General features: G+C 36.9%; 1 protein-coding gene and 1 pseudogene across 1 annotated transcript in view; both read left to right on the top strand.

Moving 5' to 3' along the window:
- Nucleotides 1–30,796: 30,796 nt before the first annotated feature.
- LOC149141642 (uncharacterized) lies at nt 30,797–47,639 on the top strand (annotated as a pseudogene).
- Nucleotides 47,640–70,497: 22,858 nt separating this feature from the next.
- Nucleotides 70,498–72,089, top strand: part of LOC149141641 (uncharacterized) — a 1,778-nt gene continuing 186 nt past the window's right edge. Inside the window, exons 1-3 of the mRNA XM_089451291.1 lie at nt 70,498–70,785; nt 70,931–71,323; nt 71,903–72,014. Coding sequence (XP_089307417.1) covers nt 70,498–70,785; nt 70,931–71,323; nt 71,903–72,014 — 793 coding nt within the window. The remainder of the gene's footprint in view (nt 70,786–70,930; nt 71,324–71,902; nt 72,015–72,089) is intronic.

The following is a 72,089-nucleotide window of genomic DNA, read 5'->3' as shown; positions in this document are numbered from 1 at the left end:
AATTAGCCTCTGTTAGTCCAATATCTTGTACCTATTTGGTCTCAGAGTAAAACAGAGAAATTGAAAACTTTGTTCCAACTCCAATATATTAACAGATAAAATGGATGCAATCCCCTCAATTAGAACACAATCTTCTGAAGTAGAGATGATCAAAGACTTATTTTTATTCATAAATAGGTCAGATGCCTCCTGAAATTGTTGATAAGCATATTAAGATGAGGCCACTGATCCATAGATACTGACCAAAAACAAAAACATCATCAGCAAAGATGAAGTGGGTAACAAATTTCTCCTCAAAAACCATAATGCTTTGAAAAAACCCACTATGATAGGCCTGAGTTAGTTTCCTACTCAATACAAGAAGGAAAAGTAAAGGGCAAAGAGAGCATCCTTGTCTTAAGCCACATGAAGCCTTAAAAAAGAGGGAAGCGACGCCATTAATCAACATGACATATTTGACCTAAAACACACAAGCCATGATCCATTCCACCACATCAATTGATTGTCCGACCTTATGAAGGATAAATTAGAGGAAAGACCAATCCACACAATCATATGCCTTGTTTAAACCCAAATTTAGAATCAAAGCCTTATTTAAACCCAACTTTAGAATCAAAGCCTCCTGCTTCCATGTCTTTATTAAATAAATACATCCCTGAGCTATGGCCACTGCGTCTTGAATCAATCAATTCTTGAGGAAATCAAATTATTGAAAAGAAATATGTGTGAATAACTTCTCTTTAAAACATGTAGCAATTATCTTAGAGTTCATCTTATATGTTACATTACAAAGTGAAATAGGCTTGAAATCCATGAAAGTAGAAGCATCAAAGGACTTTCTAAAGTTGCAACAACCTTCAAGTGTGGTAACATAGAAATGGGCTACCATCAGAATAAGCAGGGCGTGGTCGTGTAGGTTCCGAGATGGGGTCGAGGAGAGGATTGGTGTTACTTGGCTGTTTAGTTTATAACCACTGTTTTGTCTTACAAGGCTGAGCCACACCGACGTAAATTTACACCATGCATTCATCTGTTCGTTCATTCCAAATTTTAATATTTATACAATATATTCGTATTCGTGGTACCAGTGTTTACTTTTCCTTTCATAAAATCCGCAACATCCACTAAAATCTTATTCAGTTTTAAATTTATATATATGATTGTTTAATATTATTTGTAATATATTTACTTTCACTTTCACGTTCACGTTCCCTATATGCTAAGCCAGCTTCCACTAACCCCTTTTACCAATTTTTAAACCCATAGGTATCAAATTGGTTAACGAAGGTCATAGTAGAGATAATATTAGATTATCAAAAGCTCGTGCACTCGCATTTCCTTTGCGTAATTTCCTTTACACGTAATCGCTATTTTTTACACCTTACGAGCAGCAATCAAGGGATTCTTGTGACATCAAAGGCCTCCCCCACACAATTATGAATAAATTTTTCAATTAAATATTTTTTTAATTAAAAGTGTTTTCGGATATATTTTTTAATAATAATTTTATATTTTATAATAATAATAATAATTTAATTTTAAAATAATATTTTTTCCCAAATACAAAATTCATCTCCATATAATTATAAACATACTTTATTCTTATTAAAATCTATATTAACATTCCCCATCATTTTTTTTTAATTTGAATTTATAATTAACTCTTTTTTTTTATTTTAATCTATAATCTTTTTAAGGAAAAACACATCATTTAACCCTTAAATTTGTTTAAATATTATATTTTTACAACCTTATAATCACTTTTACTTTTATTTAATGATTTCTAAACTAAATAAAATAAAAAGTCTCTCCAAATCCAGGAAAAGAGTTAAACCACTAATTTACACCTGAGAAGGAACTTTTGGAAAAAAATAAAAAGTGGAAATGGGAACCCGAACGGAACTTGGGAAAAAAAAAAAAAAAAGTGGAAATGGGAATGGGTTTTTTACGGTATGCGTTTACCAAAGATAGAAGACAAATTATGTCAGTGAAATTTTATTGACTTCTTGAAATTGAGTTTAAAATTATTCAAAATTTTGTTTGTATTGTATTGAGAAAGATGCTCTATATTTATATTTAATATATAATTTTTGCATCTATATAATATTTTAATGTAATAGTGTGAGATGTATATTATTGGTCACTTATGTTTGATACAGGTAGGTATTGCTAAGTTAATGTTAAGTTTGAGTTAAATTATATGAGTGAAATTAGAGAAATTAAATAATTGGTAAATGTAAATAAAAATGGATTTATAATTAGGAAATAAGACATTTATTTTATAATACATTTCATATTATCAAAAATTAAAAAAATCATAAAAACTAATTAAAGTATAACCTCCTCATTATTATTATAAAATGAATTAATATATAAGTTAAATATATATACATTGGAAAAAACATATAACAATAAAAACATAATAAAACAATAACCAATAATAAGAGGGCAATGACATTTTAGGACATGACAATTTTTTTTATATTGAAAAAGAAAAAGAGAATAATTACTTCCTAGATAAATCTCAACCTTTTATCTTAACTACTAATAACATATTTTAAGAGTATTTGTGGAGGTTAAATTTTTACCACGGACCTAATAATTGTTGATAATTAAATTAAAGTTTTAGAAGTACTATTCCAAAACAAACAAGTTTATCATATTGTAATTAATAAAAATATTTACATTAAAAAATTACAAGTCAACTTTAAAGTAAAATAATATAAATCAACTTTAAAGTTTAAAATATGCATGTCCACTTTAAAATGAAAATATACATATTGGCTTTAATCTAAATTTAGATTTATATTTTTGAATTAATACCATCAATACAAAATATTATTAATTTTAATAATCATAATAATAATAATAATAGAGCACATGGTTTGAGAGAGCTGCGCAGACCTAGCCACCTGCCTGTTTTCGCAGGCCTCTCTCAGCAGCCCCCTGCTATTGAGTTTTCTCTAACCATGCACCCCTCAAAGGAGGGTGACTCCCTCTCATCCAGGCATCAAGGAAATGAAGAAAACAAAGAAGCATTCGCGTCTCTGATTGTTGTGAATGGAGCTCCAAGGAACAAGCCAAAAATCAACAAATTCTTAAAGAAGCTTTAGGATATACCAAAGATCTCTCTCCCACCTGCTCTTCCTCGAAGAGCAGAGCTTTCTTTGGTAGAACGCGGACTAGTTGGACAGTTTACGGGGTTATCGCAGTCTCCAAAATTAGTACAAAAATGGGTTGAAAGAAACTGGAATGCAACCATTCAGGGGGAAATAGCAATACAATTTTGTGGAAGGGGATACTACACCTTCCTCTTCGAATCAAAGGAAGACAGAGACCTGATCTTTAGAAACGGCCCATATTTCATGGATTCTAGAGGACTATATCTAAATCGTTGGATGCCATATTTTGTTCCAGAAATGGACGTGCCAAGTGCAATCACAGTCTGGGTCAGACTCCCTCATCTTCCTCTACATTGTGGGGAGACGAGTCTGTCAAAGCTATAGGAAAAATAGTGGGCAAGTATATAGACAAATGTAAACCAAAGGATAACATGCATGCATGTACTAGAATATGTGTGGAAGTAGATCTTGGAAAAGGACTTCCAGAGGTAATAAAGATCAAGGTAGACCAGTGGCCGCATTTACAACAGTTGGACTACGAGCATATACTATTCAAATGCAAGGTATATCATGAGTATGGTCATTTTACAAATAGATGTCTTAAAAAAAGAGAGAATGAAAATGTAGAAGAACAAAAAAACACTTGGAAACAAGTAAAAAGGAAAAAATCCATCAATAAGCAGCCTATATCAATTGCCTCCGAGCCTCAGGAACCAAATGAAACCACCTCCCGACCATCATTGAAGGTTATCCCCCTACTTACACATCTACGAATCTCTTTGGGCCCTTGGAAGACCCAAATGATCCACCTTCTCCCAGATCTCCAATATTTAACCTCAACTCCATGGCCCCCATACCCTCTTCCTCTATTCCTCTTTCCCCTCTACCCCCTCCCTTAGTGGACCGCATATTAACTAGAAATCAAGCTAAAGAAAATCCCCAAATTTTGAATCAGCAAAAAAAAGTGGGTAGAAAATCCAACAAGGAAATAAGAGACGAGGTAGTGGCTAAAGAAATGGTATTAGGAACTCAACAACCAAGGGAATCTTTCCTTGGAAAAAATATAGGAAACAATGAAAAAAGTCAGCAAGAGGAAAGGGAAGTGCCTGTTGAAAATAGCAACAAGAAATGCTAAAAATAGAAGTGCTAAAAATAGAAGTGCTAAAAATAGCATTGCTATAAATAGCAGTTTGGGTATCAATATTCGATTGAGCAATAGGGAATGAAAAATGGAAGTGCTAAAAATATAATTGCTATTTTTAGCAGTTCAGGATGGATTCCTATTTTAGTCAATTCCTAGACTAAAAATAGGAAGTAAAATTCGAATTTGAACTTAACAGCTATTTGAAAATTAATTAATTAATTCATCTTGAGTTAATTAGTTAAGGAAAATCAAACTTGAAGTCTATGCGAGGACATGCAACAGTTTCTCTATTAATTGAGAAATTTATCCACTAGTTAAAGAGATAAGGATGACTTCTAATTTGAGATGTAATTAGTTAGCTCAGTTAATAGAGTCAAGTCTAGTTAGATTGATTAAAACGGTTTGTTTAAATTAATGTGAGTTCAGTTAGTTAATGCATGGCTACATATAATTGCTGCACTTTAGATAACTGAAGATTCTCTCATGAATAGCTCATGCATGTCAGTTCAGACAGAGACCCAATTGAGATCAGAGAAGGGACAGTGTACTATCAGTTGGATGAATATTTTTCCTATAAAGAAAGGTCATCCATGATGAGGATTTATCTTCTTCAGGACTGTGCAGTTGGATTAGAGGTTAGTGAGTGTGTGAAGAGGCCAATTCACACAAGTGGTTGCACTGGACCCTAATCAAAATTGCACAAATAGGAGGCTTGGAGGGCAGACTAGAGGTTAGATAGAGGCTTTTGACTGTCTATGAGCAGCAGAGGTATTGCAGAGAGAGAAGGATAGCTTTTGAGCTGATTCTTTTTGTAATACTGGCTATATTTCCACTTGTATGATAATACAGAGTTGGGGTTTTAGGCTGGCGCTTTCCCTTGGTTATATCTTTTGTGTTATGTGTGATTGATTTCTCCATATCAGTTATATGTGTTCTTATTGATGTTGCTCAAATTGATTAAGCTTCCACTAAATTGATTGTAGAAGTAGATAAAATATTTTGCTTTAGTATATTGCATTATCAGGTGATCTACAGGTGAGAATTCTACATGGTATTAGAGCCAAGTTTATTGGAGCAAAGGTGATTAAAGTGGAGAACAATATACTAGAGGAGATATCGAATTTTTGAGTTTTGGGCTGCAACTTTTTAGAGCAAATATGAAAATTTCTGTACAAAATTTTCAGAAAAAAAAAAATAGCATATTTGGATTCCTTGCGGAAAAAGACCCAAATAAAAAAAAAAAAAAATGGTTGAATCGAAGTTTGGATGAGGGAGATATTACTGATTTAAAATCAGCAATTTTTCCATAAAATTTCGTGATGGCAGGAAATATGAAACAAACTACATGGTATTGGAAATATGAAAACTCCCAACTGACCTCTCTGTTGGGATAGAAACATACTCTAATGTTGAAGCTCTACTTGCTGCTGACAAGTGCTCCCTCTTTGACCTCTGAGCTGGTGCAACACTCCATGCATCTCGCACCATTGCACACCTCTCTGTGCCATCCTGCACTGGTGCAACACTCGTGTGCCTCTCGCATTGCTGCAGCTTGCTAGCTCTACACTGTCTTGGGATTCCTGCACTGTAGCTCTCTTTGCTTCTCCATCCGCATCTGTCTCTACCCAGTCAGCCAGTCCTGCTACTCCTCGTCGGGGCTCCTGTAGCAAAGTCGAATCAAAGAGGTTAGGTACCTCAAGGATCCTGCCCCTCCTCCTTGGGACGACCACTCCACATCACCCCACCTCCTACCTAGAGGTATGACTGCATGTGATCCCTCTGCCAACCTGGCTCAAAGTTTCCCCCTACTGGAGGTCTCTACATGAGTAGATGTCTCTACTCAATCTCCTCTCAACTTCTCTAGTTGTGGCTACTTCACAACCTCCTGAAGCTGCTTCACCAATTATGGCTCCTCCACAATCGTCTGAGGCTTCTTCTAGTGCTGCATGTTGAGAGGTAATATACCCTCCCTCTCAACCACCAAGTCTCCATCAGTTGCCTTGCTTCTCACACTCTTCGCATGCATGGTTTCATCCATGGTGAGAAGTGGTTGGTTTCTTGACAGTGGAGCTTCTTTCCACACGACCAGCAACAAGAGTTTGTTTAGTACTTTGGAGGAGAAAGATCTCCAGATACTCATAGTGATGGGTAATGATGAAAAGTACAGTGTCTCAGGTGTAGGCACAAATTATTTTTCAGAGGGAGCATGGATCTCGCCTTACCTTGACCGATGTCAAGTATGTAACAAAACTGAAGAGAAACTTGGTGTCGATCACGATGCTGGAAGACAGAGGCTATGATGCAGTCTTCAGTAAGGGAAAGGTTTTCCTTAGACACATCATCACTAGATAGGTGAAGCAGATTGGTTCATCGGTCAAGAACCTATATGCTCTTGAGGTTCAAGATGCATGCAAAGCCTTGAGCAGCAAGGAAACTGATGGAGACTTGGTGGTTGAGAGGGATGGTATATTACCTCTCAACATGCAACGCCAGAAGAAGTCTCAGACGATTGTGGAGGAGTCATAATTGGTGAAGCAACTTCAGGAGGTTGTGGAGCAGCCACAACTAGAGAGGCTAAGAGGAGATCGAGTAGAGACATCTACTCATGCAGAGACCTCCAGAAGGGGGAAACTTCAAGCCATGTGGGGAGAGGGATCACATGCAGCCATACCTCTAGGTAGCAGGTGGGGCGGTGTGGAGTGATTGTCCCAAGGAAGAGGGGTAGGATCTTGACGTACCCAACCTCTTTGATTCGACTTTGCTATAGGAGCCCTAACAAGGAGTAGCAGGATTGACTGAGTGGGTAGAGACAGAGGTGGATGGAGTGACAGAGAGAGTTACAATGCAGGAATCCCAAGACAGTGTAGAGCTAGCAGGCTGCAGCACACCAGTGCAGGATGACACAGAGAGGTTTGCAATGGTGTGAGCTGCATGGAGTGTTGCAACAGCTTAGAGGTCAGAGAGGGAGCACTTCTCAGTAGCAGGTAGAGCTTCAACATCAGAGTATGTTTCTAGCCCAACAGAGAGGTCAGTTGGGAGGTTTTTTTGTTCCGAGAGTTGCTGGAGCAACCAAACTTGGTAGAAGTGTTGCATGCAGAACATTCTAGAGGTACAGGATCGGGTTTGAGTTGAATGTCTTTCTTGTTGAGAGGGAGTGTTGAAAATAGCAACAAAAAATGCTAAAAATAGAAGTGATAAAAATAGCACTACTATAAATAGTAGTCTGGGTACCAGTGCTAAATTGAGCAACATGGAATGAAAAATGGAAGTGCTAAAAATAGAATTGCTATTTTTAGAAGTTCATGATGGATTCCTATTTTAGTCAGTCCCTGGATTAAAAATAGGAAGTAAAATTCGAATTTGAACTTAACAGCTGCTTGAAAATTAATTAATTAATTCATCTTGAGTTAATTAGTTAAGAAAAATCAAACTTGAAGTCTATTTGAGGACATGCAACAGTTTCTCTATTAATTGAGGAATTTATCCATCAGTTAAAGAGATAAGGATGAGTTCTAATTTGAGATGTAATTAGTTGGCTCAGTTAATAGAGTCAAGTCCAGTTAGATTGAATTAAACAATTTGTTTAAATTAATGTGAGTTCAGTTAGTTAATGCATGCTTGCATATAACTGTTGCACTTCAGATAACTGAAGATTCTCTCATGAATAACTCATGCATGTCAGTTCAGATAGAGACCCAGTTGAGATCAGAGAACGGACAGTGTACTATCAGTTGGATGAATATTTTTCCTATAAAGGAAGCTCATCCATGATGAGGATTTATCTCCTTCAGGACTGCGTAGTTGGATAAGAGGTTAGTGAGTGTGTGAAGAGGCCAATTCACACAAGTGGCTGCACTGGACCCCAATGAAAATTGCGCAAAGAAATACGAGGCTTGGAAGGCAGGCCAGAGGTTAGATATAGGCCTTTGACTGTCTGTGAGCAGCAGAGGTATTACAGAGAGAGCAGGATAGCTTTTGAGCTGATTCTTTTTGTAATACTGGCTATATTTCCACTTGCATGATAAAGCAGAGTTGGGGTTTTAGGCTGGTGCTTTCCCCTGGTTGTATCTTCTATGTTATGTGTGATTGATTTCTCCATATCAATTATATGTGTTCTTATTGATGTTGCTCAAATTGATTAAGCTTCCACTGAATTGATTGTAGAAGTAGATCAAGTATTTTTCTTTAGTATATTGCATTATCAGTTGATCTACAGGTGGGAATTTCTACAATGCCCACTAGCACAATAGTAAATAATTATAGTGGTCTTTTGTAATTGTCGCGGCTTTGGCACCCCTTTCAAAGCCAATGCAACTAGAGATATTCTAATTAAAGAAAAGCCAGACATCTACATAATCCAGGAGACCAAAACAAGCAGTCAAGAAAATAGAAAATTGATTCAAAAAGTAAGAAATTATGATGGAACAGTGCTACAGGCAACAAAAGCATCAGGAGGAATATGTACTTTATGGGAAAAAATAAAATGGGAACTAATAAATAAAAAAATCTGCAAACACTGGATTAGAACAGACTTGAGAGATCTCAATACAAAGGAACTGTATAGCTTCATGAATGTATACTCCCCAAATCTCTACAGAGAAAAATACCACTGCTAGAATTCAATAAAAGAAGAACTAGTAGAAAGACAAAATCAGAAATTAATTCTTGGAGGGGATCTAAATATGATAAGGAACACCGAAGAAAAATTTGGAGGGAACTATCATACAGATCCGTTAAGAGAAGCCCTTGAAGAAATAACGGAGCAACACAAACTAATCAACATCACTCCAAGCAATGGGAAATATACATGGAGTAACAAAAGAATAGGCAAGAGTAACATTAAGGAAAAGTTGGATAGAATCTTAGTACAAAAAAACATAGCAGTTGATTTCACCTCTGTGAAAAGCAAGATCATCCGTACATCAGCTTCAGATCACAAGCTGGTAGTATTGAGCATGGGTAAGTTGGAGAATCAAGGCCCGCTCCCTTTCAAATACAATTCGAGTTGGGATAGCAATGGAGAATTTAGAAACAAAATCAAAGAGGGTTGGACAAAAAGTATCACTGGGTCTCCTCAATATGTTTGGGAAACAAAGCTAAAGAATTTAAGGTTGCATATAAATATTTGGGCAAGAGAAAATGAAACTCAAGAAAAAGCGAGGAAAATAGAATTACAAAAAAAATGGACAACATTCACAAAGAAAAAGAAAAGAAAGAGGAAAGTAAACAGGATTATCTGCAAGAAAAGGAAATCTTCTGGGAAATTTACAAGCAAAATAGAAAGGAAGAAGAAGAAAGTAGAATGAATTCCATATGTCTCTGGCTGAATTCAAGAGATAAAAACACAACGTTTTTCATAATTCAGTGAAAATTAGACGAGAAAGAAATCAGATTGAACAAATGCAAGTATATAGGCAAGAGATAAAGGGAGATAAAGACTTAAAAATTGTAGCTCACAATTATTTTAAAGATCTACTTACAACAAACAAACAAGCAAATAATAAAGACTTTTTGCAGCACATAAATAAAAAAATAAGTGACCATCAAAATGAAGAAATAAATAAAGAGATCTCTGAGGATGAAGTGAGGGAAGCGGTTTGGAGTCTTCATCCCGACAAGGCTCCAGGGCTAGATGGGTTTACAATTGCTTTTTGTAGACAGCACTGGAATATTATTAAAAAATATTTTATGAGAATGATCAAAAATGCTTTTCAAAATCTTCCTATTTGGAACTCATACCCAAAGAGTCCAACCCAACGACTTTCAACAGATATAGACTAATATCTCTCTGCAACCCTTCTTATAAAATAATCACCAAAATTCTAGCAAATAGAATCAAGAAAATTCTTCCGGAAATCATATCGGAAAATTAGAGTAGTTTTGTACCCAAGCGACAAATCACAGATAATGTGATCATTGTTCAGGAAGCTATTCACAACAATATTCAAAGGAAAAAGAAATAAATGATAGTAAAGCTAGATATGGAAAATTCTTTTGACATATTTAACCATAATTATCTAGCAGTAGTACTTAAAAAATTTGGTTTCTCATCAGATATAATAGAGACTGTTCAGGCTCGTATTTCAACTCCTTGGATAGCAGCTCTAATAAATGGCAGGCCCAACAAATTCTTTCAGAGCACAAGAGGGTTAAGATAAGACTGTCCTTTATCTCGATTCCTCTATATCATCATGGCAGAAACTTTAAGTGTAACACTAAAAAATCAGAGAAGGGAAAAAAATAACAGGTATACAAATAGCAAGAGGGGTCAAAAATATAAATCATTCACTATTTGTTGATGATACTCTTATCATGGGGGGGGCATCAAGCATAATAGCTAGAAGATTTAAAAAAGTGTTGGATGACTTCATTCAAGCCTTTAGAGGAATGATAAACAATACTAAATGTAGAATATATAGCTGGAATACTTCTCCAAGAACTATGCAGTACATCTCACAAATATTGGAAATTCCAATACAAACAAGATGGACTCACTTTACATACCTTATGTTGCCTCTAGGTAAGGAAAATGTAAAAACGGAAATATGGAGCAAACAAGTGGAAAAAATGAAGGATAAAATTCATAATTGGGGAGTGATGTGTCTTACTTTGGCAGGAAGAGTGATCATGATTAAGGCACTCCTCTCAGCCCTACCTATTTATCAATATGCGATTATTCTGGCCCCAACAAGTGCCCATAAGCAAATGGAAATAATTATAATAAGTTTCCTATGACAAGGAGGAAAGCAAGAGAATAAAAAATTCAGCCTAGTAAGATGGGATCAAGTCACCCTTCCTTATGAAAAGGGAAGCGTAGAAATCCGCTTACCAAGCCAAATGAACACTGCTTTAGGGATAAAAATAGTATGGAGAATGATAAGTGGAAAGGAACACTAGTGGGAAAAAGTACTATCCATGAAATATCTGAATCATCCCAGAACAAAACTGATAACAAAATCTATTCCAGTTAGGCCATGCACACAAGTTTGGAAACTTGTAAAGAAAATAATTCCCCTTATTAGAAACCACATTTCTAAAAATCCAGGGAATGGAAAAATAGTTGCGATATGGGAGGATTGAATAGTGGGAAGAGAGCCTCTAAATATCCAGCGGGATTTAAGAGGACTACATAGTTGGATGGAAGAAATAAGGATAAATACTTTATATTCAATCTCTGAGTGGGATCACAATAACTTGCTTGAATGGAAAATACCAACAATTCCAAAAAAATTAGAAGGCCAATGGGAGAAACTAAAATCTCACCTTATAGGGGAAGCTCCCATAAATAGAGAGGAAGAGGATGACTATGTGTGGGATCCAAATGGAGGGGAATACACGGTGAATTCATGGTATAAAGTCCTCCAAGAACAACAAAACCAACAAGATTGGAGTCTATGGAAGGTAACCTGGAAAACATAATGTCTTCCTAAAATCAAAGCTTTCATTTGGACTCTTACCAAAGGGAAAATTCTAACCTTTGAAACAAAAAAAGGAATACAAGGTCCATCTACATGTGTCATGTGCCAAATGGAGGAAGAAACAATTCAACATCTCTTCATGGAATGTAGGGTGGCCAGAGAATGCTAGACTCATATAACAAGTCCGTTGGAAATAAATATAAATTTCTCAAATCAGTTGTCAGCACATCATAAAACATGGGAGAAGAGCTACCCATGTTCAAAGAGAAACAAGGCCACAATAAGCAGGATCTGGAAATACCTCCCCTCAATTCTGTGTTGGCAGATTTGGCTAGCCAAAAACAAAAGTATATTCAAAGAACAAAATCCAAGAATAGGCAAGATTCTTTAAAAACATGGAGCCTAGTCTCAGAAATAATAAACTCCAATGGAATGACAAATGTGGACCATAACAACCTATAGCAAGAAGAGAAAGATTGGTACAACAAAGCAATATTAGAAAAAAATACAGAAGTTTCAACCAAAAAAAAGCTCTCACAGTGAAGAATTGGAAGCTAAGGCTGGATGATAAAGAATTTGAAGAATGGAGGAAAAAACAAAAAAAGATTTAGTCTTTTTTTCAACGGGGCGTAAAAAAATAACCCAGGAAAAGCAGGTGTTGGGTAGCACAAGCCCCACGGAACGAGTATGGGGTGCGAGGCCTGGAATTTTGGGTAATATTAAGGTTAAAGACTCCATGGAAAGCACAGAGCACAAACTATAGTAGGTTGAGTCAAAGGGTAGTCCGCCCAAAAGTAATGTAAAGAAATAGTAATAGAGTCGGCCTGCGAAGGGATCGCGGGCCAAGGGAAAGTATAAATAGAGCAGGGCTCTATGAGGGAAAGTAGTTTTGGAAAAGATGGAATGTAATGGGTTCTAAAAGGAAATAACTTGAAAGTGTCTATAAATCTGAGTCGAGGGAGTAGGGTAGAAGGTAGAGGCTCTGTAGCTGTGTGCGCAGAGGCCTGGAAAGTCCGCAGCTATGTGCACGGACCCCTGCAGCTGAGTGCACAGGGTGGATCTGGATGTATTGTTGAAGATTGATAATAAAGATAAGTTTCTTCAGAATTCTGTGTTGATTGCGACTGTACTCTTTGATGATAAATGAACTGTGATGATTTCTGCGTTTGCTACAGTTGAATTCATGTGAACTAGATTAATCTTGATGCGCGAAGTAACCAAAAGTAATAAATGTTTGCTTTAAGACCATTTTAACTAGATCAAACCAGTAATAAGTGATTCCATCTGTAATAAGCGAGATAAGGGTATTCTGATATGCACAAATATGGCATAGCGCGAGGCTGCAGAACAACGCGCGAGCCCCAAACCACATCCAAGACATCCTTAGGGTGCAGAAAGGGATGCTAGTTGCGGGATTTGTTTGGCTAAATAATTCTTCCAAACCTCGGTCAAGCCCATATAAGCCAACAAATGGTTCCGTTGCTAGGACTGGGATTTGCCTAAGGGGTGTTAGTGTGAAAAGCGGGGACGCTAGAGTAAAGAGCGATGAAGGATCAGGACGGTAGTAATGGCGAGCGCCATCCAGTTACCAATATTCAAGGGAGCAAGAAGTGAAGATCCAGAAAAGTTTTGGTTTGTATTGAATTCAGTATGGAATGCGCAACAGATCATGAATGATGATATCAAGAAAGCCATCTTAGTCAGCACACTGCAGGACCGAGCACTAACATGGTATATGAAGTATTCGGGCATCAACCCAACAGCGGGGATAGTGGACATCTACACGGAGTTAAAAAAGGAGTTCAGCTGGCCAAAATCAGAGTTGCAGTCGATCGTAGGATTCAAAGAAATCACGATGATGCTTGGTGAGACCTCGTGGGATCTAGATCAGAGGTTAAAAGCGCTTGGTTTATCGCATCGTTAGCACCATATCTGAAATCAGCTTTGTCACAACAAAAGATCTCAACCCAAGGAGAAGCGTTGGAGGCAGCAATGTGGTTGCATGAAACCCTAGTATAGGAACCAGGGTTGGGAGTTCAGCAAATCCAAGCGCAGGTCCAAAATTTGTGTTTGGAAATACAAAAGTTAAAACAAGACTAGGTGCCAGAAGTTCGGGAAGAAGTGTGGTGCATCAAGTGTAGGGGCCAAGGACATGATAAAGATCATTGTCCAGTTGCGGTAAACCTTGTGGTCAAGGGGGGAGCAGCACCATTGCATTCAGAGGCACAGGTAGGGCCGAGCATGGTCACCCCGCTCTGGTGCACAATCTGTCAAGTAGGAGGAAAACACAACACGGATAATTGCCGCCTGTTGCCGAAATACAATCAAACCCCCAATAGCTCTTTTGCAACTTTTGTAGATCGGTGGGTCATGAGGACAAAGATTGCCGAATGTTGGTGGATCAGGCATCTTCCTATCGAATACAAACTACGGGACGAGGTCAAAATCTAGTTGCAACATTTGCGTGTAGTGGATTCCAAGGACGAGGTTGAGGATGGGGCGGAATGGGACCAGGAAGGAGTCGAGGACGGCTAATTTGTTACAATTTTGGAGGACCAGGACACTACGCGCGGGATTGCACAAATCCAGCTCGAGTATCATGTCCCTAGTGCAAATAATTCGACCATGAACTGCTAGATTGCCCTATGCTGCTAGCACAGATTCGTGACAAAAGGACAACACCTCCTACGATGACACATAATGTCCAGATGATAAGGGCCAAACCATGCAATGAAGAACCTAAAGTAAATATGGTACTAAGGAGTGGTGCAATCTTAGATGGAGATCAGTCTGAGCTGTATAAAGGTCCCTCGATGTTAACAACTTTCATAGAAACTTGCACGAAGTTACTTCGCGATAATAGGGCAGTGAAAAGATTGCAGGGGGTAATTAAAAAATACGCAGGATGGGGATAACCTCGCATAGTCCAATGAATGGGGAGCCATACGTCATGGAACAGACAAGAAATGGCGTTAACAGCATGGATTGGTGACAATGAGATGGATCAGGTTATTCTGGACCTCGGTTTGGATGCAAACGTCTTGCCCAAGCAGACGTGGGAGCATATCGGCAAGCCCCCACTCAATTTGTCTCCGATCCAATTACGGATGGCAAATCAACAAAATATCTTGCCCTTGGGTAGGCTGCAAGGAATCACCGTAGACCTGGATGGTGCAAGCACTAGAACGAACTTTGAAGTTATTGAGATAGTGGACGCGAAAAAGCTCGTACCCCGCTTTGCTGCGAATAAATTGGGCCATCGACATGAATGGGATTATTAATTTCAAGCACAGGGAGATGATATTTGAGAAAAAGTCACGCCGTGTCATTGTTCCGCTAGATCCAACCAAGGGACCCCGCTACATGAAACCTATGCGTGACGACGAGTAGGACGAAGCCTTGGATTGTATCTACCAAATTGCTGCACAAAGGCTAGTAAAGGGTAAGGTGATGGAGGAACGAAGAATTTCACAGGGTTACATGGAACCATACACCGATGATTCGAAGGAAGAAGACGAGCAATGGTGGAATAGAATGAACATGGCAACTGCTTCAAGTTGCAATATGCTGACAAAATCCGTATACTACATTAAAGCTCAAGATCACGAGCTGCTGGTATATGACAGGATCACAGTAGTAAATGTATTCCTCGAGAAGTTTGAGAGTGCAGTACTAGAGTACCAGTGATTTGAGGCGCTCAAAAGGGCCTTGCACGTGACACCAGTGAGATGGTGGGGTACCCAAAGATTGTAACCATTGGACTCCTAGTACAACATCAACACCACCCATTGGAATGGAAAACATTGGATTATTTAATACATATTCCCCCATGGTTAACTTGATATTATGGCACTTTCTAGAGTAATTTATAGTTCCTCCATTTGCAACCATTACTTGACACTTTGATGCTAGATATAGGAAGAAATTCAATTCCTTGGTTACCTTACAATGAATAGAATTATGGGTACTACCCGAATCAATAAGAACTATTACCTTTTTCTTCTTGATATATCCTTCTATATTGAGAGTTTGAGTGGTAATTCCTACCAATTCATTACAAGATATGGTCAGATTCATTTATTCTTTCTCCGGGGTTAGTTCCTGGTGTATATCCTCATCTTTTTATGTTTCGTGTTCCTTATCTCCCCCATCTTCACAATTTATGTAGAATAATTTCTTCTCAGCACACTTATGACCTTTAGTGCATTTTTTATCACAACTATAATAAATCCCGTTTTCCCTTTTTTCCTCCAATTATTGTGGTTTAAAACTTATAGGTTGTGGAAGACTAGGAGCAAAAACCCTTCCATATTTATAGTTTTGAGTGGTAGATTTTCTTGTTGCCATAATTTTTCTCTAAACTTTTCTTGCCACCCTAAATTCCTTCCCCAATGAATCAGGTTCCCAAAGGAGAACCTAATGTTGGATGTTATCCTTTAAAGTCCCTATGAAGACATTAATCCTATGCTCCTATGGAATATCAGTTCACCTAATATTCAATTTTGGAAGTCTTCTATGATCTCTGCCATTGAACCTTTTTGTTTGAGATTTATCAATTGGCTAAAGAAGGTGTTGCTCTTTTTATCTTCATAATGTTCTATCATTTCCCCGTAAAAATTGACCAGGTGACATGTGGTTTACAATAAAAAATTCATATATACCAGACAAACTGATTTGGTTCTGAATATAAAGATGGAATACGTACCTTTTGTGAGGGTTGCACATCATGGAGATCAAAATATTGCTCTATCTGTAGTATCCATGTCACCAAATCCTTGCCATCAATATTCCTCATATCCATCTTTGTAATGTGGTATGTCTTCAACCCAAAGTTAGAGTCTCTAAAATCATGATTAATAGTCCTTTTGTTCTCATCATGAGTTTCATTGAATACCTTGTCGCCATTAGGAAACATTTCTTGTAGCAACTTTGTCAAACCTTCCTTCAAACCTTCCATTTCTAGTTTTAAACCATCCTTCAAATATTCCATTTTTTATTCTAAAGCATCCATGCTCCCTTTTAAACGATCCATATTAACATTCATCATCGCTTCCAATTCATTTTTTGTTACTCTTTGTGAGAGTGAAATTTGTTGCACTTGGTCTCGTAATTTTGATATATCATGTCTCATTTCTTCCTCTTCTTCATGTGCCATAGAAGAGATTTCTGGTTTCTTACTAGGTGTGTGCAATTTTTTTCTTTGAGGCATTTCAGAATTAAAAAATGATCTCTATGCTCTCTATGCCTTTTGAATCACTTCAAACAAAAGTTGTGAAATTTTTAAAAAAATACACACCTTTTTCTTGTTTTTTAGGAGCTCGATATTGAAACTATTGTATCTCTAAAATTTCGAACATCCAAGGTCTGAAATTTTGTCCTGTGATAGCCCTTTGAGTCTTCTTTCCAACCCCAAAAGTCAAATTGAGATTTCATTCTTCAAGAAAGAGTTAAGCCCAATCTCCCACGATGGCTTGATTATTCACTCGTTCAGTAGATTGAACTTGTACAAAGTGCCACATGTCAATATTTTGACCTTCATCCCCAAAAATGATACAAGGAAAACTAGAGTCTATTATTTTTCTACCACTTTTTACGAAATTCAAATCTGATACTTGGAGAGAATTTTATGAACATTTTCCCTAGGTCACATGTTTGAGATGGAACTTTGGAGCCTACAAAAACCATGACTTCCTTGGATCATATCTCCGAAAATATTGTGAAAGGAAGATCTGAAATTCGTACACGAAGTTCAAAAATATTTTTTCTCCACGTGGTTGTAATTTCAACTTCTGAATCCTCGTAGAAACAAAATTATAGAGAAAATTCCAAGATGAACTGTTTGAAGAAGTGAAACCCTAGAACCTAAAGCTATGATACCAAATGTTATGGAACCAGCTCACAAAGCAAAATAAAAGATAGATTAGGAATTTAAAAATTATCCATGTCGAGGGGGAAACCTCCTTTATATTACATAAATGAACAATTCTTGGATGATACAAATGATAAGAATTATTTGGTATATATAGGAGTCTAAGGGGTCACAATATAATCAGAGCCTACATAACAATAATAATGTAAGGGTACAACAATAATAATAGTAGGATCCTATGGGGCACAACAATAACAACATGGGGGATACATGGGCACAAAAATAACAATAGGTGGGTTATACCAACAATAACAATAAGGGGAATACACTAGTATTATAGGGATATAAAATGTAGAGAAATGATGGTGTTTCAATTCATCAAATTCCTTCTGTTGTGACTCATACAATTTTTTTTCTTTTTATCTTCCCTTGGTCACTTGACTTAAGGGCCAAGTGATATAAGAGAACCCCAACATGAATCTTTGATAGAATTTGGCAAGGCCCAAGAAGTTGTGAAGCTCTGTTAGAGTCGTCGGGGCCAACCAATGTGAATGACTTGGATCTTGGCTGGATCCACATGCACACCTTGATGATAAAAACGTAGCATAATTATTGGACCTTTTCCATACCAAAGGAGAAGTTTTCCAAGTTAGCACATAAATTGTGCTTCCATAGAGCGTGAAGGACTTGCTAAATATGTTGCAAGTGTTATTCTCGACTCTTGTTGAAGATGAGTATCATCAATATATACAAACATGAAAGAGTTGGTGAAAGGCTAGAAGACATCATCCATTAGCCTCATGAAATTTATTTTGGAATTTGTTAAACCAAAAGGGGATGACCAACCATTCAAAAAGACCCTTCTTATACTTAAAAGTGGTCTTCCACACATCAATTGGTTCGATTGGGACTTGGTGGTATCTAGAGTTAAAATCAATCTTACTGAAGTACTTGGCCGCATTGAGTTGGTCAATAAGGATGTCAATATGGGGAATTAGGTACTAGTTTCTGACTGTGATTTTGTTCAAGGCTTGATAACCAATGCAAAGTCACTAAGTCCCATATTTTGTATGGGTACAATTGGGCTCCAACGGGGTGAGGAAATTGGTTGGATGTGCCCTTTCTGGAGTATTTCTTGGATTTGTCAATTGATTTCCTCATTTTACAGAAGAGAGTTATAGTATATTGGCCCATTGGGTAGAGTTGCATTGGTAGTCAAATCAATTGAATTCTTTACCTGACAATGTAGAGGCACCCTAGTGGGTGAGGAGAAGATGTCTTTATATTCTTCCATGAACTTTTCCACTTGCCTCTGCTGCATGGAGGATCCCTGTGTGGAGACCATGGATGTGGCCACAATATTCTCCCTACTTTGTGAGCGCATAAGGAAGAAGATTGATTTCTTGGTCTAGGATATGACCTTACTACATTGCTTAGTAAAGATCAAAGAAATGGAAGTAGGTGGGACCACCTCTGGTATCTTGTATAGTTGTCTTCAAAAATTAATAATAACACTATGAGGCATATAATCATATATAGCATGATGCTTCCATAAGTATGGTTGGCCTAATAAAACATCACAAACTTTAAGGGGAGTAACATCACACAATACCTCATCCTTGAAATGCTTGATGTTGTAGGGAAGTTGGAAATTTTGTCTAACACAAATATCTCACCCTTGGTGAAGGCATCCAATGGTGTATGGATATGGGTGTGGTGTTGTCGGCAAGCCCAAAAATTTAATGAAATTTATTTGGATGTGGTCCTTTTGACTCCTGCTATCAACAATGAAATGCATTGGATCACCCTTCAACCACATTTGTGAGTGAAAGAGGTGCTCACCTTCTTCTGGATCTTCGAGCTCACTTTACAAGACATTGGTGATGGTAATGGTGGCACTAGGTTCTGAATCAATGATCTATTTCCCCTTGTTTAGGACTTTTTCAAAGTCACAATCTGTGTTTGACTCTGAGGCTTTTATATTAGCCGCCAATGAATTCCTTGTGTGACATTCAATAGTGTTTTGAGAGGGGCTCTTCTAGAACTCACACCACTTTCCCATGTCTTTCTTCATCTTCCCATTACCATTCTTTGTTTGTATCTTAGACGGGTTGCACTGGGGTGGTCCACCCTAGCTATGCCTTTTTTTTGTGATTTTGAGATACCCTTACCTTCGTCGAACTATCTTATGATGAGGCTCAAGGTCTTTTTATCGTAAAGAAGAAATGAGAAACCCTAAACATCCAAAAACCTAACCCTAGGAGATGAAACACCAAATTATTATGGGCTCTGATGGGGTAAGTTGGAGTGTCAACTTCTTGTGCTTGTAACTTTGGCATACGATCTATGTTTGGTGCACACAATAGACCGTTGAAAAGGTATATATGAGAACTACATTTTTTAATTGTCAACAATATTCTATGGCTATCATCAACCCATTTCCCAAAAAAAAATTATTTAGGGCCTCAAAACAACTCTAAAAGTTCATAACATAAAAACTTTAGAAGAACTACCAAAATAAAATCTGTGTTGTGAGCCAATGGAATAGGTGGGTGGCCATTGATATCCACTTGGATCATTGAATAAATATTTGGGCATTCAATTTGCAATGAAATATTTAGGTCTGACGTAACAAATATTGGACATGAGGATGATACATGAAAAAAGAACAAAAAATTGTGGCTACCAAAAGAAAAATATATTGATAAGGTGTTAGATAGGTTAAATGGGAAGGATTCCAAACTAATCGGTACATCCGTAACATCACACTTCAAACTTAGTGTTGATTGGTGCCCTTATGATGACAATAAGAAGGAGGAAATGAGTAAACTATCTTATGCTCGAGTGCTTGGTAGCTTGATGTATGCCATGGTATGTATCTGTCCAAATATTGCATATTTAGTGGGAGAAGTGAGCAGTTTCCTTGGAAATCCAAACAAACAACATTGGGAAGTGGTAAAGTATATTTTGAGGTATCTCAAAGGTACTAGTAAATATTTTTTTATGTTTTGGTAATAATAGTGTTGTTCTTGAAGGTTATATAAATGAAAATATGGATGGAGATGTGGATACTAGAAATCCCACTAGTGGTTATTTATATACTTTTGTAGGGGCAGTAGTGTCTTGAATGTCTAGACTGCAAAAAGTAGTAGTCCTCTCCACAAAAAAAACACAATACGTAACTGCCACAAAAGTTTTCGAAAAGATGTTGTGGATACAACAATTCTTAATAGAGTTGGGAATAAAAAAAATAAAAAATGTGTTACATTGTGATAGTCAATGCACCATTCATTTAGCAAAATACCCAGCATATCATTCTAAGGAAAACACATTGATGTTCGATATCATTGGATTAGTCCAGTGTTAGATGATGAGTTCCTATAATTGGAGAAAATACACACTAAAGACAATCCAACTGACATGTTAACAAATATTTTTCCAAGGGATAAGCAAGATCTTTGTAGAACCTTGGTTGGAGTAATGCAAATGTGATGAAAGACATCTTGGGAAATGATTAGTTATGGGGAGAGAAAAACAATGTCAAAGATATTCACTCAAGCTTCTATTTGGTCTCAAGTGGGATATTGTTATGTGTGAGACCAAATCAATGTAAAATTTGTCCACACCCATGGTATTGTAATGAAATCTAGGTTTAGATGGGTGTGAGTAAAAAGAAGTGTGAAAAATGCCATATTTGTAATATCGTTGTAATAAAATAAAAAATAAGTTCTAATCCCTTTCCTTGTGGTTTTTCTCTAGGGTTTTCCACATAAATCTTATGTCTAGTGTATGAGTTAATTTTTAAATTTTTATTTATTTAGTTATTTCAATTTTTTCTATTGTCTTATTTTAACACTCTAAGCTATTTGGAGTTGGACCTATACTAGTTACCTTTCTAATTGAGTTGACTTATTTTTTTTGTATCTTAATCTCCACTACAACATCTAATCTAATGCATCACTATAACATCTCCTCTATACTAAGCTATAAAGCACCTATAGTTGGACCTATACTAGTTACCTTTCTAATTGAGTTGACTTTTTTTTTTTTTGCATCTTAATCTCCACTACAACATCTAATCTAATGCATCACTATAACATCTCCTCTATACTGAGCTATAAAGCACCTATAGTTGGACCTATACTAGTTACCTTTCTAATTGAGTTGACTTATTTTTTTTTATCTTAATCTCCACTACAACATATAATCTAATGCATCACTATAACATCTCCTCTATATGAGCTATAAATCGCCTACTAACACGATTAAGATGAAAAATAGTTAAAATATTTTATATAATTTCACAAAAAATTCATTCTTTTTCTAATCTTTAAAATGTAAAATAGATTAATTTATTTTTATCAATAAAATAAATTAAGATTGATTAAAAATAAAATTAATATTATATATAACTTTACAAAAAAATCATTTTTGTTTAAATCAAACAAAATAAAATTTCCCCTTTCAAATAAAATAAAATAAAAAGGAGTATAGACGAAATGACCTTTTGGGTTGGAATCTGTCAATACAATTTATAATAAGTTTGTGATTTGTTGTTGTGTAAAATGTACTTTTAATTACATCGATGAATTCAATACCCTAAAAACCCATGAGGCACTATCTAAAATAAAAAGGAGCGGTCTAACTAATAGACGAAATAAATTTTGTGATCAGAATTATAATAAGATTGTGATTTGTTGTTGTGTAAAATGTACTTCTAATTACATCGATGAATTCAATACCCTAAAAAACCCATGAGGCACTATCTAAAATAAAAAGGAGCAGTCTAACTAATGGACGAAATAAATTTTCTTATCAGAATACGAGAATACAATTTCGAGCAAGATTATGATTTGTTGTTGTTTAAAATATAATTTGAATGCATCAATGGATTAAACACCCTTAGGAAATCAAACTTTGCATATTAAACAACCTAAACTTATAATTCTTAAAAATCTCCACGGATTTTGGGAAAAATTGACCAGAAAAAGTGTTTGGAAAATGACCATTTCATCTATTATTTAGATTACACCAAATAAAATGGAGCACTCTAACTAATATATGAAATGACTTCTTTGGTTGGAATCTAACAATAGAATTTCAAACAAGATTGTGAGTGTTGTTGTTTGAAATGCACTTTTGAATGCATCAATAGGTTCAACACCCTCAAAGATCCCTGAGACATTTGAACTTTGCAATTTAAACAACTTAAACCTATAATTCTTAAAAATCTCTACCATATTTTGGGCAAAATTGACCAGAAAAAGTGACTGAAATAAGACCATTTCATCTATTAGTTAGATTGCACCAAATAAAAATGAATAGTCTAACTAATAAACAAAATATCTTTTTTGGTCAAAATCTAATAATACAATTTTGAGCTAAAAAACCGTGAAGCAATCGAACTTTGTAGATTAAACAACTTAAACTTATAACTCTTAAAAATATCTACTAGATTTTGGAAAAGAATGACTAGAAAAGTGTCTAGAAAATGGTCATTTTGTCTATTAGTTAAACTACGCCAATAAAAAAGAGCAGTATAACTAATATATGAAATTATTTTTTTGATAAAAATATGACAATACAATTTCAACCAAGATTGTGATTTATTATTGTTTAAAATACACTTTTAAATACATCAATAGGTTCAAAACCCTAAAAAATTCCTAAAACACTTGAACTTTACAATTTAAACAATTTAAAAAAATACAAAAAAAACAATAAATATAAATAAAACATCAAAAATGATTCTTTAAAAAATAATAAATATATTCTTCAATATATTTAGTTATATATATATATATAGAATATCTATATCAAAATATTAAAATTGAATATTTATATCAAAATAAATATCAACAAAATGTCACTTTTAATAAAATTGAATATCCATATAAAATAAATATCAACAAAATCTCTTAAAATCCATGGAGTAGCTAATTCGATAAGCTAATAACTTACAACAAGAGAAGAATTAGGGAGAAAAAACAAAAAAATTGGAAATGGCAATGTTGAGGTGTGAATTTGTCGAGGGAATATGCGAGTAGTATAAGTTAAATTAATCAAACCGTTAGTTTTGGTATTGTTTTGTTTGTAATATGATTTTGAATTTATTTTAATTTTTGATTTATTAATCGTTTAGAGAATTAAATTTTTTAAGGTGTAAATTTGAGTTTTATCTTGAGAGATTTGATCCTTCTTGTCACTTCATAGATCTAGAGTTAAAATGAATTAGGGTGGTTTAATTAATAATTTTTTCTTTTTTTTTTTGGTAATTTTACTAAATCAAAATGTTTAGATAACATAACATAAAATAACATAATAAAACATTACACTTTGGTTTAATTAATAATTTTTATTTTTATTTATTTATTTATTTTTTATGTAATTTGACTGAGTCAAAATGTTTAGATAATATAACATAAAATAACATAATAAAACATTACACTCTCTTCCAATTTAGGCTAGAGAGTGCCTCACAACACAATGGATTTTTATTATTTAAAAGCAACCTAGGTCCATCTTAACTCTATATCAAGTGTCGAGAGGGACCAGATCTCTTTTCACTCTAAAAGAGGTTTTCACCTCAAGGGATTTGATCCCTCTCAAAGCTTGCTAGACCCTGATTTAAGATGGATCTAGAATGGTTTTTCTTCTTAATAATACCATTGACAAAACCATGGGTTGTCAAAACATGAAGCCCAAAACTATCAACAATAAATTGACTATTTTACCTCAAATTCATTTTAATTACTAAATTTAATTATTTTATTTATTATTTATTTTAATTTTAATATTATTTTTATGTAATTTGACTGAGTCAAAATGTTTAGATAACATACATAACAATAACATATCAAGACATTACAAAATCTCAAGACATTACAAAATCTCTTCCATGGTTGGATGGAGATCGCTTATCGACCCAACTATTTTAATATTAATAAAATAAATTAAAATTAGTAAAAAATTTAATGTAAAGACAAGAGAGAGTGAGTGCGAAGATGAGGTAAAGTATTATTAAGAAGTGTTTCCTAATATCTCTCTTCACTTTTTTATTACTTTTAATATCTCTTCTCACTTTCATATTTATCTTGTATATATGAACGATGGGTGAGAGAGGATATTCGGGAGAATAGTTTTCTCATATAGAGGTGGGGGTGATATTAGAGAAAACTTATTTTAATATTTCCTCTCATCCTCATTCTCACCAGTGTAAATATGAAGGTGAGGGTAGAGAAATATATTAGGAGGAACTTATTAAGTAGTTCTCCTTAGGGTGGGGTAGATATTAGGGATAAGTGCTTAATAAAATTTCCCTAATATCTTCCCCAACCACCAAATAAATTTTCCTTAATATTTCCTCCATATGAGTAGGTGGAGGTAGGAGGAGATATTAAGGAAAATTACCTAATAAGTTTTCCTAAATATCTCTCCTCACTCCCACCTTCCCCAACCACAAAATAATTTTTCCTTAATATTTCCTCCATATGAGTAGGTGGAGGTAGGAGGAGATATTAAGGAAAATTACCTAATAAGTTCTCCTAAATATCTCTCCTCACTCCCACCTTCACTCTCGTAATTAGTTTAGTTTTCTCTAATATCTCCCCTCATCTCCACCCTCCTTTATATTATATGAGAGGGTTGGGAGTCTGGTGATATATTGGGAAAAACTTTTGTAATTCCTATTTAATATCTCCCCTCACCCACACCTAATTTCTTAATATCTTCATAAGATCTCCCCATCCCTAGTATGAGAAGGTGTGCATGGGGACATATAACGTAAAACTTATTAAGATGTTTTCCCTAATATCTTCCCCTATCCTCTCATATTTTACATACAAGGATGGGGGTGGAGGGAGATAAGTTCTACCTAGTATCACTCCCACTCCCACCCTCACCTCCATATTATACATATGTGGTGGAGGTATATAAGCTCTCTGTCATTCGTTTCCCTAATATTTCTCCCCATCCCCACCACCTCCCTTTCATATTATAAATATGTAGGTGGGGGGAGATAAGTGCTCTAATATCACCCTCACCTTGACCCCCACCTTCATATCATACATATGTGGGTGCGGGGGGAGACAAGTTCTCTCTAATATCACCCACACCCCCACCTTCAAGTAATTTACATATGTGGTTGGGAGTAGAAGATATTAGAGAGAATTATTAAGTTGCTTTCCCTAATATATCTGTTCATTTTCGGCGTCATGTATTTTCATAAACTAACATAGATCCATCTTAAATATAGATCTAACACCAGCCTTGATCCATATTAACCTTAGATCTATCAAGCGCTGAGAGGGATCAAATATCTCGAGGTGCAAACCTATTTTTTGAGTGAAAAACTTGAAAAAAAGTTTGTACCTCGAGAGATTTGATCCCTCACGATGCTTGATAGATCCGGGGTTAAGATGAATCTAGGATGGTTATATAATACTAAATAACATCTATATTTATATCTATGTGTCTCTTTCTTATTTCCTCTCTCTATCTCACCCGCAAAAAATACACACTCTCTCTCCATATCTATCTATCTCTCCCTCCCTCTTCCACATCCCCTCTCTCTCTTCCCCTTCTCTCTCTCTCTCCCCCTCACTATCTCTCCATCTCTCCCTTGTTACTCCCTCTCTCTCTCCACATTTCTCTCTCTCTCTCTATCTTTCTTCTTCCCTCCCTCTCTCTCCCCCTCCAACTCCATCTCTCTCTTGATTCTCTCTCTCTCTCTCTCTCTCTCTCTCTCTCTCTCTCCAACTATGTCACTATCTCCCTCCCTCCTCTCATTCTCTCTCTCCCCTCCACCTCTGTCTCCCTCTCTTCCCCTTCTCTCCCTATCTATCTCCTCTCCTCTTCTCTCTCTTCTCTTCTCTCCTCTCTCTCTCACTCTCTCTCCATCTCTCTTTTTTCATTCCCTCTCTCTCTCCACCTCTGTCTCTCTATGTCTTTGTTCTTTTCTCTCTCTCTCTCTCTCCCCACTCCAACTCCATCTCTCTCTCTCCTTCTCTCTCTCCCCTCCTCTCTCTCTTCCTTCCTCTCTCCCACCTCCCTCTCTCTGTCTACCCCCATTACTCTCTCTCTCTCTCTCTCTTTCTCTCTCCCTATCTTCCCTCTAGCTCTCTCACTATCTCTTTGCCCCACCCCATCACCGCTCTCTCTTAGATTTGATACCATTCTAGTGTTTATGAAATAATTTAAATTAAAAAAAAACTCAATTGGTTACAAAATATTAAATCTATATTTTGGATCAATCACGTCAAAGAAAATACAATAATGAAAAACATAAAAGAATCATGCACTATATTTCCTCTATTATTGTTAGTCATTTTTCTTAGTTAAGATGGATCTATGATGGTTCTTAATAAAATTATTTATATTATATAAATTTCACATCTTTATATGTACAAATATTCTTATTTTTAATTTTATTAAAACCTTGATTTAAATGGAAATATTTTTATAAGTAGTGAGGATAGAGGGTTTAGATATATCTCAAAAGTAATTATAACCTTTTACCTCTTAGATTTAATTAAAAAATATTATATAATTAAATTGAAATAAAATATTTTGATTATATAATATGTTATGGTTTTTGGGCATGTGGTATTTAAAGTCATGGTATTAGCTCATGGTATTATAATAAAACATATTTACAAGCTAATAATATCCATGGTAAAGTGGGAGTAATGTTCATGGCTAAGAATCTTGTCGTATTGTTATAAAATATTTTGATTGTGAAATAAGTCACGAAATCTTAGCATGTGGTATTGCTAAGCCATGGTATTGTAACAAAGCCTATTCACAAGTTCATAATATCAATGACAAAGTGGGGGTGAATATCCATGGTTAAGAATATTGTTATATTGTTATAAAATATTTTGATTGGGAAATTATGAAATAAGTTATGTTTGGTGTGTGGTATTCATAAGCCATCGTATTGGTCCATGGTATTATAACAAAGCCTATTTATAAGTTAATAATATCCCTAGTAAAGTGGGGGTGAATATCCATGGTTAAGAATCTTGTCATATTGTTATAAAATATTTTGAATTTGAAATAAGTTACGGTTTTTGGGCATGTGGTATTAATAAAGCATGGTATTGGCCCATGGTATTGTAAAATATTTACAAGTTAATAATATTCATGCTAACGTGGGGTTGAATATCCATTGTTAAGAATCTTGTCATATTGTTATAAAAAAAATTGATTGTGAAATAAGTTATGGTTTTTGGGCATGTGGTATTGATAGGCCATGGTATTGTAAAAAAACATATTCACAAGTTAATAACAAAATCAAAATATATCAAATTGATTTTTTTTTATTACTCTAACTTTTTTTATTAATAATTGAACCAACATTTAAATGTTTACACTCAATGTAGATACTTACATTAAGCTACACATCTACCCCAAACTAGGTTGTAGAGTTCCTCTCCGCAATAAGTTATGGTTTTTGGGCATTTGGTATTGATAATCCATCGTATTAGCTCATGTTATTGTAACAAAGCCTATTTACAAGTTAATAATATCCATGATAAAGTGGGGGTGAATATCCATGGTTAAGAATCTTGTCATATTGTTATAAAATATTTTGATTGTGAAATAAGTTATGATTTTTTAGCATGTAGTATTGATAAGTCATGGTATTGGTCCATGTTATTGTAACAAAACCTATTCACAAGTTCATAATATCAATGGAAAAGTGGAGGTGAATATGCATGGTTAATAATCTTATCATATTGTTATAAAATATTTTGAATATGAATTTATGAAATAAGTTATGTTTTTTTAGCATGTGGTATTCATAAGCCATGATATTGTAACAAAGCCTATTTACAAGTTAATAATATCCATGGTAAAGTGGGGGTGAATATCCATGGTTAAAAATCTTGTTATATTGTTATAAAATATTTTGAATTTGAAATAAGTTATGTTTTTTGGGCATGTGGTATTGATAAGCCATGGTATTGTAACCTATTTACAAGTTAATAATAGCCATGCTAATGTGGGGGTGAATATCCATGGTTAAGAATCTTGTTATATTGTTATAAAAAAATTTGATTGTGAAATAAGTTATGGTTTTTGTAACAAAACCTATTCACGAGTTAATAAAAAAATCAAATTATTATTTTTATTACTCTAACTTTTTTATTGCGTGGAGAGGTGTTCTACATCCCAATGTAGGGTATATGTGTAGGTTTTATTGCACAGACAGGGGCTCTACAATTCAGTATAACTTTTTTATTGGGCGGATAGGTGCTCTACAACCCAATATATGGTATATGTGTAGGTGTGCTCTACAACCCAATATATGGTATATGTGTAGGTGTGCTCTACAACCCAATATATGGTATATGTGTAGGTTTTATTGCGTCCAGAGGCACTCTACAACTCAGTATAGGGTATATGTGTAGGTTTTATTGAGCTAGAGGCACTCTATAACTCAGTATAGGGTATACGTGTAGGTGTAATGTAAGTATGTAAACAATTTTAAATGTCGGTTAAATTGAAAAGAAAAAGAAAAAAGAAAAAATGATATTGCAAATGTGTGTAAACATTTAAACATTTAAATATTGGCTCAATTAATAATAAAAAATTAAAAGTAATGAACAAGAAGCTAATAGTAATAAATAAAAAGTTAAAAGTAATATAAACCAACTTTAAACATTTAAATATTGGCTCAATTAATAATAACAAGTTAAATTAATAAAAATAATAAAATTCAATTTGTTATATTTTGATTTTGTTATGAACTTGTGAATAAGCTTTGCTATAATACCATGGCTTATCAATAACACAAGCCCAAAAACCATAACTTATTTCACAACCAAACTATTTTATAACAATATGACAAGATTCTTAACCATGGATATTATTAACTTGTAAAAAATAGACTTTGTTACAATACGAGAGATTAAAAATACATAGTTTATTTCACAATCAAAATATTTTATAACAATATGAAAATATTCTTAATCATGGATATTCACCCCACTTTACCATGGATATTATCAACTTGTAACTAAGCTTTGTTACAATACCATGGGCCAATACCTTGGCTTATTAGTACCACACGCCAAAAAGCCATAACTTATTTCATATTAAAAATATTTTATTTTAATTTAATTTTATAACATTTTTTTAAAAGGGAAAAAGTTACAATTACTTTTGAGATATATTTAAACCTTCTATCCTCGCGACTACTAAAAATATTCCCATATAAATTAAATTAAGGTTTTAATAAAATTAAGAATTATATATATATATATATAATCAATCTATTATTGATAATAGATTAAAGATAGTGTATGATTTTTTTTAAGTTTTTCATTATTTTATTTTTTTTGACATGAGTAATCCAAAATATAGGGAAGAGAGAGAAGAAGAGAGGAGAGAGATAGGGAGGGAAGGGGAAGAGAGAGATGGAGACACATAGATGAAGGGGGGAGAGAGAAGCAGAGGGGAAGGGAGATAATGATAGAGTTGGAGGGAAGAGAGAGAGCGATTGGCAGGGGGGACAAAGGGAGGTGGGAGAGTGTCACGATCCTACTCTCAATGTACATATATAATAAAAAAAAATTATTTTAATCTTTTTATCCTTTACACACTTAACTTACTGTATTCTTTAATTTTCACACACTCCGCTATGACAAAGAGTCCACTCGGACTATTAATCTCATTAAAGAATGTTAAGGAATATTTACCAACGACAACCAATCTATTGCCCGTAAAAATGTTTAGTGTGTACGCATCGATTATGATACTTTGGCAACATATAAACGTTTTTGGTATGTATGCATCGGATATGACACATGGGCAACCGGTTAATAGCGCTGGCATTTTATGTTGCGACCGGAATATTAATCCGGCGATGAGTTGTTGAGCGGTATTAAGTTTATGGACAGATGTTTAATGTTCTACAGTGCATCTGGCCTGCCCTTCCTGCTTGACCATGTGAAGTGGCAGAGCCCCGTACCCTCATTCCCCGCGCCTCAGGTTCCCGCCTCATTTCGACGAAGGGGATCATCCGATCGAGATCTGAGGGTGGAGGTTTATCGGAGGGTTTTAGGGTTCGTATTAAGCGGCTTGAGTCTTCACCCAGTTCATTTGGGCCTGGCGCCGCTCCCAGGTTTGGCTTGTCTCCTTCGCGTACAGGGGATGCCTTTCATGAACTCCTCTGCCGAGATTCATCCGCTACACAGGAGTTACCCCTTCGGCTTCCCGGAATCAAACCTTGCAAGTGATGGCATTTGTTACAGTAAGTTTTTCCGATTCTCCTGTTATGTCAGTCTTTTATAAAGGCTTCTCCTTTGAATTAGTATGTGTATTAACAGTTCAATTGCTTCTATGTGCTTGAAGGTGGTTGCTGCGGCAATGAACTCTTTCCATATACAGGACGTTGGGCCCTCGGCAACCCAACCTTTAACGCCGTATAGCGGGTAAGCAATTTCATGCTCGAATTGTTTCCCGGGTGCAATGTTTGGGGTTTTCCCTTTTCGATTGTTGCGGCCACGAAATTTATATATACTCGTTTTCGTTTTTTTTATTGGCTCCAGATTTTCCATATCCTGACCGAAGTAACCCAAGACAAGGTCCTTGAGGCTTGCCTCCGAGGCTGCTTATGGTTTTTCTTTTGTAACCCCAGACTTCGTTGTCTCGACCGGTTCTGTTGGAATTGTGAGGAACGATCAGTTCCTTCAACAGGAGGTGCCCTGGCAGTTCCCACAGTTAAATTATCTCAGTATTCCTTTGTTTGTTTTTATAAACCATTTACAGTGTAATTATTTGGTAATGGATTAGTTGAGACTACTGGTTGGACCGGTCATGGAACATGGAACCTCTCTATTTTTTTTTAATGAATAGCATTGTTATATCTCGAGTTCGCCGTTCTCTGGCATGATTGCTCGACTCTGTAGTTATAAATTCATTTCTGGGGTTTTCTGAGCAGTTAATAACAGACTAAACTCACCTCTCCGGAATAGTTTATATGTGTTATAATGTCAGTTTTGTTATATTTATATACATGTTCTCATTTTACTGTGATATTTATAAACATGCTCTCATATTTCCGTGATATTCTTATATATGTTCTCATATTTCTGTGATACGGAGGAACTGCCGCTGTCTTAAGGGAAATAGTTGTTGGTTCTTTTCCTGTTCTGTTTTTGGCTGTAGTGCCTCTTTGAACTGTTAGAGCACCATACTATCGATATGTAAGGATAATGATAGAAGGGCTTTGTTTATTATTGAAAAGAAATGTGCGATTATTTCGACGGTAGAATCATCTCCGCTTATCGCATTTGCTTTCTGGTCTACGGTGAAATATGTATTTTGTACTTGTCATATATATACTTGTTCTATAGTTTGTGCAAACTGTCATATATGATGTAATCTCCTCTGGTCTTCTGAATCTCTTTTGTTCTATAGTTTGTGCAAACTGTCATATATGATGTAATCTCGTCTGGTCTTCTGAATCTGTTTATTGGACAATGGCATTACAGTCGTTCCTACCAATTCTGGTAATTTTCGGCTCGAATCTGCTATTTTATTCTCTACTAAAGTGTACAGACTCATGGTCAACAAAACTTATTTATTTCCTTATATATGTAAAGTAATTCATCGGTGTTCTATATAAGAATATTTGACCTCTGTCTTTGAGTTTTGAAGGACCAATAACCATAGCATAATTACTATATATTAATTCCGAACAGATAACATTACCGTATGTAAAGTAAGGGTAAAAGATAAGTGAGTTTCCCAGATAATTTCACAGCCTCTCCTACTGTACTTAGACTTCTGTAACTTGCAGTTAACGCTAACAACATAGATGTATATTCATCACTAAGATAGTTTCCAGAAATTTCCACTTACCTGGTCTGCCTGGTTGTAGATGTGTTACAGAGGTTCACCTGTATCCTTTGCTACTCTTGACCACCCAACCATGAGATCCATCGCCAAGACTGGAATCTCCCCCCGAGCTATCTTGTAGGCCCAAGGCCCTCAACAAGATTCATGCAACTTGTGCTTGGTTATCTGGTCCTTACCAGACTTAACCAGTTTCCTCTTTTTTTCTTTTTTATCTGTCTGTCCTTACAGCACAAAATCTCCCTTCCCTTTTCTCCTGGAGGCCTTTCCAGTTAGGGAAGGTAGTTTTATGCGGTTTCCACAACTAATTTCCTCTTCCAATCTTCCTTTTAGAAGTTGCCAGCATTTCAAGAAATATATTTTTAATTCACAATAATAAAATAATATGATTAAAGTTTTTTTTTTATAAAAAAAACAAAACAGTCTTCCAACTCTGTCCCTTACAACAGTAAAATTCCAATATTTACATTCTCCGGGGTCATCACATCTCCCCCTCCTGAGATTGGACATCGTCCCGATGTTTGATTTTCATAAACAATTACGGATAAGCCTTTTTTATGAGCTCTTCATCTTCCCAAGTGGCCTCATCAAGCCCATAGTGCTGCCACTGCACTTTAACTTGGGTAATAGCTCGCTTCCGCAGCTGCACTTCTCTCCGGTCGAGGATGCTCAATGGTTCGACCAGAACCTCGCCTTCCGGTTCGACCTGCAATCAACAATATTTCCAGTCATCATTTTTTTTTGAATAAATTTTAATTGGATCAACCGGATTTAGTTCTTACCCATATATCCTGCCATTTGATCACATGTTTAGGGTCGTAAATGTATTTTTTAGTATAGAAACATGGAAGACATTGTGGATTCTAATATGGCTTGGTAGGGCAAGTTGGTAAGCTACCTGCCCAACTCTTGCCAAGACCTGGAAAGGTCCAAAATAACGGGGTGCAAGCTTGGCACAACCGCTCCACTGCAGGGTACTCTTTCTGGCTTGGATCCTCACATAAACATGGTCACCGACCTGGTATTCTTTGAACCTTCTTTTCCGATCAGAAAAGCTCTTTTGTCTGTCTTGAGCAGCCTTTAAATTAATACGTACCCTTTTTACCATGTCCTCCATTTCTTTGAGCATTTCTGGCCCCAATCTTAATTTTTCCTCAGGTCCACCCCAACTTGAGGGTGTACGGCATTTTCGCCCGTACAAGACTTCAAAGGGGCTCAATTGTGTTGACGTGTGATATCCGTTATTATATGCGAATTAAACCAAATGTAAATATTCCTCCCACTGGGTTGGTTTCTGCATTACGCATGCTCTTAACATGTCCTCCACCACTTGGTTCACTCGCTCTGTTTGACCGTCGGTCTGGGGATGATAGGCTGTGCTGAAATTCAGCTGTGTTCCCAGTTCGGTAAACAATGCTCTCCAAAAGGTTGACGTGAGTTTTACATCACAGTCAGATATTATTGTCTTCGGAAGTCCGTGCAGTTTGAACACATTCTGCATAAAAATGTGAGCAATTTGCACAGCCTTGTAAGTGGACTGCACGGGTATAAAGTGTGCTTCCTTACTTAGTTTGTCTACCACGACCTTAATAGAATCATTGTTCTTCTTTGTCCGAGGCAATCTTGTTATGAAATCCATAGAAATAGTTTCCCATTTCCATTCCGGAATGGGTAAAGGTTGTAATAGCCCTGCTGGGTGTAGGTGCTTCGCTTTAATCTGCTGACACTCCAAACACCGTGCTAAGTAATCAGCTACATTCTTTTTCATTCTCGGCCAATGGTATTCCTTTCAAAGTGCGGTGATCATCTTTTGATACCCCGGATGTCCTGCATAGTGGCTGATGTGAAACTCATCCAAAATCAGATTTTTAAGACTAATTTTATTAGGTACATACAGTCTCTTATTATAATACAACATTCCAACATCATCTAATTCATATCCCTGCTGATTTTTCCCGCTGGAAGGTTGCTGTACCTACTGTTTTATTTGTTGGTATTTAGCATCTTGATATGCTGCTGTTTTTATCATTTCAATCAAGGGATTCTTCCATTTACTGGACGAAATTTCATACAAGCATTGCACCTTCTGAGTTAATGCGTCAGCCACGCGGTTCTCCTTCCCTTTCAAATGCTTAATTTCAAAATCAAATCCACTTAAAAAATCTGCCCAGCGGGCTTGCCTCATATTTAAGGTAGGTTGGCTGAAGTAATTTGTCAGACTGTGGTGGTCTGTCAGCAACAAAAATTTTCTTCCCATGAGATAATGCCGCCACATTTTCAGTGCATGTATGACAACTGCTAATTCTAAATCGTAGGCAGAATATTTCTGCTCATGCTCCTTTAGCTTTCTTGATTCGTAAGTGATCACTCTTCCTTCTTGCATCAACACACCGCCCACACCTTCCTTACTTGCATCAGTACATACCACGTAATCCTTATTAGGATCAGCTATACTTAAGATGGGTGCTGTGGTGAGTAAATGTTTAAGTTGCTCAAAGCTTCGCTGACACCCTGAGGTCCATTTGAATACCCTTCCTTTTTTCTGTAACGAGGTAATAGGGTATGCTACCCTTGAAAAACCTTCCACAAATCTTCTATAATAACCAGCTAACCCCATAAAGGACCTGATGTCTGTCACATCCTTTGGTATGGGCCATTCCATTATGGTCCTTATCTTTTCAGGGTCCACTGCAATCCCCTCTTTAGTGATTATATGGCCTAAATACTGTATTTCCTCCTTGAAGAAATCACACTTGCTGAACTTAGCATACAGCTGGTGTTCTCGGAGAGTTTGTAGTACTAACCTGAGATGCTCCTTGTGCTCCTCCTTAGAACAAGAGTATATCAGAATATCATCGATGAATATCAGCACAAATTTATCCAAGAACCTATGAAACACACTGTTCATTAAACACATAAAGGTGGCGGGTGCATTGGTCAAACCAAAAGGTAGCACTACAAACTCGTAGTGCCCATACCGTGTTCTGAAAGCTGTTTTAGCGATATCTTCCTCCTTAATCCTAATCTGGTGATAACCTGATCGTAGATCGATCTTAGAGAACACTGTTGTACCCTTCACTTGATCGAAAAGTTCATCAATCCGAGGTAAAGGATATTTATTTTTGATCATGAGCTTATTTAGCTGACGATAATCTATACACATTCGAAGAGTTCCGTCTTTTTTCTTGACAAATAACACCGGGGCTCCCCATGGACATACACTGGGACGAATATAATCTTTGTCTAGCAGCTCTTGTAGTTGCATTTTTAATTCTGTCAATTTAGGTACGCTCATTCTATAAGGTGTCCGCGACACTGGTGCTGCCCCCAGTGTCAATTCGATGGTAAAATCTATATCTCTTTTAGGTGGCAGCCCGGGTATCTCCTCTGGAAAAACATCCGCAAATTCTTGTATTACAGGAATGTTTTCCAGTGTGGCTGTTTTATCCTTTGAATTTGCCTAGCCTACCTGAATGGCATAAATTTGACATCTTTTTCTGATACATTTAGCTAGTTGGGATGCAGTGATCGGCCGGATCTGCACTGGGCGCTTAATCCCTTGCATTTCCTGCTTTTCTCCAAAGTCATCTTTGTAAATAATGGTTTTTGTCTTGCAATTTACTAGTGACCAGTGTTTTTCTAACCAATCCATCCCAATCAGAACATCATATGAACCCAGAGGAAGTACATTCAAATCTGCCACTACAGGCTGTCCTGCTATGGTTAAAGAGCAGTTATTAATTTTTTCCAAGACTCATCTCTTGGCCCCCGTAGCTAGTTGTACCAGCCATGGATTCTTGAATTTTTTAGGTTGTAGCTTACATTGTTCTACTATCTTTGGGCTAATATAACTTAAAGTAGCTCCTGGATCAATTAGAACAGCTATAGAAAGATCTGAAATTTTACCTTCAAATTCCACCATGGTCGGCTGGTATTCCGCCTGACGATCGTACAGGGCTGCGTTAATCCTTGGTATGCTACATCCCACATCACCAACGGTCGATGCCTCATGGATCTGAGATATCTGATAAGTTCCCTTCCACTGCGGGCAGTTTTTGACATAGTGTGGTCCTCCACAACCCCAGCATTGCACTGGGGGTCTGGCCATTCCTTCACCCTCCAGCTTGACAGGCTGTTCACTCACTCTAGATTCATTGATTGGCTTAGACCTGAGTGAACCTCTTTGTATAGTTCTATTGTTTTTCCCTTTACTAATTCCCTTACTTCCACTGCTGCGACTTCCCTTACTGTTCCCAACTGTTTTATTACCTCTTTCTTCATTCCATCTTTTGTTTGGAGCATCTCCTTTCTGTTTATTCTGCTGGTAGCAGATTCTAGCCTTGCGGATAGCTTCATCCATTGTCCTAGGATTGTCAAACTCAATCCTTTCTCGTATCTATAGGGGTAAACTACTAAAAAATCTTTGCACCTTGGCTTTTTCTTCTTTAATATAGGGCACATAGCGAAGTAGGGAGGTAAAACGGTTGATAAACTCGTCCATAGTCTGCTGTCCCAACCGTAAATCATGGAATTCCCTTGCTTTTTCATCATAGAAGCGCTCGGTCAGATATCTTTCTTTGAAGTATTTCTGAAACTTCTCCTAGGTTATGGTTCGTTCGCTTACCCCTTTGATGATCTTAACTTCCTCCCACCACAGGGTTGCTTTACCTTGTAGCTGGAAGATGGCCAATCGTGCCTTCAGGTTGTGGTCATATTCATACAGCTGAAAATATTTGTTCATGTTAATTAGCCAAGCTTCAGCCGCTTCTTCCTGCTCCCCATCAAAGTGTGGAGGTTTAATTTTTCGAAATTCTCCCTGTAGCTCCACTCTTTGACGTTTCGAAGTCTGCTGTTCAGATGCATTGTTAGAGTGGTCCTCCCCCTCTTCTGATTTTTCAGGTTCTGTCGGATAATTTCGTTCTTCTGTCATTCTCTGTTGTTCTATGCTGGGATTAGCTAATGGTGGGTTCTGCCTGTCCAACAAACTCTTCAAAATTCTTTCTTGTTCCACCGTCAGTCGTGCATTATCCTCTCGTAATCGTGCCATCTCATTCTTCAGTTCCTGGACCGTCTCTAGTATTGCAAGGTTCGTGCTACGTGTCTCCTCACCAAGTTGTACCCACAACTCTGGGTTATCCCTAGGATTTACTGTAGGGTCCTGACCTGCTATCGATCTGTGCGGAGCGCTTCCAGCTCTCTGCATATTCACTATTACTGTCTATTGTCTATATGTTGTTGTTTCCTCTATCTCAACCTAAGAAATGGAACCAGAAGAGGAGTTAATTATATTAGTTGTCCTTCTTATAAATATAATACGATAGTTAACTATACATTGCTGGTTTATTTTCTTTCAGTTTAAACCTCTTTACATGTTCTTCCAGAGGTCACAGTATTGTAACCTCGCTCTGATACCAATTTGTCACGATCCTACCCTCAACATACATATATAATAAAAAAAAATATTTTAATCTTTTTATCCTTTACACACTTAACTTACTGTATTCTTTAATTTGCACACACTCCGCTATGAAAAACAGTCCACTCGGACTATTAATCTCATTAAAGAATGTTAATGAATATTTACCAACAACAACCAATCTATTTCCCGTAAAAATGTTTAGTGTGTACGCATCGATTATGATACTTTGGCAACATATAAACGTTTTTGGTATGTATGCATCGGATATGACACATGGGCAACCAGTTAATAGCGCTGGTTTTTTATGTTGCGACCAGAATATTAATACGGCGATGAGTTGTTGAGCGGTATTAAGTTTATGGACAGATGTTTAATGTTCTACAGTGCATCTGGCCTGCCCTTCCTGCTTGACCATGTGAAGTGGCAGAGCCCCGTACCCTCATTTCTCACGCCTCAGGTTCCCGCCTCATTTCGACGAAGGGGATCATCCGATCGAGATCTGAGGGTGGATGTTTATTGGAGGGTTTTAGGGTTCGTATTAAGCGGCTTGAGTCTTCACCTAGTTCATTTGGGCCTGGCGTCGCTCCCAGGTTTGGCTTGTCTCCTTCGCGTACAGGGGATGCCTTTCATGAACTCCTCTGCCGAGATTCATCCGATACACAGGAGTTACCCCTTCGGCTTCCCGGAATCAAACCTTGCAGGTGATGGCATTTGTTATAATAAGTTTTTCCGATTCTCCTGTTATGTCAGTCTTTTATACAGGCTTCTCCTTTGAATTAGTATGTGTATTAACAGTTCAATTGTTTCTCTGTGCTTGAAGGTGGTTGTTGCGGCAATGAATTCTTTCCATATACAGGACGTTGGGCCCTCGGCAACCCAACCTTTAACGTCGTATAGCGGGTAAGCAATTTCATGCTCGAACTGTTTCCCGGGTGCAATGTTTGGGGTTTTCCCTTTTCGACTGTTGCGGCCACGAAATTTATATATACTCGTGTTCGTTTTTTTTATTGGCTCCAGATTTTCCATATCCTGACCGAAGTAACCCAAGACAGGGTCCTTGAGGCTTGCCTCCGAGGCTGCTTATGGTTTTTCTTTTGTAACCCCAGACTTCGTTGTCTCGGCCGGTTCTGTTGGAATTGTGAGGAACGGTCAGTTCCTTCAACAGGAGGTGCCTTGGCAGTCCCCGCAGTTAAATTATCTCAGTATTCCTTTGTTTGTTTTTATAAACCATTTACAGTGTAATTATTTGGTAACGGAGTAGTTGAGACTACTGGTTGGACCGGTCATGGAACATGGAACCTCTCTGTTTTTTTTTAATGAATAGCATTGTTATATCTCGAGTTCGTCGTTCTCAGGCATGATTGCTCGACTCTGTAGTTATAAATTCATTTCTGGGGTTTTCTGAGCAGTTAATAACAGACTAAACTCACCTCTCCGGAATAGTTTATATGTGTTATAATGTCAGTTCTGTTATATTTATATACATGTTCTCATTTTACTGTGATATTTATAAACATGCTCTCATATTTCCGTGATATTCTTATATATGTTCTCATATTTCTGTGATACGGCGGAACCGCCGTTGTCTTAAGGGAAATAGTTGTTGGTTCTTTTCCTGTTCCGTTTTCGGCTGTAGTGCCTCTTTGAACTGTTAGAGCACCATACTATCGATATGTAAGGATAATGATAGAAGGGCTTTGTTTATTATTGAAAAGAAATGTGCGATTATTTCGACGGTAGAATCCTCACCGCTTATCGCATTTGCTTTCTGGTCTATGGTGAAATATGTATTTTGTACTTGTCATATATATACTTGTTCTACAGTTTGTGCAAACTGTCATATATGATGTATTCTCCTCTGGTCTTCTGAATCTCTTTTGTTCTACAGTTTGTGAAAACTGTCATATATGATGTAATCTCGTCTGGTCTTCTGAATCTCTTTATTGGACAATCACATTACAGTCGTTCCTACCAGTTCTGGTAATTTTCGGCTCGGGTCTGCTATTTTATTCTCTACTAAAGTGTACAGACTCATGGTCAACAAAACTTATTTATTTCCTTATATATGTAAAGTAATTCATCAGTGTTCTATATAAGAATATTTGACCTCTGTCTTTGAGTTTTGAAGGACCAATAACCATAGCATAATTACTATATTTTAATTCCGAACAGATAACATTACCGTATGTAAAGTAAGGGTAAAAGATAAGTGAGTTTTCCAGATAATTTCACAGCCTCTCCTACTGTACTTAGACTTCTGTAACTTGCAGTTAACGCTAACAACATAGATGTATATTCATCAATAAGATAGTTTCCAGAAATTTCCACTTACCTGGTCCGCCTGGTTGTAGATGTGTTACAGAGGTTCACCTGTATCCTTTGCTACTCTTGACCACCCAACCATGAGATCCGTCGCCAAGACTGGAATCTGCCCCCGAGCTATCTTGCAGGCCCAAGGCCCTCAACAAGATTCATGCAACTTGTGCTTGGTTATCTGGTCCTTACCAGACTTAACCAGTTTCCTCTTTTTTTCTTTTTTATCTGTCTGTCCTTACAGCACATAATTTTTGTCTCTCCCTTCCCTTTTCTCCTGGAGGCCTTTCCAGTTAGGGAAGGTAGTTTTATGCAGTTTCCACGACTGATTTCCTCTTCCAATCTTCCTTTCAGAAGTTGCCAGCATTTCAAGAAATATATTTTTAATTCACAATAATACAACAATATGATTAAAGTTTTTTTTTTTTTTTTTTAAACAAAACAGTCTTCCAACTCTGTCCTTTACCACAGTAAAATTCCAATATTTACATTCTCCGGGGTCATCACAGAGAGAAGGGAGAGAGAGGAAGGAAGAGAGAGAGGAGGAGAGAGAGATGGAATTGGAGGGGGTGGGAGAGGGAGGCAAGAAGAAAGACAAAGGGAGAAATGTGGAGATAGAGAGGGAGTGACAAGGGAGTGACAGAGAGAGACTAAGGGAGATAGGAGAGCTGGAGGGAAAAGAGAGAGAGAGAGAGAGAGAGGAGAAAGAGAGAGGTAGATTTAGGGAGAGCGAGAGATAGATAGATTTGGAGGGAGAGCGATATATATATATATATATATATATATATATATATATATATATATATATGGAGAGAGAGTGTGTATTTTTGGGTATAGTATTTTATAACGAGCTATCTATCAAGCTTCGAGAGGGATCCAGTATCTCGAGGTGCAAAACTTTCCTCAAGTTTTGCACTAAAAAATAGGTTTTCACCTCGAGAGGTTGGATCCCTCTCAACTCTTGGTAGATCCGCGGTGGGGTTAAGATGGATCTAGGTTGGTTATTAATTGACCCAACATTTAAATGTTTACACTCATTTGGAGTTGATATTATTTTAACTCTTTTTTTTTCTTTTTTTCTTTTTTTTTTTAATTAGATGATATTTAAAATTGTTTACATACATTACACCTGTACATCCACCCTAATGAGCTAGAAGGAATCAAATTTCTTCACGTGTAAACTTTTTTAGAGTGCAAAATACAATGTGTAATTTTTTATTGTTTAAATTGTATTTTTGAACGTAATATATATAGGACCACACAAACTTTTTAACCATAAAAATAGTTTTTCATGATAAATACATAAAATAGTTGACATTAATTTTTTTTACATAACATCTACATTTATGGAAAATTTAAATTGTTTTTTATTATTAATATATTTTTAAGTATATGTCAATATTAATCCGTATTAAAATATTTGATTGATAATCCACATTGAATCTTTTATTACATACAATATTAAAATATTTTATTTTATGAAGTTGACATCTACATAAATTAGTTAACATAGATATTCAAATAGTTTATTTAGATATCCCATTGAAATATTTTTGAAAAGTATAAAGTTTAAATATCTTGCTCAATTTTTTTGACTTTAAATTAATTTACAATATATGCATTTTTTTATAGCCGACACTATTTTTCTATTTAAAGCATCATTTTTTTTTTTAATTTTTTACACATCCCCTCATACTAGTTTTTATTATAGGAGCACGATTTATTTATTTATTTTAATTTTAACTTTAAAAGGGCAGTACGTCCTCTCATACTGTGTTGTAGAATGAGCCTCTTGACTCAAAAACCATTTTTGTATTATAAGACTTGGCCAAATTACTTCAATGAGTTACCAATTCACCATAATTTAAAAAAACACAAATTTATATTAATTTCTAAAATGTATAATAAAAATTAGTTAAAATAGAATGAATTAAACCATAACATAAACTCAATACTTTTTGGTGGCTTTTTTAGAAATAAAATTCTTTTATAATTTATTTATTTTTCATATTTTTAAACTAAATACTTAACAATAAACGTTTATAGTGAAAATTCCTATCAAACCATTAATATCATAATTTTCTTAAAAAAACCCTGCTAGCAAGGAATCTGTTAAAAACAATTAAATTTACCTATTTTTTAACCTTTATTCAAAATTAACTTTAATGTGATAAAACATAATAAACACAATTTTTTACGAATTTCATCCTACATTATTCATAATGAAAAAGATAAAATTTAAATAATCTTTTGAATATTAAAAATAAAATAGTTTAATTTAAATGGTTAATTTTTTATTTTTTAAAGATTTTTTTATTAAATTTTCTCAAAATATTGAGAAAATATAATTTAAATACAATAAAATATTTAACCACAAACTATATTACCATATTCCAATAAAAAAATCACCCAATTAAACTTTTTCGAATAAAGCAATAAAATACAAAATAACCCAAAAATATTAAACTCTTTCGAATAAAATAATAAAATACAAAATAACCAAAAAGATTAAACTCTTTCGAATAAAACAATAAAATACAATATAACCCAAAAAATTATACTTTGCGTACGCTATAAGTTTAGGATTCCTCAGTCTACTTCCCAGAAATAGTTGCATGTAGACCATATTTATTTATTGAGGTTGTCAAACACCGTTTGCAAGCATTGAATTATTAAGATCCTTAGCCAAACTTTAAATATGAAGTTATTGCTATTGTGGGTGGAATTTGAATGTTCAACGATCGTTTACCTAACCTCAAGGCTTACATTTTCCGATCAACGTTAAAATCTTATCCATTCTCTAATGTTATATTTTTTATTTTTATTTTGGAGAAATCTTAGCCATTTTCTAATCTTATATTCTTTTTGTTTTGGGAAGAAAAACACAAGTTTATATTAATATAAACCGGTTAGATGTAAGAATAGATCATATATGTACAAATGTTTTGTTATGTGAAAAGCTTATACATAAAAGAATGGCTTAATGATCGAGATCTAGGCAGATTTAGAAAACACCCCATAAAACACCACCTAAGTCAAGAAGCAACGTAACTGAAACTATACAAAAGCAAAGACTACACCAATGTCATATTATAAAAAAAATAAAAATAAAAATGGATGTATGAGATGAGGCATAGAAGCATCCTAACACATGGAAAAATAAACATGTGTAATCACCAACAGAACTATGTTTATATAGACCAAGTATCATATAAACAGAGCCCCAAAAAACCAAAGAAAAACATAAGTTGAGATCTGTAAAAGTAGGCAGAGAGAGGGATGGTCTCATCACTCACGATTCTTCCTTTCATGAAAACTTGGAAGTCGATCCTACTTGTCAATTGATGTAGTCCACTCTTTGATAGTCTATATGCCATTTCATTATGTTGACATCGAGTGTGGGAAAATGAGAGTTTATCAAATTGCACAAACAAAGCCTTGATTTGATTTAACTAATTGGAGAGAATTGGAGGGCTAAAACTTGATCTATAATTGGCCTGGTCTATTGTAACCATGAAATCTCCAAAGACATCTAGAGTTTTGAGAGATATCCAGAGAGCACAATAGAGAAGGCCCCACAATGCCATTACCTCTGCTTTAGTATTACTCCCCGGACCTCCTTGCCAACTAAAAGCATAATATAAACAAGGGTCCAAAACTAAAAGTACACCACATCCAAGATAGAATTTTGAGTAACACCATCGAAAAAACCAACGAGGAAGTTTTCCCAGCAGTCGAATGGCATCAAGTTCATGTTCTTCCCAATAATAGATTGTTGTTGATATTCCAAAAAGAAAACAATAATCTTGTTGCAAGTCATGTCAATGGAAAATGGAGAATCTTCAAAAAGGAGTTTGTTCTTTCCACACCAGATACCCTAGAAAATAAAGAAGGGAAGGATTTTGTGATCCTTAAAATTGTGAAACCAATCCATGATGCAATCATTAATAGAGATATATGACCAACTAACAACAATCTTCATATACTGTAGAATCCTTTTCCATATTGCAATCACCCCTTGACATTTGAAAAATAAATGTATATGGTCCTTGTTCTCCTATAGAAAACAAAATATCCACTTGGGAAAACCAACAAGCCAACCAAAGCACTTCAACTTGAGGGTCATATGCCAAGGCCATATCCGCCAATACCACATCATACCAAACGATAAATTATGGGATTGAGAGATGTGTGAATATATCTCTTCAATTGTTATATGTTGAGAGGATCCAATGTTCCACATAAAAGAATCGACCTTTTCATTGGAGATGATTCCAACTTCATAAAGATTTTGAATGTACATATCCCAAGTTTCCGCCAACTGACCAATAAGACCCAGTGCCTTCGATCTAATCCAAATAGGGAAAAATCCCAACGAATCATCATGTTGGCACAAATGATGAAGTTTATGGATTCCCAATGTGTGAAGATGGAGAAAGATCTCCTTGAATAAAGAATGGTTATATGCGAAACCCTGGATGGGGTCTAGGCCCACCTCCACCTCGGTTCCCATACCAATGTTCCAACATAAATTACCAAGGAGCCAATGTTTGATTTTCATAAAGTTGTTCCAAATATAGGAACCATTTTTCACAGGGGGACACCATTACGGATCCACAACTGGATTGGTTGTTCTTTTAAATATTTCTCATAAATTATCTTATGGCAAAGACCAAAGCCAAAAATAGCCCTCTAAAAGCTTTTAATATTAAACACATCCAAATTAATCTAGGTGTTTTAGGCCCCAGCTTCCTTCATCCTTGCACTTGGTGAGGGCATCCAAGTGAACAAGATGTATTCTATCTGGACCATGAGCACCCGACCTAATTAAATGAACAACAATCGAGTTAATATAGTTTATAACTTTCTTGGGAAGAAGGAAAACGTGCATCCAATATACAACTATACCTTAAGGACCGACTATGCAAGGGTCAACCACTCACCCAAAGTTAACCTTCTACATGACCAAGTCGAAAACTCAAATTTTTGAATTAGCCTCTGTTAGTCCAATATCTTATACCTGTTTGGTCTCAGAGTAAAACCGAGAAATTGAAAACTTTGTTCCAACTCCAATATATTAACAGATAAAATGGATGAAATCCCCTCAAGTAGAACACAATCTTCCGAAGTAGAGATGATCAAAGACTTATTTTTATTCATAAATAGGCCAGATGCCTCCCTGAAATTGTTGATAAGCATATTAAGATGAGGCCACTGATCCATAGATACTCGACGAAAAACCAAAACATCATCAACAAAGATGAAGTGGGTAACAAATTTCTCCTAAAAAACCATAATGCTTTGAAAAAACCCACTATGATACCCTGAGTTAATTTCCTACTCAATACAAGAAGGAAAAGAAGGGAAAAGAGAACATCCTTGTCTTAAGCCACGCGAAGCCTTAAAAAAGGAGGAAGGGACACCATTAATCAACATGACATATTTGACCTAAAACACACAAGCCATGATCCATTCCACCACATCAATCAATTGTCCAACCTTATGAAGGATAAATTAGAGGAAAGACCAATCCACACAATCATATACCTTGTTTAAACCCAAATTTAGAATCAAAGCCTTATTTAAACCCAACTTTAGAATCAAAGCCTCCTGCTTCCTTGTCTTTATTGAATGAATACATGCCTGAGCTATGGCCACTGCATCTTGAATCAAACATTTCTTGAGGAAATCAAATTATTAAAGAGAAATATGTGTGGATAACTTCCCTTTAAAACATGTAGCAATTATCTTAGAGGTCATCTTATATGTTACATTACAGAGTGAAATAGGCTTGAAATCCATGAAAGTAGAAGCATCAAAGGACTTTCGAAGTTGCAGCAACCTGCAAGTGTGGTAACATAGACATGGGCTACCATCAAAATAAGGGAGGGCGTGGTCGTGTAGGTTCCGGGATGGGGTCGAGGAGAGGATTGGTGTTACTTGGCTGTTTAGTTTGTAGCCTCTGTTTTGTCTTACAAGGCTGAGCCACACTGACGTAAATTTACACCATGGAATCATCTGTTCGTTCTTTCCAAATTTTAATATTTAGGCCGATAGGCCTTCCTATGCATCAACAATCGTCAACACTTTTACCCTACTCCGTTCGATCAGGTGAGACACTTTCAACCGTTGATTTGAAGTGTGACTGCTTTTTCCAAATATCGGTTGAGTTGCCTTCTTTTCACAAGATATTTTCACTGCTTTTTGCTTTTAGTTTGTTTTAAACTTTATTTGTAGTCTAACTTATTTTAATTTAGTTTTATATTTTGTATATAATTTTTATTTTTATTTAGTTTTATATTTTGTATATAATTTATTTTTGTTTAATTTTAAAATTGTTTATTGGCTATAATATGTCTAAATGTCTAACTTATTTTAATTTAGTTTTATATTTTGCATATAATCTTTATTTGCTTTTTGCTTTTAGTTTGTTTTAAACTTTATTTGTAGTCTAACTTATTTTAATTTAGTTTTATATTTTGTATATAATTTTTATTTATTTAGTTTTAATATTTTATTTATGAATTTTAGAATTGTTTATTGGCTATAATATGTCTAAATGTCTAACTTATTTTAATTTAGTTTTATATTTTGCATATAATCTTTATTTTAATTCAGTTTTATATTTTGTATATAATTAGGCCGATAGGCCTTCCTATGCATAAAAAATCGTCAACACTTTTACCCTGCTCCGTTCGATCAGGTGAGACACTTTCAACCGTTGATTTGAAGTGTGACTGCTTTTTCCAAATATCAGTTGAGTTGCCTTCTTTTCACAAGATATTTTTACTACTTTTTCCCATTCTTTTATGTCACTCTTGGCCTTAGAGTTAATTGTTTCTTTGGTCTGCCAGTTGTTGTTGTTGTGCACGTCGGCACCTCCGTCTAGCCCTGCTCCCTCATCGTCGTGAAATTCGTGGAACGCTGCCTCCTCACCCCAACCCCGAACCCCACTCCCGTATACACCCAAATCTTCCAATTCAAGAACAAAAACGGAATCGAACTCGGGACTGGCTGCGGCATCGCCGGAATGGGCCTAGCCCTGCTCAGCCTCAACGTGATCTTGATCGACATCGCCCCCATTCTGCTCGCCGTCAAACGCAACGTGAAGAAAAACACGACGGCGACCTCCCTCGCCTTGGCCGAAAAATAGGGATCCGACGTTGGAAGAGTGAAGATTTCTCAGCTCTATTGGAACAACGAGAAGCAGATTCAGGTACTGAAGCCTCCATTTGCTTTCATTGTTGCCACAAATGTTTTTTATTTGGAGAATACTGTGGAGCCTTTGATTTCCACCATGAATGCCCTTTCTGGAACGAATACTGTAATTATATTAGGTTATCATATATGATCTCCAGAAGCCCATCAGCTTTTTTGGCAGATTTGTCCTAATTATTTCACAGTGGAGAAAGTACCCCATGAGGATTTGCATTCGTAGTATGCGTATGAAGAAATTGATGTGTATATTCTTAGGAAAAAAATGACCTAATTGTGGGTAAAACAAGGTTTTCCGGGGTTTAGGGGTGGGGCACAAATTGTATATGGGTTATAAAGTAGAGGGCGCATAAAGTACCTGGCCCTATTATGAAAAAAATTGATCATATTGCCACTGGGGGAAATCTTAGGCAGATCCCATTTCCGGAACTGGGTTGTCCAATTTTGTTCCACCGCAGGACAATGTTGCAGCTTTTGAAGTCGACATTCTTCGTTATGTGTGCGAGCATGAAGCCTCCCAGGCGAAAGGCAGCCAAAGAAGGCCAGAAAAAGGGTCACTATCATCTCTTTAACTGGTCATCGTCTTTATTTTCTTGATTTTCCAGATGGCAATGATTGGTTTACGCAGTCAAGACTGTGGAACGCTAGCGTTTATATTTGCTACTTCTTTGCTTTTGAATGGGGATAATGCTTTGGCATTGCAGGGCTTGGTTTTGTTTTTTGTGGTTATGTTATGGCTCATGAATGGATGTGTTTATCGATTGAAATTTAAGGAAAATATGGGTTTACTGTAGCATATGAATGGGATGCATCCAAGCATTGAAATTTCAGAAGTTGGGTTTATTGTGCATATGAAATGGGATGTGTTCATGCTTTTGAAATTTTACTCAGAGAAAAGAAAAGATGGATTTGGTATTGCATATGAATGAGATGTATTCTTCGTATATGCTTGGCCATCTATAAAGGTTTCTTGATTTTGGGTAATTAACTTAACCTCTTGATTTTGGGTAATTAACTTACTCTAAAATGAAATAAGACATTCAATGTGTTCCTGAAAAGTAATTGCACAATGATCCAGTCCAAGAAAACAAGGTTTTCCACAAACCAATTAACTCTTCTAGAAAAATTCAACAATTCCAATTTAATAATCCTATCGGCCTCTCTTTGTACCTTTTGGGACAATTGCTAGTTATACAATATATTCGTCTTCATGGTACCAGTGTTTACTTTTCCTTTCATAAAATCCGCAACATCCACTAAAATCTTATTCTGTTTTAATTTATATATGATTGTTTAATATTATTTGTAATATATTCACTTTCACTTTCACGTTCCCTAAATGCGAAGCCAGCTTCCACTAACCCCTTTTACCAATTTTTAAACCCAGAGGTATCAAATTGGTTAACGAAGGTCATAGTAGAGATAATATTAGTTTATCAAAAGCTCGTACACACGCATTTCCTTTGCGTAATTTCCTTTACACGTAATCGCTATTTTTTAAACCTTACGAGCAACAATCAAGGGATTCTTGTGACAAAATTATGAATAAAGTTTTCAATTAAAATTTATTTTTTATGTTTTTTAATTAAAAGTGTTTTCAGATATATTTTTTAATAATAATTTTATATTTTATAATAATAATAATAATTTAATTTTAAAATAATATTTTTTTTCCAAATACGAAATTCATCTCCATATAATTATAAACATACTTTACACTTATTAAAATCTATATTAACCTTCCTCATAATTTTTTTTTTTTTTTTTAATTTGAATTTATAATTAACTCTTTTTTATTTTAATCTATAATCATTTTAAGGAAAAACACATAATTTAACCCTTAAATTTGTTTAAATATTATATTTTTGCAATCTTATAATCACTTTTACATTTATTTAATGATTTCTAAACTAAATAAAATAAAAAGTCTCTCGAAATCCATGAAAAGAGTTAAACCACTAATTTACACCTCAGAAGGAACTTTTGGAAAAAAATAAAAAGTGGAAATGGGAACCCGAACGGAACTTAGGAAAAAAAAATAAAAAGTGGAAATGGGAATGGGCTTTTTACGGTATGGGTTTACCAAAGATATAAGACAAATTATGTCAGTGAAATTCTATTGACTTCTTGAAATTGAGTTTAAATTATTCAAAATTTTGTTTGTATTGTATTGAGAAAGGTGCTCTACATATATATAATATATAATTTTTGCATTATATGATATTTAATGTATTAGTGTGAGATATATATTATTGGTCACTTATGTTTATTGTTTAATAGAGGGAGGCATTATATCTACTATATAATTTTTTGCATTTATGTAATATTTCATGTATTAGTGTGAGATGTATATTATTGGTCACTTATGTTTGATATAGGTAGGTATCGCCGAGTTAATGCTAAGTTTGAGTTAAGTTATATTAGTGAAATTAGAGAAATTAAATAATTGGTAAATGTAAATAAAAATGGATTTATAATTAGGAAATAAGGCATTTATTTTATAATACATTTCATATTATCAAAAATTTTAAAAATCATAAAAACTAATTAAATTATAACCTCCTCATTATTATTATAAAATGAATTAATATATAAGTTAAATATATACACATTGAAAAAAACATATAACAATAAAAACATAATAAAACAATAACCAATAATAAGAGGGCAATGACATTTTAGGACATGACAATTTTTTATATTGAAAAAGAAAAAGGGAATAATTACTTCCGAGATAAAACTTAACCTTTTATCTTAACTACTAATAACATATTCTAAGAGTATTTGTGGAGATTAAATTTTTACCATGGACCTAATAATTGTTGATAATTAAATTAAAATTTTAGAAGTACTATTCCAAAACAAACAAGTTTATCATATTATAATTAATAAAAATATCGACATTAAAAATTTACAAGTCAACTTTAAAGTAAAATACTATAAACCAACTTTAAAGTTTAAAATATGCATGTCCACTTTAAAATGAAACTATTCGTATTGGCTTTAATCTAAATTTAGATTTATATTTTTGAATTAATACCATTAATACAAAATAATAATAATAATAGAGCACATGGTTTGAGAGAGCTGCCTAGACCTAGCCACCTCCCTGTTTTCATAGGGCTCTCTCAGCAACCCCCTGCTGTTGAGTTTTCTCTGACCATGCACCCCTCAGAGGAGGGTGACTCCCTCTCATCCAGGCATCAAGGAAATGAAGAAAACGAAGAAGCATTCACGTCCCTGATTGCTGTGAATGGAGCTCCAAGGAATAGGCCAACAATCAACAAATTCTGAAAGAAGCTTGAGGAAATACCCAAGATCTCTCTCCTACCTACTCTTCCTTGAAGAGCAGCTCTTTCCTTGGTAGAACGCAGACTAGTTGGACAGTTTACGAGGTTATGGACGTCTCCAAAATCAGTACAAAAATGGGTTGAAAGAAACTGGAATGCAACCATTTAGGGGAAAATAGAAATACGATTTTGTGGAAGGGGATACTACACCTTCCTCTTCGAATCAAAGGAAGACAGAGACCTGATCTTCAGAAACGGCCCATATTTCATGGATTCCAGAGGATTATATCTAAATCGTTGGATGCCAGATTTTGATCCAGAAATGGATGTGCCAAGCGTAGTCCCAGTTTGGGTCAGACTCCCTCATCTTCCTCTACATTGGTGGGGAGACTAATCTGTCAAAGCTATAGGAAAAACAATGGGCAAGTATATAGACAGATGCAAACCAAAGGATAACATGCATGCATGTACTAGAATATGTGTGGAAGTAGATCTTGGCAAAGGACTTCCAGAGGCAATAAAGATCAAGGTAGATCAGTGGACGCATATACAACAGTTGGACTATGAGAAGATACTATTCAAATGCGAGGTATATCATGAGTATGGTCATTTTGCAAATAGATGTCTTAAAAAAAGAGAGAATGAAAATGTAGAAGAACAAGAAAACACTTGGAAACAAGTAAAAAGGAAAAAATCCACCAATATGCAGCCTATATCAATTGCCTCCCAGCCTCAGGAACCAAATGAAACCACCTCCCAGCCATCATTGAAGGTTATCCCCCCACTTCACAGATTTACGAATCTCTCTGGGCCCTTGGAAGACCCAAATGATCCACCTTCTCCTAGGTCTCCAATATTTAACCTCAACTCCCTTGCCCCCATACCCTCTTCCTCTATTCCTTTTTCCCCTCTTCCCCCTCCCTCAGTGGACCGCATATTAACTAGAAATTAAGCTAAAGAAAATCCCCAAATTTTGGATCAACAAAAAAAAGTGGGTAGAAAATCCAACAAGGAAATAAGAGACGAGGTAGCGCTAAAGAAATGGTATTAGGAACTCAACAACCAAGGGAATCTTTCCTTGGAAAAAATACAGGAAACAATGAAAAAAGTCAGCAAAGAGGAAAGGGAGGTGCCTGTTGAAAATAGTAACAAGAAATGCTAAAAATAGAAATGCTAAAAATAGAAGTGCTAAAAATAGCACTGCTATAAATAGTAGTTTGGGTATCAGTGCTGGATTGAGCAATAGGGAATGAAAAATGGAAGTGCTAAAAATAGAATTTCTATTTTTAGCAGTTCAGGATGGATTCCTATTTTAGTGAGTCCCTGGACTAAAAATACGAAGTAAAATTTGAATTTGAACTTAACAATTGTTTGAAAATTAATTAATTAATTCATCTTGAGTTAATTAGTTAAGGAAAATAAAACTTGAAGTCTATGCGAGGACATGCAACAATTTCTCTATTAATTGAGAAATTTATCCATCAGTTAAAGAGATAAGGATGAGTTCTAATTTTGGATGTAATTAGTTGGCTTAGTTAACATAGTCAAGTCTAGTTAGATTGATTTAAACGGTTTGTTTAAATTAATGTGAGTTCAGTTAGTTAATGCATGCCTATATATAACTGCCGCACTTCAGATAACTGAAGATTCTCTCATGAATAACTCATGCATGTCAGTTTAGACAAAGACCCAGTTGAGATCAGAGAAGGGACAATGTACTATCAGTTGGATGAATATTTTTCCTATAAAGGAAGCTCATCCATGATGAGGATTTATCTTCTTCAGGACTGCGTAGTTGGATTAGAGGTTAGTTAGTGTGTGAAGAGGCCAATTCATACAAGTGGCTACACTTGACCCCAATCAAAATTGCACAAGTAGGAGGGTTGGAGGGCAGACCAGAGGTTAGATAGAGGCCTTTGACTACCTATGGGCAGCAAAGGTATTGCAGAGAGAACATGATAGCTTTTGAGCTGATTCTTTTTGTAATACTAGCTATATTTCCACTTGTATGATAATACATAGTTGGGGTTTTAGGTTGGTGCTTTCCCCGGTTATATCCTTTTTGTTATGTGTGATTGATTTCTCCATATCAGTTATATGTGTTCTTATTGATGTTGCTCAAATTGATTAAGCTTCCACTGAATTGATTGTAGAAGTAGATCAAGTATTTTTCTTTAGTCTATTGCATTATCAGGTGATCTATAGGTGGGAATTTCTACATGGTATCAGAGCCAAGTTTATCGAAGCAACAGTGATTAGAACGGAGAACAATATAGTAAAGGAGATTTCGAAGTTTTGAGTTTTGGGCCGCGAGTTTTCAGAGCAGATATGAAAATTTATATACAAAATTTTGAGAAACAAATAACATATTTGGATTCCTTGCGGAAAAGGGCCCAAATTCAAAAAAAACATCGGCTGAATCAAAGTTTGGATGAGGGAGATATTGTTGATTTAAAATTAGCTCTTTTTTTAGAAAATTTCGTGACGGCGGGAAATATGAAATAGACTACATGGTATGGGAAATATGAAAACTCTCAACTGACCTCTTTGTTGGTCTAGAAACATACTCTAATGCTGAAGCTTTACTTACTGCTGACAAGTGCTCCCTCTTTGACCTTTGAGTTGCAACAACACTCCATGCATCTCACACCGTTGCACACCTCTCTGTGCCTCTCGCATTGCTGCAACTTCTATCTCTACACTGTCTTAGGATTCCTGCACTATAGCTCTCTCTAGCACTCCATCCGCATCTGTCTCTACCCACTCAGCTAGTGTTGCTACTCCTCGTCGGGGCTCCTGTGGCAAAGTCGAATCAAAGAGGCTGGGTACCTCAAGGATCCTGCCCCTCCTCCTTGGGACGATCACTCCACATCGCCCCACCTCCTACCTAGAGGTATGACTGCATGTGATCCCTTTGCTCACCTGGCTCGATGTTTCCCCCTACAGGAGGTCTCTGCATGAGTAGATGTCTCTACTCGATCTGCTCTCAGCTTCTCTACTTGTGGCTACTCCACAACCTCCTGAAGCTGCTTCACCAATTGTGGCTCCTCCACAATCGTCTGAGACTTCTGCTAGTGCTGCATGTTGAGAGGTAATATACCCTCTCTCTTAACCACCAAGTCTCCATCAGTTGGCTTGCTGCTCACACTCTTCGCATGCATGGTTTCATCCATGGTGGGAAGTGGTTGGTTTCTTGACAGTGGAGCTTCTTTCCACATGACCGGTGACAAGAGTTTGTTCAGTACTTTGGAGAAGAAATATCTCCAGATGATGAAAAGTACAGTGTCTCAGGTGTAGGCATGGTTATTTTTCATAGGGAGCATGGATCTCGCCTTACCTTGACCGATGTCAAGTATGTACCAGGAGTAAAGAGAAACTTGGTGTCGACCGTGATGCTGGAAGACAGAGGCTATGATGTAGTCTTTAGTAAGGGAAAGGTTTTCCTTAGACACATCATCACTAGATAGGTGAAGTAGATTGGTTCATGGGTCAAGAACCTATATGCTCTTGAGGTTCAAGATGCATGCAAAGCCTTGAGCAGCAAGGCAACTAATGGAGACTTGGTGGTTGAGAGGGAGGGTATATTACCTCTCAACATGTAGTGCCAGAAGAAGCCTCAGACGATTTTAGAGGAGCCACAATTGGTGAAGCAACTTTAGGAGGTTGTGGAGCAGCCACAACTAGAGAAGCTAAGAGGAGATTGAGTAGAGACATCTACTCATGCAGAGATCTCCAGTAGGGAGAAACTTCGAGCTAGGTGGGCAGAGGGATCACATGCAGCCATACGTCCACGTAGCAGGTGGGGCGGTGTGGAGTGATCGTCCCAAGGAGGGGCAGGATCCTTGAGGTAGTCAACCTATTTGATTCGACTTTGCTACAGGAGCTCCGACGAGGAGTAGCAGGATTGATTGAGTGAATAGATACATATGTGTATGGAGTGATAGAGAGAGCTACAATGCAAGAATCCCAAGACAATGTAGAGCTAGCAGGCTGCAACAATGCGAGAGGCACAGGAGTGTTACACCAGTGCAGGATGACACAAAGAGGTTTGCAATGGTGCGAGCTGCATGGCATGTTGCAGTAGCTTAGAGGTCAGAGAGGGAGCACTTTTCAGTAGCAAGTAGAGCTTCAACATCAGAGTATGTTTCTAGCCCAACAGAGAGGTCAGTTGGGAGTTTTTTTTGTTCCGAGAGTTGCTGGAGCAACCACACTTGGTCGAAGTGTTGCATGTAGTACAGAATTAGGTTTGAGTTGAATGTCTTTCTTGTTGAGAGGGAGTGTTGAAAATAGCAACAAGAAATGCTAAAAATAACACTGTTATAAATAGTAGTTTGGGTACTAGTTCTAAATTGAGCAACATGGAATGAAAAATGGAAGTGCTAAAAATAGAATTGCTATTTTTAGCAGTTCAGGATGGATTCCTATTTTAGTCAGTCCCTAGACTAAAAATAGGAAGTAAAATTTGAATTTGAACTTAATAGTTGTTTGAAAATTAATTAATTAATTCATCTTGAGTTAATTAGTTAAAGAAAATCAAACTTGAAGTCTATGTGAGGACATGCAACAGTTTCTCTATTAATTGAGGAATTTATCCTTCAGTTAAAGAGATAAGGATGAGTTCTAATTTGAGATGTAATTAGTTGGCTCAGTTAACAGAGTCAAGTCTAGTTAGATTGATTTAAATAGTTTGTTTAAATTAATGTGAGTTCAGTTAGTTAATGCATGCTTGCATATAACTGCTACACTTCAGATAATTGAAGATTCTCTCATGAATAACTCATGCATATTAGTTCAGATAGAGACCCAAATGAGATCAGAGAAGGGACAATGTACTATCAGTTGGATGAATATTTTTCCTATAAAGGAAGCTCATCCATGATGAGGATTTATCTCCTTAAGGACTACGTAGTTGGATCAAAGGTTAGTGAGTGTGTGAAGAGGCCAATTCACACAAGTGGCTGCATTGGACCCCAATCAAAATTTCGCAAAGAAATAGGAGGCTTGGAGGGTAGACCAGAGGTTAGATAGAGGCATTTGACTGTCTATGAGCAACAAAGGTATTGCAGAGAGAGCAGGATAGCTTTTGAGTTGATTCTTTTTGTAATACTGGCTATATTTCCACTTGTATTGTCAGGCCAGGTAGTAACTCCGTTAGGCAGAAAAGATGATTCGATTTATTAGATTAGGTAGCTATTGTTATATAAAAAGAATGTGACTACTCAGTTCATCTTCTGATGACTGTTCACATTCCAGATTCACCCAACCGCAGAGGATTAGGTGTCAACATTCCCCCCCTTAATCTGAAGGGATGTTGGTGAGTCCAAGCATCATTCTGAATCGTTCAAGCTTTTCCTTTCCAAGTGCTTTGGTGAAGATGTTTGCAATTTGCTCATTTGTGGAACAATGATGGAGATGGATTGTTTTGGCCTCAACATGATGTTGAATCAGATGATATTTAGTATTGATATGCTTTGTTCGATCATGGAACTTTGGGTTCTTGGCCAACTTTATTGCAGAGGTGTTATCAATCATGAGTGGAGTTGATTGTACTTGTTTTACCTACAAATCTTCAAGAATTTTCCTGAGCCACACAATTTCTTTCGTTGCTTCAGCTGCTGCCACGTATTCTGCTTCTGTTGTGGAATCTGTTGGAACTGATTGTTTGCGTGATCTCCAGGAGACAGCTCCTGATCCAAGACTCATAGCATATCCTGAAGTATATACCCCAGTTTCTTTGTCTCCATCGAAGTCTGAATCAGAGTATCCAATCAAGCTGAAGTCGTCCACATGTGTATACTTGATTCCAAGGTCTTGAGTTCCCTTCAAGTACCTTAGAACTCTTTTTGCAGCAGACCAATGTCCCTCACAAGGCTTTTGCATGAACCTGGAGAGGATTCCAACAGTAAATGAAATGTCTAGTCTGGTAGTAGTGAGGTAGATGAGACTTCCTACAAGCTGTCTATACTTTGTTGCATCCTCAAATTCCTTTCCTTCAATAGATGTGAGCTTTAAGTTTTGTTCCATTGGAGTGGAAACAGGATTGCACTCTGTCATGCCAAATCTGTTTAACAAATCTCCAATGTATTTCTTTTGAGAAAGAAATATGGATTTTGGATGTTGGGTTACTTCAATGCCAAGATAGTAATGAACATAGCCCAAATCAGTCATTTCAAAATTTTTCCCCAATTCCTTCTTTATCGATGCAATGTAGCTTTCATTGTTCCCTGTCATTAAAAGATCATCTACATATACCACAAGATACACAACTGTTTTGCCAACTTTCTTGACAAATAAAGTTGCATAATCAAGATCAAAATGATTGAAGTTAAGTTTCAGAAGATGCTCAGTTAGTTTTTCATACTAGGCTCGTGGTGCTTGTTTGAGGCCATACAAGGACTTCACAAGTTTGCATACTTTATGTTCACGTCATTTCATAGCAAATCCTTCAGGCTGGGACATAAAAACATTCTCTTTTAGATCTCCATTCAAGAATGCAGTTTTTACATCCATTTGATGGACTTTCCAACCGTTTTGAGCTGCTAGTGCAAAGAGTGTTTGGATGGTGGCCCATTTTGCTGTGGGGGAAAAAGTTTCCTCATAATTGACCCCTTCCTTCTGTGCAAAACCTTTTGCCACAAGCCTAGCTTTGTGCTTGTCAAGTGAGCCATCAACTTTGTACTTGTTCTTGTAGACCCACTTGCAGCCAATTGGTTTGGTTCCAAATGGGGATCAACCAGCTTCCAAGTGCCATTCTTTATGAGGGCATCATACTCCTTTTGCATCGCTTCTTTCCATTCATCATGAGAAGCAACTTCTTTGAAGGAAGTTGGTTCAAAATCTGTAGACAAGTTCAATTCACAATCATAAGTAACATCCATATCAACAGGTGAATTAGAGTCATCTACATCACCTACATTTTGTCGGTTTGAATTTCTGGTTCCTCTTTTTCCAATTTCATCAGGATGAACACTTTCAAGTGTCTTTGTCAGCCACTTTGGGGGACCTTTCTGAGATGGTCCGGGCTGCTCTGTTGATTGAGTTGGGACTGAATCAAGATTGAGTCTCCCAATTCTATCAATTACATCACTTAAAGCATCATCCGTTGTTGGAGTTTCATTCGGGGGAGAGTGTTCTTCAGAATACGATTCCACATGTTGATCTAGTATAGGAATCCCCCTTCAAGATGTGGAATCTGATTATCAAATTCTTGAAATGATTTCGTTTTGCGAATCTATCCAAGCGATCAAGTTGCCGCTCAACAACATTGTCAGATTTGGATGATTCAAGAAAAATTACATCTCTAGATACAACAAACTTTTTATTTACTTCATCATAGAGGCGGTATGCTTTGGAGGTGTTTGAATACCCCAGGAAGATACACTTACGACTTCTAGCACCAAGTTTGTTTCTATGTACCTTTGGTATCAAAGCATAACAGGTGGAACCAAAGATCTGAGATGTTTTACCGAAGGAACATGTCCATACCAAAATTCATAAGGAGTCTTGTTTCTTATAGCATTAGATGGACATCTATTCTTTATATATGCAGCACATAGAATAGCATCAGCCCACAACATTATCTTTACATTTTTGAAGAAAAGCATGGATTGTACCATATTCAAGATTGTTCTATTCATTCTTTCAGCTACACCATTCTGTTGGGGATTATAAGGCACAGTTGTTTGATGTTTGATCCCATGTTGGTGAAGATAGTTTTCGAATTCATTTGATGTATATTATTTTCCATTATCAGTGCGAATAGACCCAATATGAGATTGTGCATCATTTTCAATCCATTTATGAAAATTCTTGAATGTTTGAAAAACATCAGATTTGTTCTTCAATAAATAAGACCAACACATCCTGGTGTAATCATCAATAAATGTCATGATATATTTATTTCCATTTGCAGAAGGAAGGTGCATTGGACCACATAAATCTGAATGAATGAGTTCAAGCTTCCTATGTGCTCTTGAATGTGAATCATGAAAAGACTGTTTGCTATGATTTCCTAGAATGCAAGCATCACATTGCTTATGTTTCCTAGGAATTGTAGGCAAACCAGCAACACCATTTTTCTTCAATAAGCGGAGACTGTCATAGTTTAAATGTCCAAATCTAGCATGCCATAATAAACTTGATGGAAGTGTACCTTCTTTATGATGAGAAATATATGAGAAATTTTGTGCATGAGCAGAGGTTCCTTGCAGTTTGAGAAGCCTTTCTTCTTCTATTCCCCTCATGACAAGTGAGTGGTCAGATGCTTTTCTTACCTCAAGCTTGCCATCAAACATATGAATGGAGTGACCTTGCTGGCAGATGTGGACCAAGGACAACAAGTTTCTCTTGAGGTGTGGGAGATATAGAACATGATCCAGAAGAAAGTCTGGAAGACCAGGCAGTTTAAGCCTGATTGTGCCAAGTCCTGATGGCTTGATTTTTGACTGATCTGCAAAGTATACTGCTCCATCAACATTGTCAGTGAAATTTTCAAAAAAATCTTTTCTATGAGTCATGTGACAGGTTGCTCCTGAATCAAGCAACCAATCTTTTTTCGAAGAAGCAAGTGAAGCATTAAACAAATCTTCATTTACTCCAATGTTACATTGTGCCTCAATATAGTGAGCGGATTCAGGGGCTTTACCTTTATCTGTATCATCAATTTTACCTTTCTGTTGGTTTCTTTTCTGCTCAATTTTGTCCCATCGTAGCTTGCATGTAGAAGCATCATGTGATCCATTTCGTTTGCAGCGAATGCAATGCAGATCTGCCTTTTCTCCTTGAGAATGTCTGCCCCCCCTGCCTCTGAAGTATCTTCCTCTTCCTCTTCGTCCACCTCTTCCTCTTGTAGAATCTTGAGCAGGATGCTTTTCTTTATGAGCAAGGCACACAGTCTCTTCAAAAGATTCAGGGGCTGTCTTCTTTCCAAAGGCTTTCTTTCTTTCAGTAAACTTTTTCACAAGAGAGTCAAAGGTTATATCTTTAAGATTTCCATTTGCTTGTAAAGACTCAAGATAATTGGAGTAGGTAGGATAGAGTGCCTTGAGAAAAGAAATAAGAGGAATATCCAGCTCAACCTTAGTGGATTTGAGATCATGCATTATAGACTTTACTTCAGATGCAAGAGCAAGAGGATCATTATTTTTCAGTTCAAGAGTGAAGAGTTTAATCATGAGCTGAACAACTTCAAGTGCAGAATGTGAGTCATAGAGTTCTTTCAGCTTTTGTAAAGCTTCAAAGGCAGTTGAATATGATGAAATATGGTGACTCACCTCTTCATTTACAGATGCTGCGATTAATGCATAGGCTTTGCTATTCTTGTTTTCCCAAATGACGAGTTCTTTGTCTGATGTAGGCTACACTGGGTCATTGTCTCCTTCTCCGACACACACTCCTTTCCACAACTCATTGAAGATGAGGGTGTGTTTTATCATCCAGGACCATTCAGGATAGTTCTCCTTGCCAGTGAGAACTATTCCTACCATAGAGATGATTGAATGCATTCTGTAAAAAAAAAATTCTGCTGATAGAAAAAAAACTTCTGCTGATATACAGTGAAATTGTACTCAAAAAGGCATTCTCAAAAGATTTCAAATATCTTCCTTATATACCAATATGGACGCCAATACCATGCAGTCAGCGTACCAAAAATAAGGGGCTCAATTTCATGTGTTAAACAGAGTTAAAAATCTTCAAGTATATACCACAAAAACTTTAGAGTATATGCCAGTGGTAATGATATTATCTCAAGATAAAATTTTGTTGTCAGATAGGAAAGCACAGCGTTCAATCTTCAATAGTGGCTCACTCATATCTATATATATATATATATATATATATATATATATATATATCATCCAAAAAAAAACTTTCGAATATCCTTCTTCAACGCAGCAGATATTAATCAACGCATATACTGTTTTAAACGCAGGAAAGTGGAAAGACAAAAATCCATTTTCAACCTCGTGAAGTTCATGAGAAGGTTGAGATCTTTAAGTCGCTTGCGGACTGGGCAGAAAACAATATATTGATTCACTTAATGTCTGTTGAGAAGTCTTGGCAGCCACAAGACTTCTTGCCTGATTCTTCTTCCGAGGGCTTCATTGATGAAGTCAAAGAATTGCAGGAGCGGTCGCTTGAATTACCAGATGACTACCTAGTTTGTCTAGTGGGAGATTTGATACCAATTTGATTACAGAGGAAGCGTTGCCTACTTACCAGACTATGCTTAACATTTTGGGCGGTGTAAGAGATGAGACTGGTGCCAGTCCCACATCCTGGGCAACGTGGACACGTATGTGGGCAACAGATTAATCAACGCATACACTGTTTTAAATTTTACCACCATACAAACTCTATTCATATACTGTGAATAGAATTCCGCTTCAGGTAGTGTTCACGGAGCCAAAACCCACAGTCCCTATCAATATGCAGCGTTTAACAGCGTTCAATCCTCCAAAATCTTCAAAACACTGCCACAACCTTCAATTTAATCATGGAGTAACACATCCTACAATTACTGTATTATTCAGACCTCAGCAACGGCAAAAGGAAAAGAATTAATTCGGATTGTGATACCAGACTTTGGAATAGATGAGGTCTCGGTTCGCCAAAGAGCCCTTCCACTATGCCACAACAGCTGCACCACGCTTCCTCTTCGCCAAAGAAGTGTCCACAACTCTCGGCAGACACACCAGCTCACCAGAATCCGGCAGGTCGAACAGTTGCAACTACCATGTCAGTCGCAGCATGTCAGAAACATTTATAAATTAGTCAGAGAGCAGAACAGTCAGATAGACAAAGTAATCAGGTGAATGCAATTCATGCAATGGAGGCGCAGGTGCAATGACGCCCCTTTTTGTTTGTTTGTTGAAACGTTTATGAACAGTCAGGTAGTGGGGTAGATAATTTTATGAAGAACCTACTCAGCTATATGGAGAGCAGACAGGGAGTTACAAGGGACACAAAGGCTAAAAAAACCTCCCTCTGATACCATGTTAGGCCAAGCAGTAACTCCGTTAGGCAGAAAAGATGATTCGATTTATTACATTAGGTAGCTATTGTTATATACAAAGAATGTGACTGCTCAGTTCATCTTCTGATGACTGTTCACATTCCAGATTCACCCAACCACAGAGGATTAGGTGTCAACATGTATGATAATACAGAGTTAGGGTTTTAGGCTGGTGCTTTCCCCTGGTTATATCTTTTGTGTTATGTGTGATTGATTTCTCCATATTAGTTATGTGTTCTTATTGATGTTGCTCAATTTGATTAAGCTTCCACTGAATTGATTGTAGAAGTAGATCAAGTATTTTGCTTTAGTATATTGCATTATCAAGTGATCTACAGGTGGGAATTTCTATAGTGCCCACTAGCACAATTGTAAATAATGATAGTTGTCTCTTGGAATTGTCGCGGCCTTGGCACCCCTTTCAAAGCCAATGCAGCTAGAGATATTCTAATTAAAGAAAAGCTAGACATTTACATGATCCAGGAAACCAAAAAAAGCAGTCAAGAAAATAGAAAATTGATTCAAAAATTAAGAAATTATGATGGAACAATGCTACAGGCAACAGGAGCATCAGGAGGAATATGTACCTTATGGGAAAAAAGAAAATGGGAACTAACAAATAAAAAATCAGCAAACACTGGATCAGAATAGATTTGAGAGATCTCAACGCAAAGGCACTGTATAGCTTCATGAATGTATACTCCCCAAATCTCTACAGAGAAAAATACCACTGCTATAATTCAATAAAAGAAGAACTAGCAGAAAGACAAAACAAGAAATTAATTCTTGGAGGGGATCTAAATCTGATAAGGAACACCGAAGAAAAATTTGGAGGGAACTATCATACAGATCCATCAAGAGAAGCCCTTGAAGAAATAATGGAGCAACACAAACTAATCGACATCCCTCCAAGCAATGGGAAATATACGTGGAGTAACAAAAGAATAGGCAAGAGTAACATTGAGGAAAGGTTGGATAGAATCTTAGTACAAAAAAACATAGCAACTGATTTCACCTCTGTGAAAAGCAAGATCGTCCACACATCAGCTTCAAATCAAAAGCTAGTAGTATTGAGCATGGGTAAGATGGAGAATCAAGGCCCGCTCCCTTTCAGATACAATTCGAGTTGGGATAGTAATGGAGAATTTAGAAACAAAATCAAAGAGGTCTGGACAAAACGTATCACTGGGTCTCCTCAATACGTTTGGGAAACAAAGCTAAAGAATTTAAGGTTGCATATAAAAATTTGGGCAAGAGAAAATGATACTTGAGACAAAGCGAGGAAAATAGAATTACAAAAAAAAATGGACAACATTCACAAAGAAAAAGAAAAGAAAGAGGAAAGTAAATAGGATTATTTTCAAGAAAAGGAAATCTTCTGGGAAATTTACAAGCAAAATAGAAAGGAAGAAGAAGAAAGTAGAATGAAGTTCAGATGTCTCTGGCTGAATTCAAGAGATAAAAACACAACCTTTTTTCATAATTCAATGAAAATCGGACAAGCAAGAAATCTGATTGAACAAATGAAAGTAGATAGGCAAGAGATAAAGGGAGCTGAAGACTTAAAAATTGCAGCTCACAATTATTTTAAAGATCTACTTACAACAAACAAACAACAAGTAGATAATGAAGACTTTTTGCAGCACATAAATAAAAAAATAACTGACCAACAAAATGCAGAAAAAAATAAATAGATCTCTGAGGATGAAATGAGGGAAGCGGTTTGGAGTCTTCATCCCGACAAGGCTCTGGGGCCAGATCTGTTTACAATTACTTTTTATAGACAACACTGGAATATTATTAAATAATATTTTATGAGAATGATCAAAAATGCTTTTCAAATTTTTTTTGGGAGGAAATACAAAATCTTCCTATTTGGAACTCATACCCAAAGAGTCCAACCCAACGACTTTCAACAGATATAGACCAATATCTCTCTGCAACCCTTCTTATAAAATAATCACCAAAATTCTAGCAAATAGAATCAAGAAAATTCTTCTGGAAATCATATCGGAAAATCAGAGTGGTTTTGTACCCAAGCAGCAAATCACAGATAATGTGATTATTGTTCAAGAAGCTATTCATAGCAGTATTCAAAGGAAAGAGAAATAAATGATAGTAAAGCTAGATATGGCAAATGCTTTTGACAGAGTTAACCATAATTATCTAGCAGTAGTACTTAAAAAATTTGGTTTCTCATCAGATATAATAGAGGCTGTTCAGGTTTTCATTTCAACTCCTTGGTTAGTACCTCTAATAAATGGCATGCCCAACAAATTCTTTCAGAGCACAAGAGGGTTAAGATAAGACTGTCCTTTATCTCCATTCCTCTATATCATCATGGTGGAAACTTTAAGTGTAACACCGGAAAATCAGAGAAGGGAAAAAAAGATAACAAGTATACAAATAGCAAGAGGGGTCAAAAATATAAATCATTCACTATTTGTTGATAATACTCCTATCATGAGGGGGGCATCAAGCATAATAGCTAGAATATTTAAAAAAGGGTTGGGTGACTTCATTCAAGCCTTCGGAGGAATGATAAACAATACTAAATGTAGAATATATAGCTAGAATACTTCTCCAAGAACTATGCAGTACATCTCACAAATACTGGAAATTCCAATACAAACAAGATGGACTCAATTTACATACCTTGGGTCGCCTCTAGCTAAGGAAAATGTAAAAGCGGAAATATGGAGCAAACAAGTGGAAAAAATGAAGGATAAAATTCAGAATTGGGGAGTGATGTGGCTTAATTTGGCAGGAAGAGTGATCATGATTAAGGCACTCCTCAACCCTACCTATTTATCAATATGCGATTATTATAGCCCTGAAAAGTGCCCATAAGCAAATGGAAATAATTATAATAAGTTTCCTATGACAAGGAGGAAAGAAAGAGAATAAAAATTTCAGCCTAGTAAGATGGGATCAAGTCACCCTTCCTTATGAAAAGGGAGGCCTAGAAATCCACTTACCAGGCCAAATGAATGTGACTGCTTTAGGGATAAAAATAATGTGGAGAATGATAAGTGGAAAGGAACGCTAGTGGGAAAAAGTACTATCCATGAAATATCTGAATCATCCCAGAACAAAATTGATAACATAATCTATTCCAGTCAGGCCATGCACATAATTTTGGAAACTTGTAAAGAAAATAATTCCCCTTATTAGAAACCACATTTCTAAAAATATAGGGAATGGCAAAACAGTTGCGATATGGGAGGATCAAATAATGGGAAGAGAGCCTATAAATATCTAGCGGGATTTAAGAGGACTACATAGTTGGATGGAAGAAATAAGGATAAATACTTTATATTCAATCTCTGAGTGGGATCACAATAGATGGCTTGAATGGAAAATACCAACAATTCCAAAAAAATTAAAAGGCCAATGGGAGAAACTAAAATCTCACCTTACAGGGGAAGCTCCCATAAACAGAGAGGAAGAGGATGACTATGTGTGGGATCCAAATGGAGGGGAATACACGGTGAGTTCAGGGTATAAAGTCCTCCAAGAACAACAAAACCAACAAGATTGGAGTCTATGGAAGGTAACCTGGAAAACAAAATGTCTTCCTAAAATCAAAGCTTTCATTTGAACTCTTATCAAAGGGAAAATTATAAACTTTGAAAATTAAAAAAAAAAAGGAATACAAGGTCCATCTAGGTGTGTCATGTGCCAAACAGAGGAAGAAACAATTCAACATCTCTTCATGGAATGTAAGGTGGCCAGAGAATGCTGGACTCAAATAACAAGTCCAATGGAAATAAATATAAATTTCTCAAATCAGTGGTTAGCACATCATAAAACATGGGAGAAGAGCTACCCGTATTATAAGCAGGATTTGAAAATGCCTCCCCTCAATTCTATGTTGGTGGATTTGGCTAGCCAGAAAAAAAGTATATTCAAAGAACAAAATCCAAGAATATGCAAGATTCTTTCAAAAAAATCGAGCCTAGTCTCAGAAATAATAAACTCCAATGGAATGACAAATGTGGACTAGAACAACCTACAACAAGAAGAGAAAGATTGGTACAACAAAGCAATATTAGAAAAAAATAGAGAAGTTTCAACAAAAAAAAAGAAGCTCTCACAGCCAAGAATTGGAAGCTAAGGTTGGACGATAAAGAATTTGAAGAATGGAGGAAAAAACAAAAAAGATTTAGTCTTTTTTTCAACAGGGCATAAAAAAATAACCCAGGAAAAGCAAGTGTTGGGTAGCACAAGCCCTGTAGAACGAGTATGGGGTGCGAAGCCTGGAATTTTGGGTAATATTAGGGTAAAAGACTCCGTGGAAAGTGAGGATCGCGAACTATAGTAGGTTGAGTCAAAGGGTAGTCCGCCCAAAAATAATGTAAAGAAATAGTAATAGAGTCGGCCCACGGAGGGATCGTGGGCTAAGGGAAAGTATAAATAGAGTGGGGCTCTATGAGGGAAAGTAGTTTTGCAAAAGATGGAATGTAATGGGTTTTGAAAGGAAATAACTTGAAAGCGTCTCTAAGTCCAAGTCGAGGGAGTAGGGTAGAAGGTAGAGGCTCTGCAACTGTGTGTGAAAAGGCCTGGAAAGTTTGTAGCTATGTGCATGGACCCCTGTAGTTGAGTGCATAGGGTGGATCTGGATGTATTATTGAAGATTGATAATAAAGATAAGTTTCTTCTGAATTCTGTGTTGATTGCGACTGTACTCTTTGATGATAAATGAAATGTTATGATTTCTACATTTGCTATGGTTGAATTCATGTGAACTAGATTAATCTTGATGCACAAAGTAACCAAAAGTAATAAATGTTTGCTTAAAGACCATTTTAACTAGATCAAACCAGTAATAAGTGATTCCATCTGTAATAAGCGCGATAAGGGTATTCCAATCTGCGTGGATTTGGCGTAGCGCGAGGCTGCACAATAGCACGCGAGCCCCAAACCACATCCAAGACATCCCCAGGGTGTGGAAACCTGGTTCTAGCACCACCCCCCCCCCCTGCTACCTCGGGTGAGACCTCAGTCTGCGCTTTGCGGGCTATTGCCGAAAGGGCCGCTAACTGCGGGATTTGTTTGGCTAAATAATTTAGGCCCCATATAGGCCAAAAAATGGTTTCGTTGCCAGGACCAGGATCTGCCTAAGGGGTGTTTGGTGTGAAAGGCAAGGACGCTGGAGGAAATAGCGACGAAGGATCAAGACGGTAGTAATGGCGAGTGCCATCTAGCTACCAATATTCAAGGGAGCAGGAAGTGAAGATCCGAAAAAGTTTTGGTTTGTATTGAATTCTGTATGGAACGCGCAACAGATCACGAATGATGATATCAAGAAAGCCGTCTTAGTCAACACACTACAGGACCGAGTGCTAACATGGTATATGAAGTATTCGGGCATCAACCCAACGGTGGGGATAGCGAACATCTACACGGAGTTAAAAAAGGTGTTCAGCCGACCAAAATCGGAGGCGCAGTCGGTTGTAGGATTCAAAGAAATCACGATGATGCTTGGTGAGATCCCGTGGGATCTAGATCAGAGGTTAAAAAGCACTATTCGTGAAGCTAACATGACCCTGATGGATGCACAACATCGCGCTTGGTTTATTGCATCATTAATGCCATATCTGAAATTAGCTTTGTCACAACAGAAGATATCAACCCAAGTAGAAGCGCTAGAGGCAGCAATGCGTCTGCACGAAACCCCACTACAGGAGCCAAGGTTGCGAGTTCAGCAAATCTAAGTAGAGGTCCAAAATTTGTGTTTGGAAATACAAAATTTAAAACACGACCAGGCACCGGAAGTTCGGGAAGAAGTGTGGTGCATCAAGTAGAGGGCCGAGGGACATGATAAATACCATTGTCCAGTCACAGTAAACCTTGTGGTCACAGGGGGACCAACACCATTGCTACTAGAGGCACAGGCAGAGCCGAGCGTGATCACCCTGATCTGGTGCACAATCTGTCAACTAGGAGGAAAACACAACACAGATAATTGCCGCTTATCGCTGAAATACAATCAAACCCCCCCGCAGCTCTTTTGCAACTTTTGTAGATCGGTGGGTCACGAGGACAGACATTGCTGAATGTTGGTGAATTAGGCATCTGCCTACCAAATACAGACTGCGAGACAAGGGCAAAATCCAGTTGCAACATTTGCGCGTGGTGGATTCCAAGGATAGGGTCGAGGACAGGGCGAAATGGGACTAAGAAGGGGTCAAGGACAACTAATTTGTTACAATTGTGGAGGACCAGGACACTACGCGCGGGATTGCACAAATCCAACTCAAGTATCATGTCCCTATTGCGAACAATTCAACCATGAACTGCTAGGTTTCCCTATGCTGCTAGCACATATTCACGACAAAAGGACAACACCTCCTACGATGACACAGAGTGTCTAGATGATAAGGGTTGAACCACGCGATGAAGAACCTAAAGTAAATATGGTACTGTGGAGTGGTGCAATATTAGATGGAGATTATTCTGAGCCGTGTAAAGGTCCCTCGATGTTAACAACTTTCATAGAAACTTGCATGAAGTTACATCGCGATAATAGGGCAGTGAAAGGATTGCAGGAGGTAATTAACAAATACACATGATGGGGATAACCTCGCATAGTCTGATGAATGGGGAGCCATATGTCGCGGACCAGACAAGAAATGTGGTTAACAGTGTGGATTGGTGACTATGAGATGGATCAGGTCATTCTGGACCTCGGTTCAGATGCAAACGTCTTGCCCAAGCAGAAGTGGGAGTGTATCGACAAGCCCCCACTCCATTGGTCTCCAATCCAATTACAGATGGAAAATCAGCAGAAGATCTTGCCCCTAGGTAGGCTACAAGGAATCAATGTAGACCTCGATGGTGCAAGCACTGGAACAAACTTTGAATTTATTGAGATAGTGGATGAGATGATATTTGAGAAAAAATCACGCCACGTCATTGTTCTGCTAGATCCAACCAAGGGACCCCGCTACACGAACCCTGTGCGCGACAATGAGCAAGACGAAGCCTTGGATTGTATCTACCAAATTGCTGCACAAAGGCCAGTAAAGGGTAAAGTAATGGAGGAATAGAGAATTTCACAGGGTTACGCAGAACCATACACCGATGATTTGGAGGAAGAAGAGGAGCAATGGCAAAACATAATGAACAAGGCAACTACTTCAAGCTGCAATATGCTAACAAAATCCGTATACTGCATTAAAGCTCAGGACCGCGAGTTGCCGATATAGGATGGGTTCACAGTAGTAAATGTATTCGTGGAGAAGTTTGAAAGTGCAGTACTAGCATACCAGTGACTTGATGCGCTCAAATGGGCCTTGCGCGTGACACCGACGAGATGGTGGGGTACCCATGAAGGAACTTTTGCAGATTAGCAAAGTTGTAAGCGCATGATGAAGATATGATTTGGGAAGCCAACACTCCAACTAAAGGAGAAATATGATGGACAATAAAATCTGCACATATTTCTAAGCAAATGGACCAAAGCCTATGGCGAAGAGCCATAACCAGAATGGGTGCACCTATTTTATCATACCTTAGATGTCATCCCAAGGAATTGGTATACTGAAACAGAGCTCCGACGTGGCACAGGTGAGAGGGATATCTTGCGCGAAAGGTTTTTGTCAACATTTCTTTTCGAGGATCAATGGGTGGATACAGTGGATGATGCATTAAAGCTAGTAAAGACCGCAATTTTCACATTTCCGCTTGAGCCAGAAGAAGTCATGCAACCAGACTGTTCGCAACAGCTGAGCTAGGCCTTGGAATGTTACAATGTAAAAGCAGAAGGGGACGAGGATGATCCACACGACATCAATATACCAGAATCTGAAGGAAGTAGAGAAGTGTGTGACCCTGAAATAGAAGATCTAGAGGTCACAGCACCATTAAAAATGAAGCAAGTAAATATCAGAACAGAGGAAGAACCAAAGTATGATACACTTGGGGATTACTCGGATGACGCTACCGCAGAAAAATTCATTAAGCTACTCAGGGAGTATCGAGACCTCTTCCCTACTAATATTATAGAGCTGAAAGGGATTCAGGGTGAACTAGGAATGATGAAGATAACCTTGAAGCTTGACGCGAAGCCAGTAAAGCAGCAGCCTTACTGATTGAATCCAAAATACAAATCAAAAGTACGAGAAGAGCTGGACAAGATGCTGGCAGCCGGGATCATTGAACCAGTCGAGGAGTCTGATTGGGTAAGTCCGATGGTGGTATAAGAGAAGAAACAGAAGGGTGAGATCTGCATCTGCGTGGTTCTATGGAACCTCAATGATGATTGTGTTAATGATCCATTTACCACACCTTTTACCGATGAAGTCTTAGAAAATGTGGGTAGGCAGGAAGCGTATTCCTTTACAGATGGGTCCTCTGGATACCATCAGATCAAGATCACGCCGGAGGATCGAAGCAAGACAACGTTTGCTACGGAATGGGGTTGCTTTCAGTATTTAGTGATGCCATTTGGGCTAAAGAATGCACCGACAATATTTTCACGCATTGTGGTAGCTGCATTCAAGGAATTCATACATAAATTCTTGGAAGTCTATCTTGACGATTGGATTGTCTTTGGCCTAGTTAAGAAACATACTGAGAGCTTACGATTAATGCTGGATACCTGCCGTCGACACCAGATTGCGCTCAATCTAAAGAGGTGTACGTTCCTTGTTCCTTTCGCGAACTTGCTGGGTGACGTAGTTTGTAGGCAAGGCCTGATGGTGGATTCGACAAATATCGGTATCATATTAGGTCTGCAAGCACCATGCAGTGTCAAACAACTCCGCTCTATGCTGGGACACACGGGGTACTATCAGAGGTTCATAAAAGGTTACACCTAGATCATGGCTCCAATGGAACAACTATTAAAAAAGGATGCCACGTATTGTTGGAACAAGGAATGTAACAAAAGCCTGGAATTGCTGAAGGAAAAAATGGCATCTGCCCCTTTCTTGATCTTTCCAAAATGGGACGTGGAGTTCCACGTGCATGTCGACGTGTCGTGTATTACATTAGGAGTAATACTTACTCAGGAAGGCGTGGAGGGAGTTAACCACTCGATTGCGTTTGCAAGTCAAAGGTTGTCAAAAGCCGAGAAAAATTACTCTACTACTGAGCGAGAGGGATTGGCGGTGGTGTACACAATCCATAAGTATCATCACTATTTGCTTGGAGGATATTTTAAGATGTATACTAATCACTCTGCGCTAAAATACCTAGTGAATAAGCCTATGTTGGGGGGGGGGGTGCATTTGTCGATGGTTTCTATTGTTTCAGGAATATGATTTTGAGGTTGTTGTAAAGCCAAGACATCTGAATGTGGCTCTAAACCACTTGTCCCGGATTGAGACGGGCGAGGAACCCACGAACCTAACAGAAGGACTCCCGGACGCCCAGTTGTATGCAGTGCGCATTGCAGATGACCACTTTGAAGATATAATCTATTTTTTGACTATCGGCATTGCGTTGCAGGGGTATTCTGTGCAACAAAAGAAGGAATTGGTGACACGAGAAGCAGATTTCACTGTGATTTCCGGCCATCTCTACAAGATGGGCCATGATGAGATATTACACCTATATGTACCAGATTTTGAGCAAGAACAGATCCTTGCTGAAGCACATGGAGGGGTTACTGGCGGACATTATGCGGGCCGTGCCATAGCCCAGAAGGTTCTTTGTGCTGGATTATGGTGGCCCACCCTACATCAAGATTCAAAAGTAACTTCAGCCACAGGTAACACTACAACTATTTGAGAAATGGGCGATCGACTTCGTCGGGCCTATTGAACCATGAGGGAAGACAGGCGCGCGCTATATCATCACTATGACCGAATGCTTGACCCGATGGGCAGAAACACAACCAGTTAAGGATTGCATAGCCACGACAGCGGCAAAGTTCTTGTTCGACAATGTGTTGACCAGGTTTGGGTGTCCTAATATTCTCATGAGTGATCGAGGAACACATTTTTTGAATGAAACCATCAGTGTGCTCACTGAGGAATTCCAAATATATCACCAACAGAGCACACCATACCATCTGCAAGCAAATGGGACCATTGAGGCATTCAACAAAATTTTGGAAACTGCACTGACTAAGATCTGCAATGCACGACAGAACAATTAGGACTTGCGCATCCCTACTGTGTTGTGAGCATATTGAACCACGTGCAAAAAGTTGACACGCTAGACACCGTTTCGACTAGTCTATGGTAAGGAGGCTGTGATGCCTATGGAATATATTGTGCCCAGCCTATGGATTGTAGTAGCTATAGGAATGGCAGATCGTGGGGCATTGGAGGAAAGGCTCACATAACTCGACAAACTGGACAAATAACAATTTCTGGCGGGATTTTATCAGCAGGTACAAAAACAACGTGAGAAAGCATGGCATGATCACCATATTAAGGTGTGCACATTCAAGAAGGATGACCTCGTA

Source organism: Pinus tabuliformis, chromosome X (assembly GCF_031772625.1).
Source record: "Pinus tabuliformis cultivar Carrire ecotype Pingquan chromosome X, CPIR1, whole genome shotgun sequence".
NCBI lineage: Eukaryota > Viridiplantae > Streptophyta > Pinopsida > Pinales > Pinaceae > Pinus > Pinus tabuliformis.
This window is presented reverse-complemented; position numbering and strand designations above follow the sequence as displayed.